This window comes from Patella vulgata, chromosome 3 (genome assembly GCF_932274485.2).
Source record: "Patella vulgata chromosome 3, xgPatVulg1.2, whole genome shotgun sequence".
NCBI classification, from domain to species: domain Eukaryota; kingdom Metazoa; phylum Mollusca; class Gastropoda; family Patellidae; genus Patella; species Patella vulgata.
Window position 1 is genome coordinate 81,080,019 of NC_065881.2, and position 60,988 is coordinate 81,141,006.

Consider the following 60,988-nt stretch of genomic DNA (forward strand, 5'->3'; position numbering starts at 1 on the left):
GCAGGAAGGGGGGCCTGACAAGGACTGCTGTCTAGTCGTTCGGATGGCACGAAAAACCGAGGTCCCGCGTATACATTGACATACAAGCAACAGATCCCTCGGCAGTTGGAATTTAATATAAGAGTAGGCCATAGTGCTGCTGACCGGGCAAAATTTGCTTCATAGCACACTGTATGGCGTATGCCCGTCTTCATTAGCCCAGTCGGGGCAGAACAGCATAACGTTAAAAAAAAAACATTTCATTTCACACGCCATCTCGGTCGTCCGTCCTGCACTATCCCCATTGCGTTAGATTATAGCCGTGCCATTCGCCAATTGGGGGAGGGGCAGTTCGATGCCTGCCTGTACGTGACAAGGAGTAGGATACCCTGTTCAACATCTTGGGATTTCTCAACCCCACCCACCCTCACACATACACACACACACTCACTGCTACATACCCGTAGGCTCTAGCGAATCATTGAAATAAAACTAAACCATATATTACACGAGTAGAAGTTAACCCCCCACCCCTTTCTCTCTCTCTCTCTCTCTCTCTCTCTAGCCAATCGGGTAATTATGAGCAATTCAGAATATGTCCACCTCTTATACAATACAGTAAGCAAAGCGTATAAAGCTAGCATTGCTGCAATATGTACACATGTATATAGCCTATTATACTTGACGATTAAATCAGGTATAACTTAATATAACAATTAAACAGTTATTCAAAGGTTAAAAATAGATAGACCTATCTCTGTATTTAATGAATAGAGCCACAGTCAATAAATAACATACATATTCTTTATATTGGAATCATGTGACACATATTTACAAGGTGTCTATGGTGACATAATAATGCCATTGTTAAAGACGGACAGGCAGTCAAAGCAATATGGCGGAGAAAATGATCGTCTGAATTGTAGTATTTGTTTAAACGACTTCAAGAAGCCTAAAATCTTGGACTGTTTTCATTCATTTTGCGAGAGTTGCTTAAGTGATTATGTCAGTAAATTTGAAGAAAATGGCGAATTTATGTGTCCGCTGTGTAGACGCAGTATCCCAATCCCCTCTGGTGGGGTGAAGGACTTGGCTTCTAATGTTTACATTGAAGAAAGACAAGGCGTCCATCAACCTGAAAGTAACCCACCATGTAATATTTGTGATAAGGCTATCCAATCACAATTCAGGTGTAAAGATTGTGACAAATTCCTGTGTGACTCGTGTAAAACTACTCACGATTTGTTTTTTGGAGGCTTGGAGTTAAACCATTACGTCATATCACTTGACGAAGACGATTCGGATGACGTCAAACCTGTGCGCCATGTCATTTGTCAACATCACCAGAAGAAGTTTGCAGTTTATTGTTCAGACTGTTCCAAAGTAATTTGTTCTAAATGTTCAAAGAAAGAACACGAACGTCATACAATAATAAACACCGAGGACACTGATCAAGTTATTAAAGCGGCTAAAGCAAGTCTGGACAAACTAAAGGAGGACATAGACCACCAGATCCAACGACTATGTGATTGTCGAGATGTGGTAAAAATGTCATTGTCAAGTCTCCACGAATCAATAACAACAGCCTGTAATATGGTGGATCAGCAAGTTACGACTATTTGTAAAACAGTAAAATCTCAAGGTGAAATAATCAAACATGATATCAAGAAATCCCAGATTGATGAAGCGAAACTCAACCAGATGCACGAAGAACTCGTCACCTTAATCGATGAATTAAAAACAGGTCATGACGAATTATCTGACCATCTGACAACCGGTGATTCTGTGGATGTATTAGATGGGTTCTCTGATCTGAAGAAGAGATTAACGGATTTAGAAAATAGACCGTTTTATATTCCAGATTTTAAGCTACCAAGTTTGAAGTTGGGTTATGTTGGTGGCCATGCGATGTGTAATACAATAGGACAGGTAGAATATACTCAGAGACAATCAATACAACATACCTTTAGTTTATATTCCAGAGTTTAAGATACCAAGTGTGAAGTTGGGGGAGGAATACTGTCAGTCGTTACCTAATGCAATAGGACAGGTTGAATATACTCAATCAATACAACATACTTTTATTTTTATTGATAATGCCACCGAAAAGACTTTATCAAGTCCATGTTTTATTGTGCAGGGTACTCCATTGCATTTGGAATTGCTTTTGATTCTGAGGTCACGCTCGAAACACTGGGTACTGAAACTTGGCGAAACCAATTCAAACAAAGCCAATACTCCTGGAGAATAGATCGAGGTTTGGGTTTTAATGTAGTTAGTAATAAACTCGAAACCGTAACAATTAAAGCAACATTTACACCCCCAAATCACGATATGGCGATTGCTAATATTTAACAACATAAAATATATACTTTTTGTTGTTAGTTTGGAATTAAATGTAAATAAATAACGCAAGGTTGGAATCTTCGTAACAAAGGCGCATCATATTGCAAACATGAACGTCATGTTTTCATATTCAAAAGTTTCTTCTTCAGATGATCGGCTGAAAAATGTGAATAATAGACAGGAAGAAACGATATAGAAAAAGCCGTATTCAGTATTGGGTTATTAAAGTCCCGATGCGCCATTTTTAGCAATAAGAAAAAAGTTCAAACAACATGATTGTAACAGACAAATCTCTAATAGAAATATCAGTCTAAAAATGGTTCAGTTCCGTTCAGTATTTACAAAGATATGTGGAATTGAAATTTTATCATCTATGCTGTTCGCTTTGTAACAAGACGCCGCTGTCTTTTATCGGTATCGGTAGAAACCCGATAGGCCTAGTTTACATCTGATTGAATTCAATCCCGTGTTCTGATTTTATTTTCTTAATCAATCTGAGTATATACTAACGTGTATTGAGCCGTGAGAAATTTGATATTTTTGCGAAGATGCAAATGGCGCATCGAGACTTTAAAGGTCAAAAATTGATTAAACCATATCTTCATCTTACAAAATCATTTATTTAAAGATGTATGATGTAAGAGATAAATCGGCCTATAGCATGTCTTTGTTTTGGCTTCAAATGTTATAAAAACTATTTTTTAGACATCTATTCACATGACAAGTCCATAATCTATGGAAGCGTATTTGGGTCACTACTTATTGAGATAATATCGCAACACATCGAACTAAAATATGTCAACTTCATGAGTTATATTACAAAAAATCGACTTAATAAGTCGACTCGACGCATTAAATTCACCTCAAAATGACAAAAACTATGTCGATATGTTTACATTATGCCATTAGTCGATTTGACTCTAAATCAACAAGTCATATTTTAATGCAATATATAGACTTAATAATGTCGCCGTTTTCAGTTATGTACCACGTGCTTAATTTCATTGCCCGAGATTGCTTATTCATGAAAGTGCAGCCAATGATGGGGTTTAACGTCCACTCGACACAAACTAGGTCAATTCGGGACTAACATATGGTTTAATTTTAGGGGTCTTTAGCAGTGGGAGGAAACCGGAGGACCCGGAGAAAACCCACTAGGTTGGACACGCAACCCTACTCCTTGTCACGTACAACCGGAATCTCCTACCAGTCTTTTTTGATATCAAAAAATATCAACACAAGTTGATAAAGTAACAAAATACGAGGCTCTGCCGAGTTTTTTTTTACATTATCAACGAGTGTTGATATTTTTTGATATCAAAAAAGACGAGTAGGAGATTTTATTTATCACCCAATCCCTTCTTACATGCACAAATAGATAGATATAATTCTTTGCTGTAGATTTCCCTTTAACTGAACATTACGGCGTAGTGATACATCATTTTTTGACAGCAATTAAACCATTGCACAAGTCCTTTATATTGACCCAGTGTTTCCATCAAGATCAATTGAATAATAATAGTTAATTTTTAATAAAAAAAAATGTTACTTTTAATAATAAATGAACTGTTCTTTGAAAATAAAAAAAGTAGTTCCTTTTCAACTGACCAATCAAATTCATGTAAAGCGATATCTCCTAAGGAGATATCGCAGTAGATTATGAAATACATCACACAAGCGATATCTACTGTAGAATGTATTATTGGGTGATAAAATTATTTCTGCAATGGGTCTTTACGAGAATAAAGATTATTAGATTCTATATTTGTTTTACTAGTATCAAGGTCGTTTGTCTTATTTAATTTTACATTATAATAATACATCGATTCATTCTATATAACCGTGATACGTGGGGGGTCGTGGTGATTCAGTGAGTAAGACGTTAATTGATATTTATACCATTATACCATTTTCGTGGTACCCCCTAACCCCCAAACTGGACAGAGGGTCTGGGAAGGGATATCGTATATGATGAGACGAAAAACTGAGATCCGATGTACATATTGGCGTGTACGTAAAAAAAGACCTTGACAGTTTGAATTGAAAATAAGAGTAGGCTGTAGCGTCGCTATCCGGCCAAAGTGTCCCTCAGAGAATACTGTTTGCCCGTCTTCATTAGTCCAACCGGAGCAGAACAGTAGGACGGTAAACCCCATTTCATTTATTGAACAAATGTAATGTCGCGTAAAAACAAAATCATACTGTCGGGTTAAAATGTCGTGATGTCGGTTTGTCGAGTTATCAGTTTGCCGCCTTATGAAGGTCGACATCACGATACCAATCAGCCAGCATAGTATATACTTTTGCCACGGCGAAATGACCAGACGCTTTACGTTAAATCATGTACCGCGGAACTAAATTCTGAAGGCTACGTGGGCGTTGTCTGTCCATCTATATATATACGGTCCATGGTACAATCAATATGTCGCCCTTATTTTTCGCCGGGAAGAATATAAATGAAATGGGGTTTGACGTCCTATCTGTCTGCACCAACTGAGATAATGAAGACGGACATACTCTATACAATGTGATACGAGGGAAGGTTTGTCTGGCTACAATTTAATATTATTTCCATTTCCAGCTGTGTGTGTGAAATAGCTTTATTTAACGTCCGCTTCCACCTATATGATATCACAGCCAAGATTTCCAGCTGTCAAGAGTTCTTTAAAGTACACGCCAACATGGACGTGGAACCCCGATTTCACGTCCCATCTGAATTACTCAATGTTGTTCCCTGTCAGGCCTCCATCCCGCACCATTGACAATGGGAAAGTACGCCGGAAATTACTGTGGAACTTTCTCGGTCAACACCGGGATCGAACACGGGAGAAGAGAATAAGCAAAAACAACCTAGTCCGGGTAAATATTCCCCCACACACTGCATGACGTATGTCCATCTGTATAAGCCCAGTTGGAGCAGAAATGCAGACCGTTAAACCCAATTTAATTTGGTTTTCGTCGTTTCCAGTTTGTATCTCAGCTAACAGAAAGGTTCTATAAATCTTATCTACGGCAACTTAATTTTTAGAATTTTCTGAGGGAGGATCCCCGTATCCTCCGTCACAAGGGCTCTCAGCAACGGGCCGCCTACGTCGGCAGATCTCTATGCTGCAAACTTCAGTCAAATTGCTTCAATCTAAGCCGCGAAAACTTTATTTTAAAATCACTGTAGCCCCGATTGTCATTGTTACCGCTGTTACGATAATTATCAAAGTCCTGATTATCCATTTTTGCGGTTAATCATCATCAATGAAAATCGGACACATAAGATGGCATCGAGAGTTGATTATGGTCTTGTTTTGTTAATACATGTCTAATTAATAGTTTATATAATAGACAGATTTACCTCTTGCATAATGCATGTTTAACACTGAATGGAATTGAACCAATTTTGGATTTTAAAGATTCAACATTCATAATAAAATGGTTGTTTACAAGAGACTCCCCAATCCCTCAAACCACGATTACATTTGTCAAGAGACACTTTGCTGGGGTAATGTGTGTTTAGCAACTTCGTCCTTTTCCCCCTTTGTTTTAGACTAGGACTATCTCGTTCCATCTTTACTTAGCCTCTACTAGTATTCACTTTTCTCCATGACTGAAAGACGTTTCAAGTTTCTTTCGGGATACTTTCCACATTGTATCTAAATCATAGATTTAGTCAGTTGTCCGCAAGCATCTGCTTAAATCGTCGTTCTTTCGATTGTGTATTGACCACTGGACTAGGGTATAACAACTGATATATTCTCCGCTGGTTGGCCTATATGTTTACACCCATGGTTTTCAAGATCGTTCTCAGTTTGCCAGGAATAAATCGCTTGCATGCGAATTTTAGACTTAAGACTCCGATCCCACTAACCTGTAGAAACGAGAACTTTCAATACGGTAATAGATAAACAACTTTTGTCGCGACGAAATGGTCCATGGTACAATCCATGTCGCCCTTCAATATACGGTAATAGATAAACAATGGAATTATTCTTGAAAATATTTAACACTGGAAACGATATAAAATCTAGAATGGTCAATGTATGTATAATTCGATATTTAAAGAAGCTAGTATGGTATATACTGATCAATATTAAAGTTAGAATAAACAAACATATACTCTTCAAAAAAAAGTAGGGGATATTCAGAAACAATACAAAACTGCGGAAATGCACTGCTGTTTTTATTAGAGGTAACCAGTGTATGTTAATAACAGACCAATTGACCATAGGCGTACGGGGAAATGTTTGACAGGGGGAGGGGGGTGGTGGTGGTTGGTGAAAAAAAAATGTAGTTAGGTTCTTAGTATGTTACATAATAATAATAAATTCGCTGTTAAATTGGACACATTCAAGAACGCAATATTTTTTATACAACTTTTACAAAGTACAATTGTGTGCCCAAATTTTCCCAGCATTTGGTGCCCAAAATGGGGGGCGGCCGCCCCCCAGCCCCTCCAGCTCGTAGGCCTATGCAATTGACTACACATGAAAATAAACAGTTCATATGGACGGCTTATCTGACGGCCCCATTTCACTCGCAAAGAGATAACTGTCAAAAGTGAAAAAGGTCGTTTTTGATTTTTGTCTTAATAATGAGTAAGTCCTCAGACATTCTGCAATTCGTCGTGGCATGCTCCTAATCAACCATCCAATCACGATTTGGGGCAATCTGGCCCACTCCTCTTGCAGTGCCACGGCCAATTCTTGCAGTGTTGTCGGTTGACGTTGACGTCGACGAACACGTCTCCCGATCAAATCAAACGTAACACACTAAAGCAAAGATACACTAAACAGTAAATCTTATGTAAGAACTAATAGGAAAGCTAACATGGATAGATAAACTGCAGTTTTCATCAACCCTTCCTTGAAGTGTCAAATTTGACAATGAACCCCTTACACGTGTATGGCGCTATTGCGTGTCGCACGTGCAGCTCAGTGGTTCTGTTGGGGCGATAAGTTCTTCATCTAAGAACATACTCTCAAAGCATGTCAAATGAGAGAGAGAGAGAGAAAGAGAGAAATGGGGTTTAACGTCGACTCGACACAAACTAGGTCATTTCGGGACTAACATATGGTTTTTAATTTTATTTCAATAATTCGCTTGCGCGTAGGGGTCTTTAGCAGTGGGAGGAAACCGGAGGACCCGGAGAAAACCCACGAGGTTGGACAGGCGACCCTACTCCTTGTCACGTACAACCGGGGATTCGAAACCACTCCAGTTGACTCAATGACAGACTTTATGGTACTGCGCGCACGTGCTAACCATTCAGCCATCCACCCCCCCGCATGTCAAATGTCCATGACTATTTATCATAAGAGTATATAAAAGACAATGATAACGATTAATGGAATTTATATATGTATAAAGTCTACCATACAGTTAAAATGATTAATGTCTGAACTGTCACGATGCAGGTACATTAGATTAGGCCAGCGGCTCCAGGTAAAATAAACTGATTGAAAGTTTAAAAAGTTATTAAAACATGAAACATTAGATGAATTAAATAATAAAGGGATGACGAAACGAATGAAAGGAGGGAGAACAAACACAGCGATATAAATTAAATGAAATAAAATGGGGGTTAAATGTTTTGTATGCACAAACCCGACCAATGAAATAAAATGGGGGTTAAATGTTTTGTATGCACAAACCCGGCCAATGAAATAAAATGGGGGTTTGCGTTCTATTGTATTCACAAACCCGACCAATGATATAAAATGGGGGGTTAAGTTCTATTGTATTGTAAGCCATAGTACTAACTAAACCTTTTTTGTAATTCTTAAACGATTTTTATCAATAATAGCACACTGTTTTGAAAGTAAACTATATACTATATGCATACTTTCCAGCGCTAAAAAAAACCCGTTCTAAACGATACCATTCTTCTAGTGCCAACCAATGATATAAAATGGGGTTTATGTCCTATTTTTCTTCACAGACCCGAACAATGGGTCGAAAAACTGAGGTCCTGTGTATACATTGGCATGCACGTAAAAGATCCCATGACAGTTGGAATTCGATATAAGAGTGCACGGGCAAAATTTCCCATTAGCCCAGTCGGAGCAGAACAGTAGGGCGTTAAACCCCATTTCATTTCACACGCCATCTCGGTCGTCCGTCTTAAAAATATAATATATCCCCATTGCAGTGGACATATTATAGATTATAGCCGTATAAATAGCCATTCGTCAAATGGGGTGGTTGGGTGGCCTGTTCGATGCCTGCCTGTACAAGGAGCAGGGTCCCCTGTCCAACATCTTGGGATTTCTCAGCCCCACCCCACCCTCACACTCAATGCCGGACTGGGCCCACCTGTCCACCTGTCCGTGACCGGTGGGCCTAAGCTCATTAAAAAACGTGGGCCTAAGCCTATAAAGAAAAAAGAAAAAAGAAAAGAGAAAAGAAAAGAGAAAGCAAGGAGAAGAGGAGGAAAGAAAAGAAAGAAGGAGGGAGTGAACGGGACACAGGACAGGAGAAAGAAAAGATAGGAAAAAAATGACTGACAAACAACACAAAAAAAATAAGTGTACTAGTATTCTGTGATGTGCGTCAACAGAACTGTCAAATACGTGTACTGTATGTATATTATAATTTGCATTATTTTCATAACGGAGAATTAAAGGTTTTTGTTTTTTTCACATTGAAGAGAATACTCCAATTGATCTAATGATAGTGCTCTTAGGTCATTCTGTTATCTAATTGTTTCAGGAAATCAAAAATTTGCCTTCTTCTGCTTTAGTTTGAAATGCTTGGAGGAAAATGGGTTTGCGGTTGTCAAGTTTCAAAATTTTCCTGGGGGGAAGGGTCGTACTTGTGTGGTCCGGCACTGGTCACACTCGCTGCTACATACTCGTAGGCACTAGCGAGTCATTGAAATAAAACTGAACCATATGTTAAACGAGTGGACGTTAACCCCCCCCCCCCCTCTCTCTCTCTCTCTCTCTCTCTCTCTCCAATCGGGTAATTATGTTAAGAATATGTCCACTACTTATTTAGACCTATCCATTACACAATACAGTAAGCGAAGCGTATAGAGCTAGCATTATGTACACATGTATATAGCCTATTATACTTGACGATTAAATCAGGTATAACTAAATATACAACAAGGCTATGCATTTTTATATATCCGTCTTGGGATAATCTATTTTACAGCCTGTAATGTGGTGTAGTATACTATAGTGTAACCTGTATAGTCATTGGTCTGTGGGGTAATTTTGAATTATCTTAGTCAAAACTCTTAATGTCCTCCACTTGTTTATTAAGGTTAACATTGGGTCCATCTCTGTATTTATTGACTATAGCCACCGTCAATAAATGATATACATATTCTTTATATTGCAATCACGTGACACATATTTACATAGTGACTATGGTTACATAATAATATCATTGTTAAACACGGACAGACAGTCAAAGCAATATGGCGGAGAAAAATGATCGTCTGAACTGTAGTATTTGTTTAAACGACTTCAAGAAGCCTAAAATCTTGGACTGTTTTCATTCATTTTGCGAGAGTTGTCTTAGTGATTATGTCAGTAAATTTGAAGAAAATGGCGAATTTATGTGTCCGTTGTGTAGACGTACTATTCCAATCCCTGCTGGTGGGGTGAAGGACTTGGCTTCTAATGTTTACATTGAAGAAAGACAAAGCGTCCATCAACCTGAAAGTAACCCACCATGTAATATTTGTGATAAGGATATCCAGTCACAATTCAGGTGTAAAGATTGTGACAAATACCTGTGTGGTTCGTGTAAAACTACTCATGATTTGTTTGTTGGAGATTCGAACCATTACGTCATATCACTTGACGAAGACGACACGAATGATGTCAAACCTTTGCGCCATGTGATTTGTCAACATCACCAGAAGAAGTTTGCAGTTTATTGTTCAGACTGTTCCAAAGTAATTTGTTCTAAATGTTCAAAGAAAGAACACGAACATCATACAATAATAAACAGTGATGACACTGATCAAGTTATTAAAGCGGCTAAAGCAAGTCTCGAGAAACTAAAGAATGATATAGACCGACAGATACAACGACTATGTGATTGTCGAGATGTGGTGAAAACGTCATCGTCAAACCTCCACAAATCAATCACAACAGCCTGTAAGTTGGTGGATCAACAAGTTACGGTTATTTGTGAAACAGTAAAATCTCAAGGTGAAATAATCAAACGCGATATCACGAAATCGAAAGTCGATGAACATAATCTTAACCAGATGCACGAAGAACTCGTCAAGTTAATCGATGAATTAAAAACAGGTAATGCCGAATTATATGACGATCTGACAATCGGTGATTCTTTGGATTTATTAGATGGGTTTCCTGATCTTAGAAACAGATTAACGGTTATAGAAAATAAACCGTTTTATATTCCAGATTTTAAGATACCAAGTCTGAAGTTGGACGATGTTGGTGACGAGGTGTTACGTAATACAATAGGACTGGTTGAATATACTCAATCAATACAACATACTTTTAATTTAATTCGTGCTGTTAATGGAAATATTTTTTCAAGTCCATGTTTTGTCATGCAGGGTACTCCGTTGTATCTTAATTTAGAGTATTACAGAGGCAACTGTTTATACATCTACCTTAAAATGATGAAAGATGCTTTCAAATCTCAGGTCACGTTCCAGATACTGAATACAAGAACTGGACAAACACCTCAAAAAAATCTACAAACACCACACGATACAAATTACCTCTGGACAATAAACCCATTTAGTAAAGATGGTTTTAATGGAGATAGTAAAACCCTCGATACCGTAACAATTAAAGCAACATTTAAAACCCTGTAGACAATTTCTCACAATGGAATATAATCACTGGTTATTCCATAGAATTATCACCTGTTTATTCCATTATACAATTGCCATTATGTCATATTTTGTGTTGTACGATTGTAATTTTAGCTAAATTTGACACACGTTTGGAATCTTCGAAACAAAGGGACATTGTTATGTATCACAAACATGAATGGCATGTTTCAAAATACAAAACATTCTTCTTCTTACATGACTAGAAATATCAGATGATCAGCTGTAAATTATTGACAGGGGCACATGTTATAAGAAATACGGTATTCAGTATTGGTGTTATTTTACCTAGATGAAAAATAACTTATTATAATATGTACATCATGATCAATATGAAACGAACATTAATTGTTGGACATACAAGGTCAAAACCTGATTAAACCAATACGGCTTTGTTTATATTTGGATCTAACAAAATGTTTATAAGTTATTTCTATCGTCTATTTTAAGATGCATTATGTTAGAGCAAAATATTTGGATGTAACAAAATGTTTATAAGTTATTTCTATAATTTATTTAAAGACGTATTATGTACGAGTTAAATATACTTTTATAACAAGTCTTTGTTTTGGCTTGAAATGTTAATGAGTCATTTATTCACATGACAATCTTATAATCAACTCCCTAGACTATCGGATGGTCGTGATTTTAAATGGATTATAACAAAATCGACATTCAATAATTTAATTTGAAAATGGGTAATCTAGACTAGTACGATAATGATCAATCTACGCTATATCTTCAAACACTGATAAATTCTCTCAGAATAAAGTCATTTGAATATTAATGTGAGAATATAAAGTATTACATTGTGTATATTTAGATGTTTGAATCACCATGTAGTAAATCAAGAGTGTAACAAACTACATTTAATTATAGTAGCAAGATTATGTCCATCTTTTATTGTAAGATCTGTTGAATCAGGGTTTTACTTCTCCCTTGACTGGCATTATGACAGTATTAGAGTACAACTAATACCACCATTGTATACCCTTGACTGTTCTTATTATGAAAGTATTAGAGTACAACTAATACCATTATCGTATCTAAACTAAGTGGAGTAGCAAGAATCGGGGGTTTTACTTCTCACATGACTGTCCTTATTATGAACGTACAATTAATGCCATCATATTAAAACTAAGTTGGACCATCAGGGTTTTAATTATCTATTGTATGTCCCTTCACTGTCCTTATTATGAAAGTATTCGAGTACAATAATTAATATCACTATACTATTATAAATTTCCTTGTAGCGCTGAACAAAAAACGTAAGAAGTATTCAACAGTTGACACACCCAGTGTATAATTATAGATGTAATTATTTATTTATGTTTTTATTTACGAAAATAAAGATTATTAGATTCGGTATGTTCTATCTTTAGTATCCAAGCCTTTTGCGTTATTTCATTGTACATTAGCATTATACCTTTATTCATTCTATATTGCCCGAAAACATAGTGCTTCGCGGTGGCTCAGTGAGTAAGGCGTTGGCTTGTTAACTGGGGGATCTAACCCGGTGTTGACCAGGAAAGTGGATCCCAGTTGACAGTTGGAATTTGATATAAGAATAGGCCATAGCGTCGCTTTCCGGGGAAAATTCCTCTCACAGAACACTGTATGACGTATGTCCGTATTCATTACCCAAATCGGAGCAGAACAGTAGGCCTCAGATGACAGATTTGAGTTGTGGGAAGCGGGAGAAATCAGTGAAAGGAAGCTAGATCGGGGTGAGGATCTTGAAGTCACATTCCAGTGCAGTACTAACTCCTACTTGGGCGTTGGGAACTGGGGCATCGTCGTCCAGGAACAGCAAGAGACCTGGAGGAAGCCTACCTCGGAGGTATTCTTTGATTTGATCCCATAACCTTAGCAATCTATCTGTGTATTCTGCACCATTTATGGCGGAACCCTTCTTTAGATAATCTATCATGATTACGCTCTCGGTATTCCAGAAAACTGCTGACACTGAGACGTTTTTGTTCTTCAGACAACACTCTGGGCACCTTAATCACCATCTTCAGTAGACGGCTTGGTCCCGCTTTGACTCCGTACATCTAGATATTATTAACCTTACAGTTGTTGCTTCAGAAAAATGCCTATTCATGTGCAAATTTTCATGGATTATTCGTTTGACTGATGTTGGATGTTTGAGTAACGTCGTGATTTGTAACATTGCACTATATGAAGGACCTTGGCTTGTCCACTAATGTCATCACGAAATTGCTTTGGTGTAAATTTAATCACGGCTCTGCATTCGGTTTTTCTCCATTTTGAGAGCACGTGAGTGGATCATGCTGTTTGCCGCCTTTATATAGGAAATTATATCCCGTACAAATCATGAGATACTTTTGTGGAACATGAGCGGTTTTGGGCGTTCCGTTCTGGTGATACCGGAAACGTTTGAGAAACCATTAATATTGTCCATTTCATATTATTAAGGGCAAGGTAAAGTGACACCATTTTGTCACAACACCTGAAAAGATGAAAAAAATATTTCAAAACCCAGAACAGTGGCCCTTGGATACAAAAGTCTAACATAAAAAACATTACTCACAGACCATTTTTTTACTACCACTGACCCTTTAAACTGATCTTGAAAGGTACTGTGGCATTATGTAGCATCGATGTCATTTGTGATCTGATAGCCGATCTCGGGAGAGGTGATTTTTTTTTAGAAAGATGGGACGAACTGTCAAAAAAGTTGGTACATGTGGTTTCGTCGTCAAGTGATCTCAAATTCGTTGAATAAATTTTATTTTCATGTTGGTAAGTACACACTGCATTCTTGCATTGCAACTTATGTTGTGGTGGTATCCATTTGGAAAAAAAATAGTTTTAATTGCTTATCCTGTATTTTGTTTGGGACTACGGAACGCCACAGGTAGCACGTGCCAAAGACGACAGTCTTCAATTTATTTTCCTAATGACATTTGGGCTTTTTGAAATTAAAACTTTGCCAAAATGCATTATTATCAACTTGAAAATTAATTGTTGGATATTTTCAATTCTTCTAGTGATAAATTTTGTGGTTTTATATATAAGTTAAAATTATCAAGTTTTAGCCTAGGCCTATATTATTAAATTATTTTTTGTCTTACTTTATTTAAGACATGGTTTGTTGGATTTTTCATTTTTAAAATTATTATATAATAATTATACTATTATAATTATGTGTCGTTTATTTAGGATTTGTTTCATATAAACTTTTCATTGATATACCTTGTAATTTTTATTCTTATTTTACAAAATTGGACAAGATAATTTATGCACATTATGGTGGCCGTGTTGCTTTAAAGTTAAAGGAGGTAAATCGCTAATATTTGAGACCTAGAAATTGCACAAATGGGTAGCATCGCATATAATAATGTAACTGATTTACATTCAATCGTTTCCGTTTTTACTCAAATTTCAATTCAATTATGTTCGGCGAAATATGTCAGAAGTCTCAATTGAATGACAATCTCTAGCGTCTGGTTATTCCAGTCTACAATAATAGTATTTATTGTGCATACTCTCCAGATAAGAATATGGCATCACCGCTTAACATGACTTGTGGAATATGTCTAGCCTCGTTCTTCGAGTACCTCATTACAAAAGGTCCTGAAACGCATTATGGTACACGATACGTGTACCAATGGTAAAATGATTATTTTGTCTTAAATATCGGATATCAGAAGCCCATCTTTTCCCCGGTAAGATCACAACATCAATGTTGATTTAAACTGACAAATAATTTGTATTTTCAAGGTGGAAGACTTTGGATGATATTGAGTTAGAGACTTGTGTAATTTGACAGATAAACAAGGAAAACTATGATTTCTATGGAATTTAAAGCAGCATTAAAAATTATGTGGCATTTATGATAAAAAAAACCCTTTAAAATGGTACGTATTGTCAATTTATATGAAAAAAAAACTCAAAAACATTAAACATTCCGAGTCAAATAAAATATGTGAATATGGTTAATGTATCTACAATGGTAGGTGTCTTTTTTTAAATCTAGCATACCAAAAGCAACCATTAAATACATGCCAATCAAAAACATTTCCTATCTAGACAGTTAAGTTACACTTTTGCAAAGTGACAAGTGTTGTGCATGGGCAGGGTATGCCCAAAATATCACTATTAATATTACACAAACCCTGTTGGCAAGTTTACAAATGTATGTAGGCCTTCTAGAAGACAGAAACATTGTACATCTGTGAATGGATGTGATTCATGTATGTCAGCATCTAATAACTAGAACATCTGATATCACTTCCCATTGGAAAGTTTGCAAATAATGCTGAATGTTTTACACATGTAAATGTATATTGAGAATTTGTTTATGTGTTGGATTTGGAAAATGAATTGAAAAATACACCTTTACATTATTTATTTTTCAGAAATATAGGCCAGGAACTGATATGTGATTTAGGATTTGTTGACTTTAATATAATAACAGGTGGGTATAACAAATTGTGCACATTTAACGCGCGCACATTTGATCACAAGGTCTGTCATTGAGTCCAGTGGCGTAGTTTCAGTTGTCCACTTGTATGTGACAGGCAGTAGGGTCGCCTGTCAAGCCTCATGGGTTTTCTCCCGGTCTTTCCACTGCTAAAGACCCCTACACACTAGCGTATTATTGAAATAAATTTGAACCATGTGTTAGTCCCGAAATGACCTAGTTTGTGTCCAGAAGACATTAAACATCTCTCTCTGTGTCTCTCCCTTTCACACAAATAATACATTCATCATTATGGTATAACTATATACATGTAATAAGCCTTAGCAGACATACATGAAAAGTCCCTGCAAAAAGGCTGCTATTATTGTAATTAGATGTCATATCCGGAATATGAAGGCTATTTGTACAATGTGTACCTCATATCATAGGGGCAATATTGCTGTCCACTGTGCCACTAGTGGTACGCCATACATCTGCAGTGAAAGTAGTGCATGAAACAAAATGGCCTTTTGTTTACAAAATATTTGAAAACTTTGAGGTCCTATAACTAATTTTTGATATTTTTTTTTCAGATTTCAAGTCTTGATGGTTGGAGTTTGATTATCTGAGCAACTTTTAGCCAGTTTAATTTTCCTGTGTTCTTTTTTATAAAGATTGTAGCTGCGCAGTCCTGACTTAGGAATTTGCTTCATTATTTGGTAAATATTTTATTTCAAAGTCATTATTTTGGATTTCCATCCATTTTTTATTGTTCTGCATCATCTCAGGCACATGTAGATACCAACATATTTGCATTAAAGCTGGTGTAAATCCCTTTTTGAGAACCTCCCATTTCAGGTGTTGTAACAAAATGGTGTCACTTTACCTTGCCCTTAAAGACAGGCAGACGGTGAAAGCAATATGGCAGAGAAAAATGATCGTCTGAATTGCAGTATTTGTTTAAACGACTTCAAGAAGCCTAAAATCTTGGACTGTTTTCATTCATTTTGCGAGAGCTGTCTTAGTGATTATGTCAGTAAATATGAAGAAAATGGCGAATTTATGTGTCCGTTGTGTAGACGTACTATTCCAATTCCCACTGGTGGAGTGAAGGGCTTGGCTTCTAATGTTTACAGCCTGGAATGTGGTCCCAATCAGCCTGGAATGTGGTCCCAATCAGCTTTGACTTTTGGCCCAATCAGCCATGGTCCCAATCAGCTTGGTTCCCCTCTGTTGACATATCACTGAAGCACGAAAAATCCCCAGGTTGATCGAACCTACTGACGGAATACAAATCGAGGGAAATCAATTATTTACATACCTATATATTTTTAAAAACCTTAACCGTTGCAGTTTCTTTCTGATCACCCATTATATACAATTTGTAGTTCCGAACACAGCTCAAACGACCTTACCTTTACAGGCATTACTCCGCGTTCAATGATTTTTTGTCTCAAGTTTATAATTTGCTGTAATAAGTGGCATATTATGTGGCATACTATTTGTCACATATCAGCAAGAATATGTTGCTTGTATTACAATTTGTTGGTGAAGTGTAACTTATGGAATTTAAATTGGCTTTGCCGGACTATTGCCATTCGCGGCAGAACTTCTAGAAGGTGTCATTCGGCCTCCAAACGTCAACAATTAAGAAATTTGGCAAAAACTTTATTTCGTGAATATTTTGAGAGAAATGTTTTGTAAGGAGAAAATTTGAAAGGTACTGTGGCATTATGTAGCATCGATGTCATTTGTGATCGGATAGCCGATATGTTTTTTTTTAGAAAGATGGGACGAACTGTCAAAAAAGTTGGTACATGTGGTTTCGTCGTCAAGTGATCTCAAATTCGTTGAATAAATTTTATTTTCATGTTGGTAAGTACACACTGCATTCTTGCATTGCAACTTATGTTGTGGTGATATCAATTTGGAAAAAAAATAGTTTTTAATTGCTTATCCTGTATTTTGTTTGGGACTACGGAACGCCACAGGTAGCACATGCCAAAGACGACAGTCTTCAATTTATTTCCCTAATCATTTGGGCTTTTTGAAATTAAAACTTTGCCAAAATGCATTATTATTAACTTGAAAATTAATTGTTGGATATTTTCAATTTCTTCTAGTGATAAATTTTGTGGTTTTATATATAAGTTAAAATTATCAAGTTTTAGCCTACGCCTTTATTAAATTATTTTTTGTCTTACTTTATTTAAGACATGGTTTGTTGGGTTTTTCATTTTTAAAATTATTATATAATAATTATACTATTATAATTATGTGTCGTTTATTTAGGATTTGTTTCATATAAACTTTTCATTGATATACCTTGTAATTTTTATTCTTATTTTACAGAATTGGACAAGATAATCTATGCACATTATGGTGGCCGTGTTGCTTTAAAGTTAAAGGAGGTAAATCGCTAATATTTGAGACCTAGAAATTGCACAAATGGGTAGCAACGCATATAATAATGTAACTGATTTACATTCAATCGTTTCTGTTTTTACTCAAATTTCAAATCAATTATGTTCGGCGAAATATGTCAGAAGTCTCAATTGAATGACAATCTCTAGTGTCTGGTTATTCCAGTCTACGCCGATAGTATTTATTGTGCACACTCTCCAGATAAGAATATGGATCACCACTTACCATGACTTGTGGAATATGTCTAGCCTTATTACAAAAGGTCCTAAAAGGTATTATGGTACACGATACGTGTACCAATTGTAAAATGATTATTTTGTCTTAAATATCGGATATCAGATGCCCATCTTTTCCCGGTAAGATCACAACATCAATGTTGATGTAAACTGACAAATAATTTGTATTTTCAAGGTGGAAGACTTTGGATGATATTGAGTTAGAGACTTGTGTAATTTGACAGATAAACAAGTAAAACTAATATTTTCTATGGAATTTAAAGCAGCATTAAAAATTATGTGGCATTTATGATTTAAAAAAAACTTTAAAATGGTACGTATTGTCAATTTATATGAAAATAAACCTCAAAAACATTAAACATTCCGAGTCAAATAAAATATGTGAATACATACTATGTGGATTTAAAATCCTCCAAACTGATGGTTAATGTATCTACAATGGTAGCTGTCTTTTTTTAAATCTAGCATACCAAAAGCAACCATTACATACATGCCAATCAAAAACAGTTCCTATCTAGACAGTTAAGATACACTTTTGCAAAGTGACGAGTGTTGTGCATGGGCAGGGTATGCCCAAAATATCACTATTAATATTACACAAACCCTATGTTGGCAAGTTTACAAATCTATGTAGGCCTTCTAGAAGACAGAAACATTGTACATCTGTGAATGGATGTGATTCATGTATGTCAGCATCTAATTAACTAGAACATCTGATATCACTTCCCATTGGAAAGTTTGTAAATAATGCTGAATGTTTTACACATGTACATGTATATTGCGAATTTGTGTATGTGCTGGATTTAGAAAATGAATTGAAAAATACACCTTTACATTATTTATTTTTCAGAAATATAGGCCAGGAACTGAAATGTGATTTAGGATTTGTTGACTTGAATATAATAACAGGTGGGTATAACAAATTGTAAATAATGTGGATTATTCCATTTGATGTACATACATTAGCTGAATGCTTTTTAAGTAAATTGGGTGGCCGAAAGGTTAACGAGTGCACATTTGATCACAAGGTCTGTCTAAGTCCAGTGGCGTAGTTTCAGTTGTCCACTTGTATGTGACAGGCAGTAGGGTCGCATGTCCAGCCTCGTGGGTTTTCTCCAGGTACCACTGCTAAAGACCCCTACACACTAGCGTATTATTGAAATAAATTAGAACCATGTGTTAGTCTCGAAATGACCTAGTTTATGTCCAGAAGACATTAAACCTCTCTCTCTGTGCCTCACACAAATAATACATTCATCATTATGGTATAACTATATACATGTAATAAGCCTTAGCAGACATACATACATTGTAATATAGCCCTGTATTCAAGTCATGAAAAATCCCTGCAAAAAGGCTACTATTATTGTAATTAGATGGCATATCCGGAATATGAAGGCTATTTGTACAATGTGTACCTCATATCATAGGGGCAATATTGCTGTCCACTGTGCCACTAGTGGTACGCCATACATCTGCAGTGAAAGTAGTGCATGAAACAAAATGGCCTTTTGTTTACAAAATATTTGAAAACTTTGAGGTCCTATAACTAATTTTTGATATTTTTTTTTCAGATTTCAAGTCTTGATGGTTGGAGTTTGATTATCTGAGCAACTTTTAGCCAGTTTAATTTTCCTGTGTTCTTTTTTATAAAGCTTGTAGCTGTGCAGTCCTGACATAGGAATTTGCTTCATTATTTTGTAAATATTTTATTTCAAATTCATTATTTTGGATTTCCATCCATTTTTTATTGTTCTGTATCATCTCAGGCACATGTAGATACCAACATATTTGCATTAAAGCTGGTGTAAATCCCTTTTTGGGACCCCCCCCCCCCCCATTTCAGGTGTTGTGACAATATGGTGTCACTTTACCTTGCCCTTAAGTGTCAGCTAAAGCAGATCTGGATACCAAAATATAGGCAATTCGGGTGTTGTGTCACTTCACCTTATCTGTAGTAGAGCCAATATTTAATGTAAGTGATAGAGGGGGTAGGGGAGGGTGTGTGAGGTAGGTTCGCAAAATTCCAATGAACAAACAAATGTCAAAGTGTAAATTTGCTATAATATGCCGACATGATTCCGTGGGGTAGTCTATTTAATAGCCCTATAGCCCCCTTAAGACTTTTACAGACTATATACTTCGCCGTGTAGTAAAACATGGCCTGTATATATCCAAACAAAAGTTAAGTTGGGAGGTTTACTTTTGTCCGACCCTATATATCCGACATATACAACGCCATTTCACCCTTAAATTTAATGGACTCTTCCATTAAAAGGCAACAACGATTGGATAATTGCTCGATAGTTTCCGCCAAATAGCGAAAATTACCGAAGTAATCACGTGCAATTACGTGCATGTTTTTGTTTATACATCGCCATTTTGGACTATTGAATTGAAAGCAAAAACAAAATGGATAGTAATACGAAGTCAGACGAATAATCAATCCTTTTTAGCCAACATATTGACGATGGAATAGATGTGAATGCAAATATCGACGAGGATCTATCCAAAGCCTGCAGAAATTTTGGACCAAAAGGCATTCTTTTCCAAGAATTCTGACAGTGAACCATGATTGAAGGTTTTCGGTATGTTCAGAGAAGGATTTGACCGACTGTTTTAAGTGGACTGTACCCAAAAATACTTTACAAAGGAACTCTTGGGCGATAAATACTTTCAAGTCTTGTAGTGTGTGGAGAAATAATCGCAATGTGGACGAAAAGAAAATTCTGAAAGATGTCTTAGACATGGATAACCAATCTAAATACATGTATGTCGATAAGTACCCCTCTATTTCGGTCCTGAATGTTAGAAACTGTACCATAACAAATTTTAATTGTCAAAAGAATAAAAATTAATTTCTGTGTTTTTTTGTATTATTTCGATCATCTACGTCATCAGCGGTTGATATGAACGAATATATCAACCTATGATGATGTCATGACAGGTTGTTATGAGATATAACTGCTATGGACATCAAAGTAAAAACTACCGCCAGTTGTATATTATTATAAACTAAACAGCAAAAGAAAAACCCGTCAGTACGATTTCAAAATCAGAGAGGCACTTTAATCAAATCATTCTAGAAAACGCCTTACTAAATGGATCAAAGCACTTTTTTGTGAACAGTATGTTGACACATTACTGAATAATTCATCACAATTCCAAGACATTACGAGAAGGTTTAGAGTCCGTACACAGTCTATACATCAGTATCTGGTGTGTCCATCGCGGGTGTCAAATAACAGCAGCGCAGCGTCTGTACATGCATGGAGTGGGCCAGGCGATTGATGAACGCCATTGGCACCTGGAACCACACTCTCAGAAAAAGCCTGGCGCAATCCATCGGCTGTGACTGGTCTCGGTACGACGTTATTAAGTCTCCTCTGAATTTTATACCAAAGATGTTCAATCGGGTTTAAGTCCGGACTAAGGGCTGGCCAGTGCATAACGTTAACACCGTTCTGCTGTAGAAAGTCCCGAGTAACTCTGGCGGTGTGGGCACGGGCGTTGTCATGCTGGAAAACGTTGTTTCGATGACGTGCGAAATGGGATATGGCGTTGGGTCTAAGAGCTTTATCGATGTAGCGCACTGCTGTGATGCCGCCTCCTCTCCCTGGACCAAGATTTTGGAACACCACATGACCCACTCTCTGGTTCAGGCCGATTCCACCCCAAGCCATTATGCTTGGACTTGGATCTCCCCATGAGTCTCGTTCCATGACACGCTGACCACGTCGACGTCATGTTCTGGTCCTGCCATCTGCAGTTGATACGCAATACCCACTCGCATCGATGAACAGAACCGTTCTCCATTGCCTGTGTCGCAGTTCTGGTGTTGTTGGGCAAACTATAGACGTTCAAGTCGATGGCGAGGGGTGAGGATCTGTCTACTACAATGGATGTTCTCTCTGGTGAGACGTCGGCACACTGTATCGGTACTGATGGGCCTTCCGTGTGTTCCCACTGTCTGACGTGCTGTCTCAGATGCCTGTTTGAAGGGATTCTGTACATGCTGTTGCGCAACATGGCGGTCTTGTTGCCTTGTCGTAACCCATGGTCTACCAGTTCGGGGCGATCATCCGTGGTGTTGGTGGCCCAAAAACGTTGCTGAAGCCTGTAGATGGTCCGGACATTGACCTGGAAGTCATTGGCAACGGCTTGGGCAGTGTGGACAGCGCCGAGTCTTCCAAGCGCCTGGTTCCTCTGAGTTGCCGTGAGTCGTGGCATGCTGCTGACGTTGTGTGAATGATTCAACCAGGTATGGGGGTGGGTGCAGTTTATAGGGCTGGTACCGGTGAACAGCATGTGCAGCATGAGTTACATGAAAATCAGGGAGAACACATAACCATCTGCATTGCGTCTTCCTGGGTTCAGTTCTGTGTTTGGGAAGGAAACTTATTGCTCAGGTAAAGTTGGAGATGTGTCACAAATATACAACAAAAACATTTGGCAGGTTTTATGCAATGCGTCTATTCAGAGTAACACACCAACCTGACGTTTCTTTTTTTTCTTAGTAATATTACACAAAACAGTATGATACTGTGGTTTATATGGAACACGGTAGATGTCTTATGTTGCGATGTTTTGTGATGTCTTATTAACTGAATGTCTTGTCTTGTTACGTTAAAGATACATTATGTAAGATTTAAATAAAGAGCTGACTATTCTTGCCATAATAACTCAAAAAAAGATAATGTTATATGAAAATATTGAAGATTTCATTCTGAGTCTCCCTTTCCTATCTTTAAATTAAAAGGGGGACCGTTCTAATCTAGTTAAATCTCGAGTATTCAATGCCATCGAGAGTTGATTATGGTCTTGTTTTGTTAATAAATGTCTAATTAATAGTTTATATAACATTTCTGGGCTAACGAAAGACATATGTTTAATGGTATTGTATCCTCTCAAATTACGATGATATCTTACTCACGATCTATAATATGGAACGCCGTAACTGTTTTATGTTTAGATGTTTCGTTAAGACGTGCGTTAACTGAGCGTCTTATCTTGTTAAAATCGTATCGTATCTTCTCAAATTGTCATGATACCTTCCTTTCGAATTATCAATTAAAGTTTGTTATAACCAAAGATGCAGTGTAAATTAAATATTCATATATAACAATAAAGTATATTATATAATCCCAGATAAAACCCCAACACAAAACACATTAAACAATTTTACTATATTACACACTATGAACGATACTTCATCCCCTACCTGCACCCAAAGAAAACAAACATGATACCTTCTCAATCAGTCATTATATTATGTTAAAGGAGCTAAATCGCTAACATTTGGGACCTAGAAATTGGCACAAGTGGGTCGCAACTCATATAATACTGTAATATGAATGTATATAAATGGTTTCCGTTTTTACTCTAATCGAATGCAAATTTCTAGCGCCTGGTTATTCCAGTCTACATACGCTGTTTGGTTTGGTGCAATATGTTTAGCCTCGTTCCTCGAGTCTCTTGCTAGAACTGGGGCTGAAACGCATTATGGTAAAATGTTTATTTTGTCTTAAATATTGGATATCAGAAGCCCATCTTTTTCCGGTAAGATCACAGCATCAATGTTGATTTAAATTGGCAAATAATTTGTGTTTTCAATGTTGAAGATTTTGGATGATATTGAGTTAGAGACTTCTTTAAACTAAAATGCTATCTTGTCTAAATACCATGTTAACTTGACGTGTTATTATCTTAAACTGTCATGCTATCTTGTACAGCAGCTACTGTGTTACATGTCGATGTGTTGTTTTGTCAAACTAACACGCTATCTTGTCTGTATGCTGTTCTACGTTACTTGCTATCTTGTCTATACGCCGTATCTACATAACTTGCTATCGTGTCAAGCTGACATGCTATCTTGTCAACTATATAACGTATTATTTTGTCCAACTGTCATGTAACCCTAAACCTAACACGAAAGGTCTCAACTAAGACCTACCTAGCACATTCCATATATATATATATATATATATAACATTTAGAAAAGGTTGTAGGACAGATTCTCAATTCGTAACGTATTTACTGTATACATTGAATAGAGCCACAAACTAACATACATATTCTATATATTGAAATCACGTGACACATATCTACAAGGTCACTATACATGTATATACTGAATAGAGCCGCAGTCAATAAATAACATATACATTGAAATCACGTGACACATATATCACTGGGAGTATGGTGACATAATAATATCTTTGTTAAAGACGCGCAGACGGTGAAAGCAATATGGCAGCGAAAAATGATCGTCTGAACTGTAGTATTTGTTTAAACGACTTCAAGAAACCTAAAATCTTGGACTGTTTTCATTCATTTTGCGAGAGTTGTCTAAGTGATTATGTCAGTAAATTTGAAGAAAATGGCGAATTTATGTGTCCGTTGTGTAGACGTACTATTCCAATCCCCACTGGTGGGGTGAAGGACTTGGCTTCTAATGTTTACATTGAAGAAAGACAAAGCGTCCATCAACCTGAAAGCAACCCACCATGTAATATTTGTGATAAGGATATCCAATCACAATTCCGCTGTACAGATTGTGACAAATTCCTGTGTGATTCGTGTAAAACTACTCATGATTTGTTTGTAAGCGGCTTGAATCATTACGTCATATCACTTGACGAAGACGACACGAATGACGTCAAACCTTTGCGCCATGTCATTTGTCACCATCACCAGAAGAAGTTTGCAGTTTATTGTTCAGACTGTTCCAAAGTAATTTGTTCAAAATGTTCAAAGAAAGAACACGAACACCACACAATAATAAACAATGATGCCACTGATCAAGTTATTAAAGCGGCTAAAGCAAGTCTCGAACAACTAAAGAATGACATAGACCGACAGATACAACGACTATGTGGTTGCCGAGAAAGGATAAAAACATCATCGTGTAAACTCCACGAATCAATCACAACAGCCTGTAAGTTGGTGGATCAGCAAGTTACGACTATTTGTGAAACAGTAAAATCTCAAGGTGAAATAATCAAACATGACATCAAGAAATCCCAGTTTGATGAATATAAGCTCGACCGGATGCACGAAGAACTCGTCACCTTAATTGATGAATTAAAAACAGGTAATGCCGAATTATCTGACGATCTGACAACCGGCGATTCTGTTAATTTATTAGATGGGTTCCCTGATCTTAGAAACAGATTATCGGTTATAGAAAATAAACCATTTAATAATCCAGATTTTAAGTTACCACGTTTGAAGTTTAGTGATGCTGATAACCATGAGTTGCGAAAGACAATAGGACAGATAGAATATATTGCTGAAGCAATGACCCAAACAATCTCAATATCTAATGTATTAAAAACGGTGAAAATTTTTTTCGTCTCCACGTGTTTGTTTATATTGGTCATTACTCATTATTTACATCGTACGTGTTTTTGATAGTCTCGTTTGTCACACAATTAATTTTTTTTCTGCAATATTATGCTATGCACAGGTTAGTGAAGCATAATGACGTAACGTAATGTAAACATATGTGGAGTTCTGTTTAAACCCGAATGACTTTGTTACGCTGTAATGTATTGGTTTGGAACAGAAATTTACGGTTATTAGATCTGGGTTTGATAGGTCTAATCAAAGAGTATGGAATATACTAAACAGGGGCGGATTTTGTAATTTTGAAAAGGGGGGGCGCTGCAAAATGACGGCATTGACCGCGGAGACGGGGCACGCCGCTGAGGGGGGGGGGGGGCCAAGAAAATTATCCGTCATTTCCTTGCATCTGTAGCCATTCCAAGAGCTATTTCCCAGACTGGTGTGTTTGAGTCGATGATTTGAGTCATTTGGGATCCCTACAACGGGTTGGGAACGGACATATTTGAGTCTGAGAAAAGGCACTTTCAGCAGTAAAAAAGGGCACTGTCGAAAATTAGGGGGGGGGGGCGCCCACCATTGAATCCGCTTCTGCTAAAAGACAATCAATACAACATACTTGTAGTTTAAGTCGTCCTGTCAGTGGAAATATTATTTCAAGTCCATATTTTATCGTTCAGGACACTCCGCTGTGTATTACATTAAGGTATGACTCTCGTAGTTTTCCAGACATCCACCATAAAAAGATGAAAGATGATTTTAGATCTCCCGTTACTCTCCAACTACTGAATGGAGAGGTTCCTCTAGTTCAAAAAGATTTCATACAACCAGATCAAAATGGCCAATACGTGTGGGGATTATTTTCGACCATGAGTGGTAAACTCCCGAATGCTGTAACAATTAAAGCAACATTTAAAACTACATAATTGGCATGCTGTATGTTTATAATCTTTCAACATTTAACTGTAGGTTGTCTTGATAAATAAAGTTTACCCTAAGCTTAGTAGTCCAGTCAATTTATAATTGCAAAAAAATACTTTTTTTTTGCATTTTTGCGTTTATTTGGGTGTACATGTATGTACTTTAAAATTTATAACATCCAAAACGTTTACCATATTTTGCGCACTGGAAAGCGATAAAATTAAAGATGACCGACATTCATACCAATGTACAAATAACTTATAAGTAGCGCAAACGCGACGTAGTCCTACAATAGCCTCTTACTAAAGAGTTCGCATAACGCACGTATGAAAAGTGCGAACATGTCAGCTACCGTGCTGGTAGTATTCCTGTGAGAATCCGCAGTCTCAATATCCATGTCGTTATCATCGTCGGATGATACGACCACATCATCTAAACGAACGCGTTTTCGAGCCAACTCTGGACTAAGCGAAGAACTGGACGAGCGTTTAGGGTGACGGGAGAAACTGTGATAAGCAGTTGTATCATCCCGCAGTCTTGATCTAAGGTCCGCTAGAGGAATGTCGTCCTCACTATGGGAATCGTCCGCCATAGGATCAGAAGGATCCTCCAGGGAGTCATCATGAACCTCCGCTGTCGTATCATTGCCCTCTGTGTCATGGTCAGGGGTAGTAATGTCATTACTAGTCAACCTATTCCCTACGTCCTCAACACCGGTTATGCTGGGATTACAAGTCATAGACCGGGTGTCATTTAAAGGACAATATTGGTGCCAGTCATTATCACATATGTGATAGAACTGGTTAAATAAATACCAAATATAATTTTAACAGAAAGATCATTGCTACGATAGCTGAGTTATACAGGATTCCTGAATCGGAAGTGACGAACGCCAAAGGAAAACACGGGCCATACCTCTATATAACTGGCTGAAGTGCCGACTGATAACAAATACATGGGCGAATTTCTGCTCACTAATAATTCCTTCGAAGAACAAAAGTTGTTATATTGGACTGTAAGAGGATAGCAGACAATTCGATACAGTAATTGAATGTAATTAGATAAGAGAACACAAGAAAAATAGAAATAGTCCGTACATTCCCTTGTTTATATTCATTTTATAGGGGAGAACGGGGCTAGTTCGCACCATTTTTAAGGAAACCAACATATCTCGATAACTTTTGAAGCTACGTTGCCGCCGCAAACAGGTGTGCCGTGAGATCCTCCTATGTGTGCCGTTTAGTTTGAGCCATACTATGTGTCTAAGACTAGTCTGTGGCTACAGTTGTATGCCGTCTATGATTTGCCATGTTTTTTATTTTGCAAAAAAATCAAATATTTTTCATATATATTAAGTCGGGTGTGTCGCTGTTTTTTCATGTGCACAAAAAGGTTGAGAACCACTGCCGCAGACCATACTAGATTAAAGGCAGTGGAGTTGGCTAATTTACGGCATACATTAAATAGTTTTATTGACAGGCGAACATCAAGCCTCGGCTGTATGACAGTAAGTGATATGTACCTACGCCTATACAATTGCGATGCGGCACCGGCCCCCGTCAGACCGGGGTGACGTCCTTACTGCGTTGTTGCGACCGTACGGCGACCAGAAAATGCACGAGGTCGCCGGCAAACGTGAACACAACGCGCGAAAATGTCCCCAAAAACTACAAACTTGAAAAAAAAGTCGTATTCTCATAGTTTTACAGTTCAGTTCGCAGAACCGTGGCGTTTGCTTTGAACATGCTCAAAATAAACGCGGTGACTCGGCGATCATTGGCGACCATGGTGACTACAGCACGATAGCTGGCGTTTCCACTATGCTTATGGCGATCTTAATGCGCTCTAAAACTATTTTCCATCGCCGTCGCAGCGAAGTAAGGACGCTACCCCGGTCTGACGGGGGTATTATTAGGAAAACTTGCCGCTTTTAGAAAGAAGTTCTCAAAACTGCGTCGTTCGAAGCGTATGTAGACTTTTCAGTTCAAACTGGTCCGGGTCTAAAGGAAATAGGATAAACTTGAAAGAAAAACAGCTTCAGACTTTGAAATCTTTGTATGGTAAAACATTCTTTAAATGCGTCGTCATGGGCAACGGCGTTGGTAATCAGAAACTTGAAAGTAGTCCCAATGGCGGACTTCGTCACACAGCCGAGGCTAGATGTAGGGTACTGGAATCTTCAGAGGTTTGGCCGAGTGGGCTCGAGATATGAATGGGGTCGGACTAACCCCGCTTTCCCCTACCTTATAAAAACATGGTAATGCACGGACTTTTTTTCTGTTTTTCTTTCGTGTTCTCTTATCTACTGGCAGTCAATTCTTTTTATAAATTGTTAGATATCCTCTCACAGTCTCACACAACAACTTTTAGTCTTCGAAGAAATTATTAGTGAGCAGAAATTCGCCCATGTATCTGTTATCAGTCGGCACTTCAGCCAGTTATATAGAGGTATGTCTCGTGTTTTCCTTTGGCGTTCGTCACTTCCGATTCAGGAATCCTGTATAACTCAGCTATCGTAGCAATGATCTCTGAGTTAAAATTATATTTGGAATGTGTTTAATTAGTTCTATCACATATGTGATAATGACTGGCACCAATATTGTCCTTTAAACTTGTTGGGTTGACTACTCTGCAGGTACGCATAGGTTGGGTATGCGCAGAGGGGATAGCCTCGTTTTTACAAGATTTGTCATACTTGCTTAAAATACTTTCAAATGCATCGCGCTCTGCATCCCAAGTATTTTCGTGGTGTACCAGTCGTAATTTGTCCGCATGGACTAATTTTGTGATTCCGGTTTGTTGGTGTTTGATTTTAAAATTTACAGGTGACGCAATAGTATGGTTGCCAATGATTAGTTAATTTTGAAGACTTATGTAACTTGGTTGCTGTATCATAAAAATAAACCGGATCACCAATCGCGAACGTTGTGTTATGCGCGCGAGCATTATATAATCGTTTATTATTTTTGCGACTTTCGTGTGTATTGTCCTTCACATCCACATACGCGTTGTGAATTCGTTGAAGCATGGTGGGAACATAGTCCTCTCCCATATACTTTAGTTTAGGTTTTAGTAAAGTATCCATGGGCAAGACAGGGTCTCTACCATACATTAAAAGAAACAGAATATATTTAGTAGTATCTTGAATAGAAGTGCGACACCCTAACAGAATACCCGACAAGAAGGTGTCCCAATCAGTATGATTGTTATTTACATATTTGGCAATCGTATCATTAAGCCATCGGTGAATTCTTTCTGTTTTTCCGTTAGCCCCTACACCACGAACGAATTGTGCCTCGGGCGAATTTTGGTTCCGTGCGAATTTGAGCATTGGGAGAATATGGGCCCCTGGCAAATTTGGGCTACGGGCGAACTTGGACTAAGGGCGAATGTTGGCCCCTGGCGAATTTGAGCCCCGGGCGAATTTGGGCCCATGTAAAGCCGGGTATCCTACGAGTAATTTGATAATGCATCATAGAAAGGTAATGAACATTGGTATGTTCATAACTTATTCATCCGTTAATTCGAAAACATAAACACCCTTTAGCCACCAAAGCTAGTTAAGAAGTTATTATGTGCGCAGTGAGCCTAAAATAACCTGATTTTCCCATATTTTTGGTATGTCTATGGTAATATATGTCGACAAAACAGCAAAGGAGGCTTCTGAAATTTTGCAGTCTATTAGTTTATTCATGCCCTGATTCTGTGAAATACTAAGCATGCTGCCATCACAGCTGGTTTGAATACTTTTTGATGCAGGTACCCTTTTCTGCGTGCTCACTTAGTCTAGTGTGCGACATTTTAATGTGTGTACAGTATGACTTAATGTGGTTATTTTTAGTCTAGTACTTATATTATGTATTAATGTGTTTAAAAACGTTATTTTCTAATACAAAGGTTACAATTATTATCGGTTTTTATTGACGTTCGAAATGAAAATAAAATGACGGGGGGGGGGGGGTGAATTGGGTTGAACGTCCAGTCGACAAATCAAGCAATTAACAGTTTTTTTAGGGGGGGGGGAGGACCTGAAGAAAACCCACAAGGTTGGACAGACGACCCTACGAGGGTATCCAGACAACTCATCCCAAAGACAATTCATCCCAAGACAACTCATCCTAAGTTAGAAGACAACTCATCCCAAGTTAGAAGACAACTCATCCCACTATAAAAGACAACTCATCCCAACAAATATAACTTATAAGTGATATTTGTTTCAATACAATTGCTATCTTTGAAGACCAACCAGACCATAACCAATCAGAATTTGTTATCTTAATCAAATTGATATTGTTGTTTTAATCAAATTGGTGATTACTCTTTGTTTTATTCAAATTGATATTGTTGTTGTAATAAATTGATGATTACTGTTTGTATTACTGTTTTAGTACTTTGTTGTTTTAACACATTGGTAGATGTGTTTGTTTTATTCTTTCATCATGAAGCACTTCAAACAAAATCAATTAACAAAACAACGATTAACTAAACTGAGTTGTAGTATTTACCCCTATTACAAACTAATTAAATTGGTGAAGCACATCAAAGACAAATATCATAATGCTAATTACAATGGTTTGAGTAAGTGTCAAAGCTGGGGTATTGTATAAAAATACTGAAATCAAATATTTCTGTATCATTTTTCAAAATGTCTGATGTCATTCTCCCTATGTGTTGGGTCATGGACCTTATGTGTAAGACTAAAGTAAAGATATATATATCATCTGAAACAATGTATAGAGTTTTACATATGAACTAAAATGTGATAAATATCAAAACGAATCTGGCGTCCTGTGAAGGATCGATAGAGGATAATTGAAGTTTGTGTTGCTTACAATAACCGAGAGCTGAAGAGCCAATATGGCGGCCAAGAAGAACAATAGTGATAACTTGGTCGTGACTCTTCTCTAAACTGTACTATAGTGTATATTTGCGTCGTATATAAAAGTGAAATAAAAAAAAAAAAAAAAAATTATAAACAAAACTATATAAACAAAAGCCATGCAAAATATAAGGGCTACAAAAACAACTGTGGGACCTGAAGGTGTTAGTGTGACAAATGAACTCAATAGAGAGAATACAATACTTATATCTCCAGTATATGGTGAGACAAAATTGTCATCAGTTGAACTTTTAACATTTATCCTAGCCCATGATAATTTTGATATAAAATATATTAAATGTCTTCAGAATATAGGAAATGGGAATTTCTATCTGACAGTTGACTCTCAACAATCTAAAGATATCTTTGTTGGACTCTTTGAATCATTTACCATCAATGATCTGGAATATGAGTCGAAAGGCACCATCAAAGCTATCTGGGAATACCCAGTAGACTCTATCCCGATAGTTATCTATAATCTATTCTATGAAATAGATAATAAGGACATTGCACGAAAAATATCAAACTATGCCGATGTCATCAGATGTGAGAGGCCATGCTACAAAAATTTTCCAACAATAGAAAGTGGGGTGAGAATCATTCATGTCAAACGCGTGTTCAAGCCTATCCCATCCCATATTTTCATAAAAGGCCTAAGAGTAGGCGTTAAATACGAAGGGCAGATCAGATATAATAAGATTTGTTTCAACTGCGGAGAACAGGGCCACCTAGGAAGGGATTGTCCCTTGCCTGACAAACGTACAAATAAATCTAACTTCTCACCCATCCCAGAGGATTTTCCACCCCTGCAATCCTCTCCATCTACAGAGCTACCTATAACTCCTGATCCATACAGAAATATAGATGAGCTACCTATAACTCCCAAAATGGATCTAAATCTGGAATACTCTCCTCAGGAGAATTCTACAACAGAAAATGATGAAACAGAGTTGAAACAAACCCACTCTGACACATTTGATCCAAATAATGATGTGAATAAAGACGACCATAAAATTATTGATACATTAATGGATTTTAATATAAACAAAAATGATGTTGCAGTCAAAGAAGCACAGGAAACTGAGTGTACCAGTGCAGACTATGTTAAAATCCAAGATAGCAAAAATACAAAGAAAAGGAATATCAGCAATAATGAAGATGTAACAGATAAAAAACTAAGAATGAAAAGTCCAATAGTTGAGGTCTTTAACAGACTGACTAGAAAAAACTGATATAATAACTAAAAAGTGAATTGGACTCAATTGTGAAATCATATTAACTGAATAAGTTTATATATAACAATACAATTATTATTCTACAATGTCTATAGTGAAAATCTTGATTATCTCACTAATTATGCATATTATATCCTCTAATATTCAAAGAGGCTTTGATGAAAAAATAAACATCTTAACAGATAAATTCAGCTACCCAGAGATACTCTGTTTACAAGAAACAGTGTCAAATACTAAAATTATAAATGAATCCAAGATATATCAAGATGGTAACTATAAAATTATATCAAATACTATTGATAATAACTATCTGGGAACAAGCATGCTTATCCGAAATGACATTGAATTTAAAGAACATACATATCCAAACTTACTACAAGGAAGGTACCAACATATATCATTATACATTAACGATAAAACAACCAATGTAATGAATATATATGGCCCTCCTGGTTCAACTAAAGAAAAACAAAATTTCTTTCAAAGTTTACACAATCATATAATAAATATCTATAATGAGAAAGAATACTACATTTTAATTGGTGATTTCAATGTAACAGAAAATAAGATTGATTCCAAAAATGATACCTACTACTCCCAGATAGTTATTGACTTACTTATCAATATCACAAAAATAATAGAAATATCAGATGTTTTCAGGAATAAATTTCCAGACAAGATATTATATACATGGTCCAATACAAGAGGTAGTGCTAATCGAATTGAGAGAGCATACATATCTAATAACCTACTAACTAGTGTTACACATTTAAATCACCATCCAAATACAAAATCAGATCACAAAATTTTATCTTTGAAAATCAATCTAGACAGCTATAGATGGGGAAGAGGATTTTGGAAATTTAACAATTCAGTACTCACAAACAACAATTATAAATCAACCATAACAAAATTTTGGGAATTCTGGCAAAAGGAGAAAACGAATTTCAGACACAGTAATGAATGGTGGGACAAAGGGAAACAAGAAATTCAATCAATCACAAAAACCTTCTGTATAGCCATATCAAAAATCAAACAATCAAAATTAAAACTTCTCTACAGCTGTCTAGAAGATGAAGAACAAACCCAGAAGCCAGATCAAAATAAAATTAACAAAATTAAAAATGACATCACCCACATTGAAGACTATAAAAATGAAGGATATATTATTCGGTCAAAATTAGATATAAATATCACTGACAACTCAAATATTGATATTTTCAAAATAGCCGAAGAAAAGAATGCATGTAATAAAAAGATAACACAACTTCAAAATAATCATGGGGAGATACATACAACTAAACAAGATATACTAAAAACCATACATGAATATTATACAAATCTATATACATCTCAAAACATAAATCCCTATACAATAGATACATATCTAAACAAAAATAACCTATCAAAAATTACACTTGAAGATAGAGAACAAATATCACATTTGATAACAAATGAAGAAGCGCTAAGTGCCCTAAAACAATTTAAAAATAACAAGTCTCCAGGCATAGATGGCCTATCAAAATCCTTTTATCTAACTTTCTGGAACATAATAGGTGATGACTTTGTAGAGGTGTTGAACAACATTTATCTGAAGGGTGAACTCACACCTACAATGAAAGAGGCAATAATTAATATCAGTTATAAAGGAAAAGGCAACTCAAACTATTTGAAAAACTACAGACCTATAAGTCTTATTATGTCAGGACTACAAAATATTAACAAAAATTTTGGCCAATAGATTAACACCAATGTTAAATAGCATAATATCTCCACTGCAAACGGGGGCTGGGGAAGGAAAATCTATACTAAATAACCTAATGTCAATTCACAGTATTATTACATACATGGAAGAAAAAAATATACCAGGATTACTACTGAGTTTTGATCAAATGAAAGCCTTTGACATGATAGAACATAACTACATTATAAAGCTATTACAAAAATACAACTTCCCAGAGTTCATTGTAAGATGGATTACAATAATCTATATAAACATTGTCAGTAGGGTGCAGGTAAATGGCTCATTTACAAGGGAGATTAATGTAACAAGAGGAATAAGGCAGGGGTGTTGTCTATCAATGTTAATATACTGTCTTGCCATAAATCCTGTTGCGGTACAAATAAATCAGAACAATTGCATAAAAGGAATCCATATCCCAAACACTTCTGAAGAAATAAAACTATTTCAACATGCAGATGATCTATCATCAATTATAACAAACAGTACATCATATACCTACCTTATAGAAGACATAGAATCTTTTGGCTCTGCCTCTGGATCAGAACTAAATCCATCAAAAACTGAAATAATAAAAATAAATAATATTACTATACATAGAAACGATATTCCACAAATAAATATAAAAACACAAATAAAACTCCTAGGAATATGGTTTGGTCACAACAATGTTGAAAAAAACTGGCTACCTATACTGGCAAAACTAAGCAAATTAATAGATAAATGGATAAATACAAACTAAAAATAAAAGATAGACTTTTAGTATTAAATACTTACATACTCAGTAAACTCTGGTACACATGCCGAATTATCACGCCACCAAAACACATTATAAAATCTATAAATAAGGAAATATTTAGATTTATCTACCAAGACACACCAGAAACTATCAAAAGAATGTCACTACACCAACCATTCAAAAAGGGTGGTCTAAATGTGCCTAACATAGAAAATAAAATAAGGGCAATGGCACTCCAACGAATTATAATCATGAAAAATAACATAAACCCATGGATTAATCTGTTTGCGTATTGGTTTGGGTATACACTTAAAGGAATATTGCCATGGTTAGCATCCAAAAAACTATCACATACAGTAAATACACCACAAATTTATAAAAACATAAAAACTATTTACCTTCACTACCGCGATAAAATAAATCTTTCAGACACCACAAAATTAAAACATATCTACAATGAAATAAACAAATTAGACTTTAATAAACCAAGTATTATGTACAAATATCCAACAATAGACTTCTTTAAAATATGGCAACAACTTGCTAGTATGCCTTATACCCTTTTCGATTTTGACCTCGTCATTTTCGTAACACATCAAGCACTGCCTACAAAACAAATATTATACGAGAGAAATCTATGTAGTAACAATAAATGCAGCCTATGCATGAAACATGAGGAAACATTTACACATATCTTCCTACAATGTGAGACAATAAAACTCTATAAACAAAACGTCCAAACCTACCTAAAAGAATTCTCCACAAATAATCATTTTGAATTTAATAAATACACACTACTGTTCCATGATGTAACATCACCAATTTTAATTTGTGGAATACTGTATTACCTGAAAACATTGTGGGAATATAAATGTAAAATCAAACCAAACAATAGCATAAACAACAAAATAAACACAGAATTGACGCAACAATTTCTCAAAGATTTAAATGCCACTATAGCTATGTATAATCTAACAACAAACACAGATAACCCCCAACTGCCCTAGTAGTGTAACACTGACCCAGTCACCCACTGACCACGATCGAAGTCACATGCTATTTCTAACCTACAATAATTATAAATAAGACACAGGACATGTAGAATGAAAGAATCTATGAACAAAACAATATACTAATCAACTCTTATCAGAATAATAAAGACATTAATATAGATAACATAATAAGAAAACCGTTACCTGTTCACCAGTGAAATAAAAACATCCGGTTACAGTATTCATCGACATCATCCAGTCTCTCAAAGATACATACGACTGACACCTAGTATAGTCTGCCGAATAAAACCGGACTGCACAAATTTTAATGTAATATATTATATATTTATATTTATTATATACTTGTACTTATTATATATTAAAACTTATTATATATTTGTAATTATTGTATATTCAACAATTTGTATATAATAAAAGATTCTAAAAAAAAAAAGCTGTATAGTTTGTGAGTCAGTAGTTCGCCCAAGACAGGAGGCTGTTCAGTGTGACGGGTGTGAACGATGGCAGCATAGGACATGTAATACTGGTAAGACTTTAATGTTGTTTTTTAAATTCAAAGCTATTGTATTAAATTCAACACTATTGTACTAAATTAAAAACTCAACACTATTGTATACTCAATTCAAAACTCAACACTATTGTACTGTCTTTACCTGTTGATCAGACTACATTCCATTTATCCGTTTGTCCTGATGTCGATATGCCAGAAAATATCCAGGAAAAGTAAGTACAAGCATAGTTTATCACATCCAGAACAAGTTTTAGTATTATCCTTATCCTATATCATAATCTATACAAGTTTTTTTATATTGTTAACATTCAGTTTTTATTGTATTTTTATTATGAACAGTTCATTGACGGATGAGTCCATAGGCGACGATTTATCAACAACAGAAGCAATAGTGACATACAAGGTCGTGGATAATGGTACCGAACGAGGGAAAAGGAAGCTTGTGTCCAGTGACGGACACACCTTTACCATGAAAAGGCAGAACAAGGGCAGTACTGAATGGCGGTGTAGTATTCGCAACAAAACAACCCTCTGTCCAGTTATTATAAAGGAACGAGCCGGGACGTACAACGCCAACACAGAGCACTCCCACGCCGCCAAACCAGGAATATTGACAGCAGTCAAGATCCAGGCTGAGGTAAACATTTATTATATTTTGACATATTAAATTTCATTACATATTATAGGCACCTTTGTATTATATTAAACATTGTATTATATTTTGAAATTAAACATTGTATTATATTTTGAAATTATATTATATTTTTAGTTGAAAGTAAAGGCACCTATGACACTCTTCGAGCCAGGTGTTTTTACAGAAAGACATACACACAAAAGATGGCTTTTGTTGCAGATTTTGAGGCAGGGATCTGGCAGGCTTTAAGGTCAGTTTTCGACAACCCAAGTATACATGGCTGTACGTTCCATTGGGGTCAGGCGGTTTGGAGAAAGATCCAAGAAAACGGACTTCAGGTATGTTACTTTTGAAATAATTGAGTATTTGAAAACGATATTATTATTTGATATTATTCACAACTGTCTGGTATTACTCACAATTAGTCTATGTTTTATTCACAATTAGTTTTTTATATTTTTGTAGACTGCTTACAGCCAGAAAGATGCTGTATATAAGTTTTTTAGAAAAGTCCTTGCCTTGCCATTCCTACCCGCTGAACATATATTGCCAACATTCAATAAATTAGAAGAAAAGGCCACAACCGATCAAATTAAAGTGGTTATGAAATACATAATGGATAATTGGCTGACCAGTAATATATGGACCATCCCAACATGGAGCGTGTTTGGCAGGACAATCCGAACCAATAATGATGTCGAGGGATGGCATAATCGAATCAACCAAAAGGCCAGAAAAGGGAATTTACAGTTTTATCTACTGATATCTTTGTTGTATAAAGAAGCAGCGCAGCTACCGACACAAATGAAAATGGTCTCAGAAGGAAAATTAAGAAGACACCAGAAAAAACAATCACGAACTACACAAAGCAAGTTATTTCAACTTTGGAATTTATATACCAGTCAGGAAATAAGCACCAACCAGCTACTAAAAAGATGTGGGGGGATATATGGACCGAACTGAAGGACAGACTTACGTAATAAATGACTGACTGAACGACAAACTGACAGACTAAATTACTAAATGACTGGCCTAATAAAATGTATTAGTTGATGATATTGTTGAGGTTATAATAAAATGTATTATTTAATAAATTGTTGATGTAATAAATTCATACATAAATGTATTATTTAATAAATTGTTGATGTGATAAATTCATACATAAATGTATAATTTAATAAATTGTCGATGTAATAAATTCATACATAAATGTATAATTTAATAAATTGTTGATGTAATAAATTCATATATTAGTGATTATTTGTGGTATTTATTTGTAACTTGGAATGAGTCGGGTGTTTTAAAAGTTGGGATGAATTGTCTTTTGACTTGGGATGAGTTGTCTTTTGACTTGGGATGAGTTGTCTTTAAAAGTGGGATGAGTTGTCTGGGATGAGTTGTCTTTGGGATGAGTTGTCAGGGAATCCCTACTCCATGTCACATATAAGCGGGGGATCGAAACAGAGTACCCCCCCCCCCCCACACACACACACAAACACACACACACACACCACCACCACGCCAATGTTTACACGGAACCTCGGTTTTTCATGCCATCCGAACGACATGCTGTCCCTCTGCCTTCCGTCCTACACCACTGACAAGGGGGTACCTCGCCAGAAAAGTCCCGACTACGCACTGAGTCACAGCGGCCCCTACTTCATTTCGAATCCGCACACAGAACTTAGGTCTTTTTTATTCCATCCTTCCTTCACAACTGACATGGGTAAACCCAGCCAGAAAATGTCCGATGAACTTTGATGAAATGAAATGAAATAGGGTTCAACGTCCTACTGTTCTGCTGCGATAGGGCTAATGAAGACGGACATACGCCATAAAGTGTGCTATGAGGAAAATTGTACCCGGGCAGCGGCACCAAGGCCTCTGCTTATATCGAATTCAAACTGCTAATTACGTGCACGCCAATTCATAGCCTCGGTTTTTCGTCCCATCCGAGCAACTAGACAGCTGTCCTTGCTAAGCCCTCCGCCCTGTACCACTGACAAGGGGAAACTACGTCGAGTGCGAGAAGTCGAGGTGAAAGCAATCTCGGAGCGAGATCCTCGTATTCTCCTCCTGTTTCCTCGTGTTCTCGCTCCCTCGCCCTCGAAATCCCTCTCTAGCCATTGCTGGATTGGCTTCTAATAATTGAGCTTTTGAGGAAGTGTGTCTATTCTTCTAGTTCAATCAAATCTATCATTTAAGCACAGTAACATGACAGTCCTTCGTTTAATCTTGGGTCTTCCATAAAACTTTGGACAAAGATTTAAGGTATTAAAAACGGTGAAAGTCTGTTCGTTTCCATACAGTGGTGTTTACTTTATGTCAATCCCGATAGCCTCGTTTGTCACGCAATTAGTTTTACTGCAATATCCTGCTATGCGCTGGTTAATTGAGCATGAAAAAACGTGCAGCCATGACGTAAAGTTATGTAAACACAGGTGGCATAATTTGACGCACACTTTTAAAGGTAATGCCTTTGTAACGCAGTCAGCGATTGGTTGTTAATGGGACTATCAATCAATCATAATTTAGGACAAGAATGTTCCCTCAATCTGGCAGTGAGTAGTGGGATTAGCTCTAATCAAACGGAACACTGCGAGGAGTATGAGACATAGCTAGCACGTTCCAACATTTAGAAGAGGTTTTGGGACAGATTTTCAAATCGCTACGTATTTACTGTATACACTGAATAGCGCCACATACTAACCTACATATTCTATATATTGAAATCACGTGACACATATTTACAACGTGACTATACATGTATATACTGAATAGAGCCACAGTCAATAAATAACACATACATTGAAATCACGTGACACATATATCACTGGGGGTATGGTGACATAATAATATCCTTGTTAAAGACGCGCAGACGGTGAAAGCAATATGGCGGAGAAAAATGATCGTCTGAACTGTAGTATTTGTTTAAACGACTTCAAGAAGCCTAAAATCTTGGACTGTTTTCATTCATTTTGTGAGAGTTGTCTAAGTGACTATGTCAGTAAATATGAAGAAAATGGCGAATTTATGTGTCCGTTGTGTATAAATCTACTGCCAGGAATAAGGCAGGGTTCTTGCACAGTAGATCTGAATAAACGTGTGTGTATCTTACAACTTCCTTAATTATTATTTTAACTAATAAATGTCTCCACAGAAACAGTCTTTTTTAGCTTCAAAGATTGCAACAGCTACCGTCACATCCACCATTTACCACAAATACTGCATGAAAAGTCCCCTTGACGTGATGTAATCCACAGAATACAACAATATTATCAAGTTCAATGAGTCCTTTTAATTACCATCAATACAATAATTTATAGTCAACAAATGGTTGTACTGCATACAAGCGTACATACAAAGTGGAGCGAAGTAGGTAGACGAAAGTTACGTTATATGGTACGTCACTTGCGTGCGTTTCAATCTGAAAACAAAATGAAGTACGATATAACGACTATAATGTATAATAAACTACTATCCATAACATTAAACATTTAAAATGATTTATGGTTGATTGACAATAATTAACTTATGTCCATAAAAAATGACAATAAAATAAATCGAGGCACGGTCACTTTAAACTTAGACTAGTGTAGTGCCGTACTAGGCAAATGCGAATGACATTTTGAACAATATAATAAACATAAAAACATCGTTACTTTTGAGTCATAGATCCGTTATAATATTAGGCTAAATCTTACCATATGATGCCGAATTAAAATCAGTTTTATTTTATTTCCCGATGGTGAAATAAAGTTGCCTCGTGCAGGGAATTTTCTCACACACGTGCATTCTAGAAGTTTTTCCAAGACATCCGTTTCTAGTCAGCTGATCGCTAGCGCGATCGCTGATTGGATAAAAGACCGATGACTCATGTACACAATATAACTACAATTAAAGTGACAAAGTTAAAGGGACATGTACATGAAATAAACTTATGGAAAACGAGTAGGTGTATTTATTTGCCGACCATAACGTGATGTTTGTACAACAGTGGGTTTATCTGTTGTTTTAGTTTTATCAACCACAACGCGGTTACACTCCCCCCTTAGATCCTCCTGGGGATCTAAATACTTTTGTACGGGTTGACTTGATGGAGTAATACTTGTAGTATCTAACTGTTCGTCGATTGAAAGATAACTGGGAGATACAGGTTCTGGTTCATCAAGGACTTGATTAGGGTTAATCTCGACACTATCAGCTTTCTCCCACAATCGCAGTCTTTGGACAGGCCTGTTTAGTTCTCCCTTGGCAGTCTGTAGTCGATATGTCCGAATGATACCATCACGACTTCGGATGCCTTCGATTATGCGACCAAGCTTCCACTGCGGTCTTCGGGTGTTCTCCTCCGTGATCAGAACTACATCATTTTCATGTAATGGTTCTTTTTCGATCAACCATTTTTGACGTGTCAATAAAGTTGGAATGTATTCTCTCTCCCAACGTCTCCAAAAACTCTGAAGAACAGTCCGTTGCTGATGGTAACTTGCGTCTAGAGATTTTATCTGTGATGATGACTCCTTGGCCTGTTCTAAAGATCTCCCAAGACACAAATGAGCTGGGGTCAAGGGCAATGGGTTATTGGGATCTGATCCGGTATATGTAAGAGGTCTAGAATTAAGATGACGCTCTACATCTGACAAAAGCGTGATCGTTTGTTCCCAAGACAACATTGCGTTGCCGATGACTTTTCTAAGAGGTTCTTTGGTAGAGCGAATAAGACGTTCCCAGAATGCACCTCTATGTGGAGCTCTCTCGACTATGAATTCCCAATCGATACCTTCTGAGCTTGTATAGGACTGTAGGGCTGGTTTGACAATCTGTGAGCACTTGATAAAATATTTGGCGTTGTCAGAAATTATTTTCCGAGGAAGACCACGACGATTAACAATACGCCTAAGGGCTCCAATTGTATCTTCAGTCCTCATCCCAGTAGTCAATTCTAAATGACACATTCTGGTTTTAGCACAAGTGGCAATAAATATATACGCTTTGATTTTCTTTCCACCAGGAGCCTTCACTTTCAGCGCACCTGTATAATCTAGTCCTATGGTACTAAATGGTGCGGCAATGGAAGAAACTCTTGATTCAGGCAAATCTCCCATTTCTTGTTGTACTTGGGGAGCGTTATAATGTTTACATTCCAGACAGCTGGACAGGACTCTTCTTACTGCTTGTCTACATTGTAAAATGGCATATTTTTGCCTTAGTAGATTCACTGTGTGGTCCTGTGGAGTATGAGCACGACGGCGATGATGATATAAAATCAAGAGTTCTACTAAACGATCCTTTGATGGCAATATCACCGGATGCTTCATCTCGGGGTGGAGATGTGAAAATGTCAGACGACCATTCGCGACTATAAGTCTTCTTTCACTATTCCACATAGGCTTATACTTTAAGAGGCGACTTTCACGTGGGACAGACTTTCCTTCACTGAGAGCCTTATATTCTGCTGGGAAATGATACCATTGAGTTACACGAAGTAATCCATCCTCAGCATCTTTTAACTCTGAAGTAGTCAAGGGTACTGGTTCATCTAACACTTCTGTTTCCGGTTTTGGATTAATACCATTCTTAGTCCTATTTTTGGTTACATTGAACCATCGGCGAATGTAACCAGCGTAATGTAGACACCGTTGATAATCATTTGTACGGTCCAATATAAATGAATAATTTATTGACGAAGGAAGCGATGTGCATGCAGTACTTTTGACTTCTTCTACAATTATCTCTTCGTCTGTTGGTTCTGGTGGAGGAGACGATGGCCAACAGTTGACTGGTTGTTGTAACCAACTTGGTCCGAACCAATAAAGTGTGTTCTGTACTAGATCATTAAGACTGGATCCTCGGGAGTGGACATCTGCTGGGTTTTCAACACCCGGAATATGGTACCATGTAGCATCAGATGTCAGCTCCTGTATTTTCTGAACACGATTTCTTACGTAAATTTTCCAGTCATAACTGGGTCGAGATATCCATGCAAGAACAATAGAGCTGTCAGTCCATAAATAGATTTCCGGTTTGATCTCCAATGACTCGCGTACGAATCCGATAACCTTGGATAATAATTCAGCAGCAACCAATTCGAGTCTAGCGACTGTTACTGCTTTTACTGGCGCAACTTTCTTTGCTTTTAGCCATGAGGTAAGTAATTGTTACCCCTCCTACAGAGTCAACAACTCTTAAGTAGACGACACATCCTAAAGCAGAGGATGACGCATCAGAAAATCCACATAACTGTGTTTCTACAACTTTAGGTGACAGTTGATTCCAGCGTGGTAGACGGATCTTCTGCAAGTCAGCCAATTCACGTTCCCATGACCTGTATTCCCTTTCTACTTGTTCAGAAACACGATCGTCCCAGTCGTATTTCTGTTTCCACAGATTCTGTACGACGATCTTCATTTTTAAAGTAAAGGGACATACGAATCCGAAAACATCATAAATGGAAGAGAATCTACTAACAATTGTCCTCTTGGTTACTTTCTTGGCAGGCGTGAGTAATGCTTCAGAAACTTTTAACTCCAAAGTGTCCTCCTTGGTATCCCATATGACGCCCAGGGTGGTCGAAATTCCGGCTTCCAGCTTAAGATCGTCATCAAAACTCACTAAAGAGTTGGGCATTCGTTGATCTGGAGACAAGGATTCTAAAATGGAACAAGAATTAGACGAAAACTTTCTTAACTCCCAACCACCATCGGCAAGGATACTAATAGCATCGTGGCAGTGCTTCTTGACTTTGGCTTCGTCATCGCCTCCAAAGAGGAAGTCGTCGACATACATATTCTTCCTAATTTCCTCGACCAGATAAGGATATTCCGTTTCGTATTGATCAAGATGATGTCTCATTGATCTGATGGCGAGGAACGGCGATGAAGTAACTCCAAACATCAGTGTTACCATTGAGTATACTCTTGGTGATATTGTGACGTCACCACCTCTCCACAGATAAAGTTGGTACTTCCAATGTGACGGAGACAACCTAGTCATAAGAAACATCTTGGACACATCACCAGAAACTGCAATACGATTCGAACGGAACCGAAGTAATATTTGACATAGGTCTGGTTGTAGTTTAGGACCAGGAAGTAGTACATCATTCAGTGAAAGCTTGTTGGCTCCCGATTTGTGAGATGCGTTAAATACAACTCGTAATGCTGTTGATATTGAATCTTTTAGGACTGGGTGATGGGGAAGAAATACATGCTCTTCACTAAGTGCCCTTTTCAATTCATTTTCACTTAACTCCTTAGCAAATCCAAGTTTAATATAGTCGTTCATGGCTTCATTATATCGTTTCAACTTTTCGGGATTTTTCAGGAGTTGTTTCTCAGTCCTTAACATCATCTTGAGGACTATGTTGTAGCTATCAGATAAAGGTGGACTATTATCTCGAAATGGTAAAGCTACTTCATACTGTTTGCTGACATGATCATACATGACGTTTTCTTGAAACTTCTGTTCAGCAAGCGCCTCGTCGTTTGTTAATAAGGACGAAGTTGTTTCGAGACCCCAAGACTCCAGTGACATATGGTGTTCAAATAGGGTATTTAATTTAGACACTTCTGTTTCATTAGAAGTAAATGGTAATTCCTCTCCTATATCATCGTATTCATCCATGATTGGTTGAGGTTCAGTTGGTAATAATAACAGACACGGTGTGACCGTGCCTACCTTTAAATGTGCGGTGCTTCGATATGCTCCAGCTATGGTATATCCAAATGGTGTTGACATCACACACGGACCATCTTTTCCAAGTTGAGTAACCATTTGTAAATTTGAAATAACATGCTGAGCTCCAAGAAGTACATGGACACGGACATCACAATCTAATGGAGCACGCGTTAGTGGATACTTTTCAAACACGCAAGCAGCATCAGGTCGTAAGTGGACTGGAGAAATTGGATCACAAATATCCCCGTTGCGGATTATAGCATGTACACGTAAGCTTTGTCCAGGTACTGAACCATTTGATGTTTCCTGCTGATGAATTGGAACTAGATCGATGGTCGTTGCTTCCTTGAGCTCAGTCTTCCATCCACCAAATCCAGATACTATTAAAGGGGCTATTTTACTTGTAGGTAATTTCAGCTCATCCACAATATCCTTGGTAACAAAACTTTTTTCAGAAAAGCTGTCGAATCCAATGTTAACAATAGTTGATCTACCTCGATGTGTTATCTTGGCTTGAAGTACTGGAAGTGCGACATAAGTTTGATTATGTTTACTATGACTAGTGGTAGCACTAATTACCATAGGCAAAGAATTACTTCCCTTTGGAGAAGCAAGGGTACCATCATTATGAGGTGAACTAGTTTCAGACGATTGGTTTTGCAAAGTTGTATTTTGGATTGCAGCATAACCATCGTGGATTAACTCATGATGTCTTTTAAAACATATGGTACATGTCCTCTTACAGGTGTGTTTGGGGCCTGTATACTGACACAAACAGGAACGACATACTTTCGCAGTGAAAACGTGAAGCAGTCTATCCTTATCGTCCAAATCAAGAAATCTTTTACAAACTTCTAAACCATGCGGTTCACCACAACAGGAACATTTACTAGATTGCTTGTTTCCATTGGAATTACTAATATTACTTTTAGTTGGTGGCGGACCAGTGGTAGCAGGTAGAGAATGGGCAGAGCCTTGAGGTTGTTTGACAACACTTTGCTGCTTCTTCTGTCCATAAATAGTTTGTTTGGTACCAGTTGACTGTGCTTCTAAAAGTTCTGTCTCGACTTGGAGAAAGTCAACGAGGTCTTTCATAGATGCACATGCATCATCCTCTATGTGGGATTTTAAATGCCTTTCCCAAGACATTCTAAGCGTTTTTGTGAACTTTGGAACTACAAGGCCTACTAGAACCGTCTCACGGTCCGCCTTCTGAGATTCTAAGTTCATAGAACGAGTTTGGATAGTTTCCAAACATTTCCTGTAAGATGTAGCGTCATCTTTTAGTTCAGGTATTTTTACAATAGATTCCACTTCATGGTGGATTAACAATCTGGGCCTTCCAAAACGTTTACGTACTAACGTATAAGCATTTTCGTAATTCTCTCCGATTATATCGAAATTGGTCAACGTGGAAGCCGCTGCTCCTGCTTGTGTACGTCAGGATTAAGATGTACCAGCTGATCAAACTCTGCAATCCATGACGCAAAATTTAATACATCACCCTGAAAGGTAGGTACTTTAATGTATGATGGCAAAAACGACTGTCGTTTTCTCTGTTCCTCTTCCTTTTGAATAGTACGAATACGAGATCTGGCTGAGAGATGAGCTCGGTCAAAGTTCTTCTCAACTAGCTGTGATTGCTGTAAACGACTTTCTTTTTTCAGAGAAAATTCTTCAGGAACGATATATTGCTCAACAAAGGACAATAGTTTCTGGACGTTAATCTGCGCCTTTTCGTCAGCATAATCCATATTCGATTCGCTTGACGAGTTTGATACTGCTGCTTCTAAAATGGTCACAGCTTCAAATGCGTTGTTGAGATATTGCTCGTAACGTCGATCAATGACATGTGGATCTGAGAAATGATCGGACTCATGTCTTGAGGGTGTTGGTGACAGACGAATAGAAGGTTCTCTAGTTGCTGTCTGTTGTGAAGAAACTGTTTTGAACATCTCTAACATTTCTTCCCTTTGACGTTGTAGATCCTCTCTTCTCTGTCGTTCCTGGTTTTGTAGATCCTCTCTCCTCTGTCGTTCCATGAACATTAATATCTCCATCATGTCTGAAGACATATTTGATCTAGGAGACTGTAGTGGGACATTAGACACAGGGGGTGCTGTGGGACCAGTGTCCTCGCCAGCAGTATTACCTGACTCCAGTTCATCTCCGTTCTCTGAGTGATTATCATCCACAGATAATTTGTCCTCTTGAGGACTGTCTATATGACAAGGAGTGTTTATTTCAGCTACTGGTGGGGAAAGGGACAGAGGAGAAGTCTGTAAAGATTCTTTTTCAACCTGAGATTGAGCTCTTGCCCGGTCACTCAAGACTCTGGCTTTAATCCTCTTCAGTTCTATGTCAGGTTCTGGATGATTCAATATAATACCAATAAGGAACTGTCGAAAGGTATTAAAATTAGCTCTTGGTGAGCTAACTATATTTAAACCAAGGTCATACAATTCCTGGTGCACTTCTTCTTTAGAATACCGTTTGAGCATAGAATCAGCAGTTTTTTCTGCAATGTTGAGAGCCATAGTATTTCTCTTTGGTGAATCCATATTATGAGTATTTTCACAAAATGTCTAAATATGTGTGCGAATGAATATTACAATAAAATATTATAATGATTACCTTAATGTAACATAAACTTATTATGTATATATGATAAGTAATAACAATTAATTAATACTACTGAATTTGACATATAAATGATACTGTAGCGTATTTTAAATATAGTATTACAAATGATGAAACAATAATACACAAGTAATAAAGCTACTAATATATGACAAACAACTGTTAAAATAGTGTCACCTATGGAAAAGGCAATCACTAATGCTTAAAATAACAAAATGTATGATTTACAAAACACATATAGAACACGTGACAATGAAATCATAATACATAATATTAAAGCATATGATTGAAATAAATCTACTGCCAGGAATAAGGCAGGGTTCTTGCACAGTAGATCTGAATAAACGTGTGTGTATCTTACAACTTCCTTAATTATTATTTTAACTAATAAATGTCTCCACAGAAACAGTCTTTTTTAGCTTCAAAGATTGCAACAGCTACCGTCACATCCACCATTTACCACAAATACTGCATGAAAAGTCCCCTTGACGTGATGTAATCCACAGAATACAACAATATTATCAAGTTCAATGAGTCCTTTTAATTACCATCAATACAATAATTTATAGTCAACAAATGGTTGTACTGCATACAAGCGTACATACAAAGTGGAGCGAAGTAGGTAGACGAAAGTTACGTTATATGGTACGTCACTTGCGTGCGTTTCAATCTGAAAACAAAATGAAGTACGATATAACGACTATAATGTATAATAAACTACTATCCATAACATTAAACATTTAAAATGATTTATGGTTGATTGACAATAATTAACTTATGTCCATAAAAAATGACAATAAAATAAATCGAGGCACGGTCACTTTAAACTTAGACTAGTGTAGTGCCGTACTAGGCAAATGCGAATGACATTTTGAACAATATAATAAACATAAAAACATCGTTACTTTTGAGTCATAGATCCGTTATAATATTAGGCTAAATCTTACCATATGATGCCGAATTAAAATCAGTTTTATTTTATTTCCCGATGGTGAAATAAAGTTGCCTCGTGCAGGGAATTTTCTCACACACGTGCATTCTAGAAGTTTTTCCAAGACATCCGTTTCTAGTCAGCTGATCGCTAGCGCGATCGCTGATTGGATAAAAGACCGATGACTCATGTACACAATATAACTACAATTAAAGTGACAAAGTTAAAGGGACATGTACATGAAATAAACTTATGGAAAACGAGTAGGTGTATTTATTTGCCGACCATAACGTGATGTTTGTACAACAGTGGGTTTATCTGTTGTTTTAGTTTTATCAACCGCAACGCGGTTACAGTGTAGACGTACTATTCCAATCCCCACTGGTGGGGTGAAGGACTTGGCTTCTAATGTTTACATTGAAGAAAGACAAAGTGTCCATCAACCTGAAAGTAACCCACCATGTAATATTTGTGATAAGGATATCCAGTCACAATTCCGCTGTAAAGATTGTGACAAATTCCTGTGTGATTCGTGTAAAACTACTCATGATTTGTTACGTCATTACGTCATATCACTTGACGAAGACGACACGAATGACGTCAAACCTTTGCGCCATGTTATTTGTCAACATCACCAGAAGAAGTTTGCAGTTTATTGTTCAGACTGTTCCAAAGTAATTTGTTCTAAATGTTCAAAGAAAGAATACGAACGTCATACCAAAATAAACAGTGATGACACTGATCAAGTTATTAAAGCGGCTAAAGCAAGTCTCGAGAAACTAAAAAAGGATATAGACCGTCAGATACAACGACTATGCGATTGCCGAGATGTGGTAAAAACGTCATCGTCAAGTCTCCACAGATCAATATCAACAGCTTGTAATATGGTGGATCAACAAGTTACGGCTATTTGTGAAACAGTAAAATCTTATGGTGAAAAAATAAAGCTCGATATCACGAAATCGGAAGTCGATGAACATAATCTTGACCAGATGCACGAAGAACTCGTCACCTTAATCGATGAATTAAAAACAGGTATTGCCGAATTATCTGACGATCTGACAACCGGCGATTCTGTGGATTTATTAGATGGGTTCCCTGATCTTAGAAACAGATTAATGGCTATAGAAAATAAACCGTTTTATATTCCAGATTTTAAGATACCAAGTTTGAGGTTGGGGGAGGAATACTGTCAGGTGTTACGTAATACAATAGGACAGGTAGAATATACTCAATCAATACAACATAATATTCGTTGTATTGGTGCTGTTACTGGAAATATATTTTCAAGTCCATATTTTATCGTTGAGGAAACTCCGCTGTGTATTCAATTGAATTATTACTCTAGTTCTTGGCCAGACATTTCCCTTAAAAAAATGAAAGATTCTTTTAGATCTCCCGTTACTCTCCAACTACTGAATGGAGAGGTTCTTCTAGTTCAAAAAGATTTCGTACAACCAGATCAAAATGGCCAATATTTGTGGGTATTATTTTCGACCATGAGTGGTAAACTTCCGAATGCTGTAACAATTAAAGCAATATTTAAAACTACATAATTGGCATGCTGTATGTTTATAATCTTTCAACATTTAACTGTAGGTTGTCTTGATAAATAAAGTTTACCCTAAGCTTAGTAGTCCAGTCAATTTATGATTGCAAAAAAATACACTTTTTTTTGCATTTTTGCGTTTATTTGTGTGTACATGTATGTACTTTAAAATTTATAACATCCAAAACGTTTACCATATTTTGCGCACTGGAAAGCGATAAAATTAAAGACGGCCGACATTCATACCAATGTACAAATAACTTATAAGTAGCGCAAACGCGACGTAGTCCTACAATAGCCTCTTACCAAAGAGTTCGCATAACGCACATTTGAAAAGTGCGAACATGTCAGCTATCGTGCTGGTAGTATTACTGTGAGAACCCGCAGTCTCAATATCCATGTCGTTATCATCGTCGGATGATACGACCACATCATCTAAACGAACGCGTTTTCGAGCCAACTCTGGACTTAGCGAAGAACTGAACGAGCGTTTAGGGTGACGGGAGAAACTGTGATAAGCAGTTGTATCATCCCGCAATCGTGATCTAAGGTCCGCTAGAGGAATGTCGTCCTCACTATCGGAATCGTCCTCTACAGGATCAGAAGGATCCTCCAGGGAGTCATCATGAACCTCCGCTGTCTGGTCATTGTCTTCGGTGTCATGGTCAGGGATAGTAATGTCATTACTAGTCAATTTATTCCTTACGTCCGCAGCACCGGTTATGCTGGGATTACAAGTCATAGACCGGGTGTCATTTAAACTTGTTGGGTTGACTACTCTGCAGGTACGCATAGGTTGGGTACGCGCAGAGGGGGATAGCCTCGTTTTTACAAGATTTGTCATACTTGCTTAAAATACTTTCAAATGCATCGCGCTCTGCATCCCAAGTATTTTCGTGGTGTACCAGTCGTAATTTGTCCGCATGGACTAATTTTGTGATTCCAGTTTGTTGGTGTTTGATTTTAAAATTTACAGGTGAAAATTGATTGATAACGCAATAGTATGGTTGCCAATGATTAGTTAATTTTGAAGACTTATGTAACTTGGTTGCTGTATCATAAAAATAAACCGGATCACCAATCGCGAACGTTGTGTTAGGGGCGCGAGCATTATATAATCGTTTATTATTTTCGCGACTTTCGCGTGTATTGTCCTTCACATCCACATACGCGTTGTGAATTCGTTGAAGCATGGTGGGAACATAGTCCTCTCCCATATACTTTAGTTTAGGTTTTAGTAAAGTATCCATGGGCAAGACAGGGTTTCTACCATACATTAAAAGAAACGGAATATATTTAGTAGTATCTTGAATAGAAGTGCGACACCCTAACAGAATACCCGACAAGAAGGTGTCCCAATCAGTATGATTGTTATTTACATATTTGGCAATCGTGTCATTAAGCCATCGGTGAAATCTTTCTGTTTTTCCGTTAGCCCCGTGCGAATTTGAGCATTTAGTAAGCCAGCGTCTTACCCACTTAGCCACCGTGGCTCCGAACTTTAATGATGTTAGAGAGCAAACGTCCTACTCACTGAGGCACCCTAAACCCCACTTCATTTCGATTCCGGACACGGGACCTCGTTTTTTTATGCCATCCGAACGACTATACGTGGTCCCTTACGAGGGCTTTCCTCCTACACCACTGAAGTAAGAGAGCAAACGTCCCACTCACTGACCCATCGTAGCTCCTACTCTACTTCATTTAGATTCCGGACATGGGACCTCGGTTATTTTTATTCCATCCGAACGATTATATGTTGTCTCTTGCCAGGCTCTCCGTCCTACACCACTGACAAGGGTGGACATCGCCAAAAAAATCACGATGAACTTTGATGAAGTTAGAGAGCAAACGTCCTACTCACTGAGCCACCGTAGCCCCCACTTCATTTCGATTTCGGGCAAGGAACTGAAAAATCCAGGAGAACTTTGATGAACATCGCCAGAAAAATCACGGTGAACTTTGATGAAGTTAGAAAGCAAACGTCCTACTCACTGGGCCATTTCGATTCTGGGCACGGGACCTCGTTTTTTTATTCCCATCCTACAGCACTGACAAGTCCACGAATCAAAAAACCCGATGAAGGTTATTGAAGTTAGAGAGCAAAGAAAGATTCGACTGAAGACTTAAAATCGATTACAGAATACAATACTATCTGTGCAAGAAGAGATTAAAATTGTTTATGACTATTAAATTTTCTAGAACTTAAAATATTTCCGTTTATTATAATCCGTGTCCAAATATAAATGCCGATACGGTAGTCAGTGGACATGCCTATAAACTGCACTTCCGAGGCGAGAACACGAGAAAACGAGAAGTCGAGATTGTGACGAAGCGAGAACACGAGAGAACGAGATTAACTCAAAGGCGAGGGAGCGAGAAGTCGAGGTTTTTCAAAGGCGAGAACACGAGTGAGCGAGAAGTCGAGTGCGAGAACACGAGGTTCTTCAAAGGCGGAACACGAGGGAGCGAGATGTCGAGGTGAGAGTAATCTCGTGTTCTCGGGGCGAGATCCTCGTATTCTCGCCTTGTTTCCTCGTGTTCCCGCACCCTCGCACTCTCGCCCTCGACTTCTCGTGTTCTCGCCCTCGACTTCTCGCGGCCGCAATAGGCTTCCATAATATTGTCTTTACGCCGTGTCTACATAACTTGCTATCGTGTCAAGCTGACATGCTATCTTGTCAACTACATAACATATTATTTTGTCCAACTGTCATGCAACCCCAAACCTAACACGAAACGTCTCAACTAAGACATTATAGCTAGCACGTTCCATAGATATATATACTATTCAAAAAAAGTAGGGGATATTTGATTTTGGGGGCATAATACTAAAATATGCAAATGACTACGAAAAAAGTCACTATAGAACCTAACAGAAGAAACATTTCCAGTTACATGTGACGCCCAAACGCACCAATAGCTACCGCATGGAATGCAGGTGATGCTTGGGATCATCATGGGGGTCCAACCCAAGATTTGCACGACTCTGACTTTGAATGTTACAGTCATTGTGGCAATGAATTCCAGGGTGGAAACATCAGTTTAATTGTTTTAGTGACCAGAAAACAAATTTTGATATGCGTCGGCTTACCCAAAATGAAAGGTTACGTGCCCTTGGCATGCTACAGATCGGCACAACACAGGCGGTTGTGGCGCGGACGATGAATGTTTCTCAGTCTGTCATAAGCAGGCTATGGTCCATATACCGTGATACACAATCTGTACAGGACAGACCACGCTCAGGTCGACCAAGGGCGACAACTCAAGCCCAGGATCGATTTATCCGTACCTTGGCCTTGAGAAATCGTGTCATCACAGCAAATCAGATCAGCGCTCGTCTTCAAACAGACACTGGTGTGAGAGTGAGTGGCCAGACGATTCGGAATCGACTGCATAGGGGTCACCTTCGCGCCCGACGTCCTCGCGTGATCCCTTGTTTGAGAGATCATCACATTCAGGCAAGACGTCGTTGGTGTAGGGATCGTCAACACTGGGATAATCGACGCTGGAGCAATGTGATGTTTTCAGATGAGTCAAGGTTCACTGTTGATTTTTTGGACAGACGTAGGAGGGTGTGGCGTCGTCGAAACGAGCGCTTCCAAGACGTTAACGTCATCAGACACGATCGATTTGGGGGTGGTTCTGTTATGGTGTGGGGAGGCATCACTGTTGCTGAAAGAACGGCTTTACATGTTGTTGCAGGGCGTGTTACAGGCCAGTACTACCGGGACAACATCTTGGCAGTCCATGTTGTGCCGTTCGCACGACGTCATGGCCGCCGTTTCATCTTCCAGGATGACAACGCAAGATGTCACAGGGCCAGGATCGTTACAGGTTACCTCAAACAACAGAACATCACCACATTACCTTGGCCAGCACTGAGTCCCGACCTCTCCCCCATCGAGCATGTCTGGGACATGCTTGGACAGAGGTTACGTCAACGTCAACAACGTCCTGCCAATGTCCAAGAACTTGCTGCTGCGTTGCAACAGGAATGGGATAATCTGGACCAAAATGACCTTAGACGTCTCATTAGGAGTATGCCACGTCGGATCAATGCTTGTTTGGCAAACAGAGGAGGATTTACCCGTTACTGACTTGGTTGTGATGCTGTGGTAACTTTGCTGTTTGACCCCGGGTATCATTTTACCCTTTTAATGGTCAGTCTGTGCCTTACTTAGTCTAACGATCATTTGGAATAAATCGATGAATGTGAACTTCATTTCATTTTGTCATTTGTTTCTTCGTCAGTTTCATTAGGTGACTTTAATAACACTTAAAAATCAAATATCCCCTACTTTTTTTGAATAGTATATATAACATTTAGAAGAGATTGCTGGACAGATTCTCAAATCGCTACGTATTTACTGTATACATTAGAGACTTTTGGCAAGCGGAATTTTCCCATCCGTATCGTATACGGGATACGCTGCGTCAATGTTGTTTTAGAGTTTTGGCAGATTTTCACGTCGCGTACGTATGCATAGCTGAGCTGTGTTTAGTTCTATTACAGCATAACGGCAGATATCTACCAAGATCACCATCAGTGCTAGTCAAGTGCCTAGCCTACAATTTCCCGGAGGTAGTATTTACAGTAAAGTTGACCGATGTCGCTGAGCTATTAAAAAAAATTCAATGTCGAATCTTATTACACATCTTCGACTTCAACTGACAGCAGTTTTTGGTTTCACTAATAATGTATCATTTCATTTCATTTATACCCCTTTACCATAGAATAAAATCATCTACAGATTTGCAAGGTCCCACCTCCCTAAATTTAGCGCGTAGATCAAGCAGCATGCAGACAGACACACACACAGGAAAAATATGAAAATTCCGATAAAAACCCATTAAAAAATGATTAAATTTCAGTCTTTATCATGGTTAAAATCACAGCAAATATACACCTTCGGGTTCTAGGATACACATTGATTGATAAAAACGCTATGATAAAACATTTCGGGGTTTAAAAGTAGCAAAAAGGACGGTAAAAAGACGACAATGTTATACGGACCTTTGCCGTATGGAATCTGTTCGATACGTGCAGTCGTATCCGTGTGCCGTATCACGTATGAGAAATACACACACATTGATGACGTCAGACACAAAATCCAAACGGATACGCGATACGGACGAGAAATTTACGCTTGCCAAAAGTCTCTATTGAATAGAGCCACAGACTAACATACATATTGAAATCACGTGACACATATCTACAAGGCGACTATACATAGAGCCACAGTCAATAAATAACACATACATTGAAATCACGTGACACATATATCACTGGGAGTCATGGTGACATAATAATATCCTTGTTAAAGACGCGCAGACGGTGAAAGCAATATGGCGGAGAAAAATGATCGTCTGAACTGTAGTATTTGTTTAAACGACTTCAAGAAGCCTAAAATCTTAGACTGTTTTCATTCATTTTGCGAGAGTTGTCTAAGTGATTATGTCAGAAAATATGAAGAAAATGGCGAATTTATGTGTCCGTTGTGTAGACGTACTATTCTAATCCCCACTGGTGGGGTGAAGGACTTGGCTTCTAATGTTTACATTGAAGAAAGACAAAGCGTCCATCAACCTAAAAGTAACCCACCATGTAATATTTGTGATAAGGATATCCAGTCACAATTCCGCTGTAAGGATTGTGACAAATTCCTGTGTGATTCGTGTAAAACTACTCATGATTTGTTTGTAAGCGGCTTGAATCATTACGTCATATCACTTGCCGAAGATGACACGAATGACGTCAAACCTTTGCGCCATGTCATTTGTCAACATCACCAGAAGAAGAATGCAGTTTATTGTTCAGACTGTTCCAAAGTAATTTGTTCAAAATGTTCAAAGAAAGAACACGAACATCATATAATAATAAACAGTGAGGACACTGATCAAGTTATTAAAGCGGCTAAAGCAAGTCTCGAGAAACTAAAGAAGGACATAGACCACCAGATACAACGGTTATCTGATTGCCGAGATGTGGTGAAAACATCATCGTCTAACCTCCACGAAGCAATAACAACAGCCTGTAAGTTGGTAGATGAGCAAGTTGCGACTATTTGTGAAACAGTAAAATATCATGGTGAAGAAATCAAACACGACATCAAGAAATCAGAGTTTAATGAACATAAGCTCTACCAGATGCACGAAGAACTCGTTACCATAATCGATGAATTGAAAACAGGTAATGCCGAATTATCTGACGATCTGACGAACGGTGATTCTGTGGATTTATTAGATGGGTTCCCTGATCTTAGAAACAGATTAACGGTTATAGAAAAGAAACCGTTTTATATTCCAGAGTTTCAGATACCAGGTGTGAAGTTGGGTGATGTTGATGAGGTGTTACGTAATACAATAGGACAGGTAGAATATACTCAATCAATACAACATATTTTTAGTTTAATTGGTGCTTTTGATGGAAATAGTTTTTCAAGTCCATATTTTATCGTGGAGGATACGCCGCTGTGTATTACATTAAGATATTTTTCGAAGTTTTGGCCAAATATCTATCTTAAAAATATGAAAGATGCTTATAAATCCCATGTAACTCTCAAACTAATAAATTCAGGGGCTCATAAAACACCACAAAAAGTCTTCGAAAAGCCAGATGGAAACGGTCAATACAAATGGGATTTAGATGAGGGTAAGGGTAATATTGATAGTAAAGCCCCAGATTTTATAACAATTAAAGCAATATTCAAAACTCCATAATTGGCATGCTGTATTTATAATCTTCCAGCATAAACTGTAGTTTGTATACTACAAACTATACGGAAATACTTTTAAAAATATAGAATAAACTAAACTGGTAGTGAATTCTTTAATCTCATCGACATTGGGCTATTGTAATTCATTACTTTTCGGACTTCCACAACTTCCAGCTTCTTCTCTTTGCGCATTACAAAAGATACATCTGTGCTCAGTTCATTCACGGGCTGTCCATAAATAGACATATTCAATATAAAATAATCCTCCTCACTACCTGAGTGATCTTATACAGATCAAAGTGAAGAAAGAACAACTCGGTCAACCTAAATCGATGAATTAAGAACAGGTATTGTCGAATTATCTGACGGTCTGTCAACCGGTGATTCTGTTGAAGTATTAGATGGGTTCACTGATCGTAGAAACAGATTAACGGTCATAGAAAATAAACCATTTTATATTCCAGATCTTAAGCTACGAAGTCTGAATTTAGGTGATGTATACCGTCAGGTATTACGTAACATAATAGGACAGATAAAAAGGATTTCGAAAAACCAGATGAAAACGGCGAATACAAATGGGAATATATCCACCCACAGCTAGCAATAATAGTAAAACCTCCATGAGTACTGAACAGTAACTATTTAGGGTCAAATTCTTGATTTATTAAATAGTAATCCATTGTTTAAGCTTCCCTCCCGCCACACCCTGTTTTATTTCATTTTCATTTCGGATGGTGGGACCCTTTTTTTTTACCTTACCTTTGCTTTAGGTTCTGTCAATCAAATTGAGTATTGAATTTTTTTTGGAAAATTATTTATTTAAATAATGCTTGATATTGTTCATATGTGCTTACTGAATAAATGACCTTTCAACAAATAAAACAGATTCTGTTTTGTCAAATCTTTTGCAATGGACAACTAACTTATACTCAAGATTTCTGTGGGGTTATAACGTTACTTGTTGGTTGGGACTGTACTTGTCGCCTTCCTGGTAATCATAAAGTACATTTTTACGTTTATTGTGTGTACTTTATAATATCCAAAACGTTTACCAAATATTGCAACGGAAAGCTGTAAAATTCAAGATTATCGATATTCGCTTAATCAATGTATAATGTGTAAGATCCTATGTATTATGGACATATTAAATCAATGTTTTAGGTGTCTTTCTTATATTCGGTGGTCTTCTGGCTTCTGGTCCATTTTTAGGAGTATCCCTACCGTCAACCTGCGACCGTCAACCCACAGTTACGAATAGGTATGTTCTGCACCGCTTCATCATATACTCTTAAAAAAAATGCAGGGGATATTGAAATCCAAATACCTATGCAGGTTGTGATATGATAAATAGTCATGGACACTTGGCATGCTTTAAGAGTATGTTCACAGATAAAGAACCTATCGCCCCAACAGAACCACTGAGCTGTACATGGGAGGGGTTCATTGTCAAATTTGACACTTCAAGGAAGGGTTGATGAAAACTGCCGCGTGCTGGTTTATCCTATCCATGTTTGCTTTCCTATCGGTTCTTGCATATGATTTACTATTTAGCGTATCTTTGCTTTAGTGTGTTACGTTTAATTTGCAATGAGACGTCTTCAACATGATGAACGTCTACGTGCTATTGGCATGCTTCAAATGGGTTCTACGCAGCGAACAGTAGCCAACATGATGTGTCACAGTCAGTGATCAGCAGACTGTGGAACCGGTACCAACAAACACACAATGTTGATGATAGACCTCGTGCAGATTCTATAGCCACTACATAAGCCCAGGATCGATACACAGGTCCTGCGAAATCTAGGAAAAACGGCCAATCGGCTTTCTGTAAACTTGTACCAAGTTACACGAATTCGAGTTACGCCCCAAACGATTAGAAATCGGCTACATGCAGCCCATTTGCATGCGCGACGACCGCGTGTTGTGCCTCCATTAACTCGCCAGCACATGGCAAACAGACGTCAATGGTGTAGGCAGCCTAGGAATTGGGTTAATCGTCGATGGGCGCGTGTAATGTTCTCAGATGAGTCCAGATTTACTCTGGATTTCACTGATATGCGGGCTCGCGTTTGGAGGCGTGTAAATGAGCGTCATGCTAACGTTAACGTCAGAGAGCATGACAGATTCAGGCGTGGGTCTGTTATGGTGTAGGGGGGGAATCACCATGACTGGCAGAACGGACTTACATATTGTTCAAGGAAGTGTCACTGTTGTGTAATATCGTGACCACATCCTGGCACCAATAGTTCTGCCCTTTTCTGAACATGCAGGTCGACGTTTCATCTTTCAAGATGATAATGCCCGTGCCCACCATATTGTCCATATGCCTTGGCCAGCCATGAATCCTGACCTTTCTCCTAACGAGCATATCTGGGACATGATCGGGAGACGTGTTCGTCGATGTCAACGTCAACCGACAACACTGCAAGAATTTGCCGTGGCACTGCAAGAGGAGTGGGTCAGATTGTCCCAAATCGTGATTCGGCGGTTGATTAGGAGCATACCACGACGAATTGCTGAATGTCTGAGGATTGGTGGAGCAATTACTCATAAAAGACAAAAATCACAAACGTCCATTTTAACTTTTGACAGTGTATCTCTTTGCGAGTGAAATGGGGCCATCAAGCCGCCCATATGAACTGTTTATGTTCATGTGTAGGCAATTGACCTGTTATTAACATACACTGGTTACCTCTAATAAAAACAGCAGTGCATTTCCGCAGTTTTGTATTGTTTCTGAATATCCCCTACTTTTTTTGAAGAGTATATTATAACAAATTTGCTCAGAGGCATTGGACAGGCGACTTAACCGTCAAAATATCCGTCTTGCCTTAACATTTGATGGATTAATCTACTTTAAAATTAAAAAAAAAATAACTTACAGAAAGAGATTTAAAATTAACATAATACAATAAGCTGCAAAATATAAAAGGGCCTTATTGGTCAAGATTTTAGTTTAAGATTAATTTCATGTTGATCCCTGAATAAAGTTATAGTAAGGTATATCTCAGAGCCATACATGAAGAGATACCAAATCAAATGGAGTTTAGCATTCTAATTTTCTACTTCAAACAGGCTGATGAAATTGGTGATATGCCATGCACTGTGCTACGAGGAGCATTTTGCCTGGACAGCGAGGCTACAGTGTACTCTTATTTCAAATTCTGTCAGAGGTTCTTTTGCATACAGTGGTGTTGGATGGCCGAATGATTAGCACGTGCGTGCTGTATCATGAGGCCTGTCATTGAGTCAACTGGCGTGGTTTCGAATCCCCAGTTGTACGTGACAAGGGGTAGGGTTGCCTGTCCAACCCCGTGGCTTTTGTCCGGGTCCTCCGGTTTCCTCCTATAGCTAAAGACCCCTACACGCAGGTGAATTATTGAAATAAAATTAAACCATATGTTAGTCCCGAAAATGACCTAGTCTGTGTCGAGTGGACGTTAAATCCCATTTCTCCCTCTCTCTCTCTTTTGCATACACATCAACACTACTCAGTACCTCAGTTTTTTGTCCCATCCAAAAGATCAGGTCCTCCAACCTGTACTACTGACAAAGCGAAAACCACACCAGAAAATTGAGAGGCTTTTTGTCGACCATCAATGAGATCGAACCCAGGAGCCTGTTTCACGAAATTTTAACTAAGATAAAATCCAAATTTTAGTAATTTGATTGGATAATATTAGATTGATTTTAGTGCTTAGCCAAACAAAATTGAAGTAGGCCTATCTACTAAAATTGGATTTTATCTTTAGTTAAAATTTCGAGAAACAGGGCCCAGGACCTCCCGGTTAGAAATCCAGCACCCGAATCACTGCGCCACAACCTAGATACATGTCATGACAGTAATTAAGTCCTGAATCATCATCAAAATAGGAAGAAAAAAAAATAGTTATTTTGTACAAATTAATTTTATTTATACCTATTTATTATTTTACAATAATTTAAAATATTTTTAATTTCTTCATTTATTGAGATTCACATACAACCATCATTAATCACACAAAAATTTTACAAAGATTTTTTTTCTTTCATTTGAACCAATTTATACATGAAAATTCAAATAAATGGCTAAACTAAAAACAAAATTACCAATAAAAAGAAAATGATTAAAATATTCATTGGTTTGACTTTATTTAAGATATAATAATATGCAGTGGCAGACACATGATGGTTGGTTTGTGGGAGACATTTTGAAAAATCAACGTGTAAAATTCTGCCGCATA

The 60,988-nt window shown here is 37.5% G+C and overlaps 3 protein-coding genes and 2 long non-coding RNA genes across 5 annotated transcripts; 4 read left to right on the forward strand and 1 right to left on the reverse strand.

The window, feature by feature from the left end:
• The first annotated feature begins 837 nt into the window (after window positions 1-837).
• Window positions 838-4,085, forward strand: LOC126816110 (E3 ubiquitin-protein ligase TRIM56). Its single transcript, XM_050542316.2, has one exon. It carries the CDS (start codon window positions 838-840, stop codon window positions 1,966-1,968), a length of 1,131 nt encoding a protein of 376 aa, XP_050398273.2. The 3' UTR covers window positions 1,969-4,085.
• A 10,798-nt stretch (window positions 4,086-14,883) lies between these two features.
• Window positions 14,884-16,958, forward strand: LOC126816125 (uncharacterized). The gene is made up of 3 exons (XR_008787687.1): window positions 14,884-15,024; window positions 15,526-15,584; window positions 16,163-16,958. It is a non-coding gene; the product is annotated as an uncharacterized LOC126816125 (long non-coding RNA).
• A 7,470-nt stretch (window positions 16,959-24,428) lies between these two features.
• On the forward strand, window positions 24,429-25,861 carry LOC126815088 (E3 ubiquitin-protein ligase TRIM56-like). The gene has a single exon (XM_056099605.1). It carries the CDS (start codon window positions 24,479-24,481, stop codon window positions 25,640-25,642), a length of 1,164 nt encoding a protein of 387 aa, XP_055955580.1. The 5' UTR covers window positions 24,429-24,478; the 3' UTR covers window positions 25,643-25,861.
• An 8,119-nt stretch (window positions 25,862-33,980) lies between these two features.
• Window positions 33,981-36,339, reverse strand: LOC126816121 (uncharacterized). The gene is made up of 6 exons (XR_007678243.2): window positions 36,285-36,339; window positions 35,835-35,936; window positions 35,487-35,539; window positions 35,127-35,187; window positions 34,852-34,912; window positions 33,981-34,218 (listed from the first exon to the last, which is right to left on the reverse strand). It is a non-coding gene; the product is annotated as an uncharacterized LOC126816121 (long non-coding RNA).
• A 19,015-nt stretch (window positions 36,340-55,354) lies between these two features.
• Window positions 55,355-57,641, forward strand: LOC126816111 (E3 ubiquitin-protein ligase TRIM56). The gene is made up of 2 exons (XM_050542318.2): window positions 55,355-56,421; window positions 57,230-57,641. The coding sequence occupies exons 1-2, from the start codon at window positions 55,396-55,398 to the stop codon at window positions 57,248-57,250; spliced, it is 1,047 nt and encodes a 348-aa protein (XP_050398275.1). The 5' UTR covers window positions 55,355-55,395; the 3' UTR covers window positions 57,251-57,641.
• Window positions 57,642-60,988: the final 3,347 nt, after the last annotated feature.

Excerpts from the sequence above, each read along its gene's own strand:
- LOC126816110 (XM_050542316.2), top strand. The coding sequence starts at position 838 with ATGCCATTGTTAAAGACGGACAGGCAGTCAAAGCAATATGGCGGAGAA.
- LOC126815088 (XM_056099605.1), top strand. The coding sequence starts at position 24,479 with ATGGCAGCGAAAAATGATCGTCTGAACTGTAGTATTTGTTTAAACGAC.
- LOC126816111 (XM_050542318.2), top strand. The coding sequence starts at position 55,396 with ATGGCGGAGAAAAATGATCGTCTGAACTGTAGTATTTGTTTAAACGAC. Across the intron at positions 56,422-57,229 it reads TACGTAATACAATAGGACAG|ATCTTAAGCTACGAAGTCTG; the intron begins GTAGAATATACT and ends TTTATATTCCAG.